This window comes from Vicia villosa, linkage group LG1, assembly GCF_029867415.1.
Source record: "Vicia villosa cultivar HV-30 ecotype Madison, WI linkage group LG1, Vvil1.0, whole genome shotgun sequence".
Lineage (NCBI taxonomy): Eukaryota > Viridiplantae > Streptophyta > Magnoliopsida > Fabales > Fabaceae > Vicia > Vicia villosa.
Window position 1 is genome coordinate 50,681,185 of NC_081180.1, and position 72,089 is coordinate 50,753,273.

Below are 72,089 nucleotides of genomic sequence, written 5' to 3' on the forward strand. Positions count from 1 at the left end.
AATAATATAAAGAAAACACTAACATTATTCCCAAGAAAGAATAATTATATACAAGTTTGTTAAGATGTTTTTTAATGCATCTTTAAATTATAAATGACGTGGCTTTATGAAACTTTTATGAAATTTTTTCTATTTTTTTTTTTAAAAAGTTATGTAACCCTATAAAAGTTATTTTTAAAAAAAGTTAAAATAAACGGGCCCATAGCTAACTGACTGCTATGACCTAATATCTTTTCTTAGGAGTGCAGATATTAACGAGGTCAAGTTTTGAAACTAAAGAATAAAAAAAAGTGGGATCAAGAGCCTTAGTTAAAATGTGTGTCGGCTGTTGAAAGGAATAAATTGTAAGAGATGAAATAAGTTTTGCAATAATTGTTTTTTTTACTAAGTAGTAGACCATTTCAATGTTTTAGTTTTTTTTTTTTAAACCGCCCCCTATAAAACAAAGATTCTGTTTTCAGAAGCCCCTATCCCTTCTTTGGCTGACTGGACATTTGAATTCCTTGTTTGGCTGACTGGACTTGCTTACTTATTGTATAAGATGTTTAATAAGCAAAAATCAATTAAACATTTTGCCTACTAGTATGTTAATGAACAATATCACAACCAACTGAGCTACACTTTTTTGTTGATACCAAATGTTTTTTATTTACCTTTCTTATTAATCTTTTAACTGAATAAAAACTGTACATATTAATTACTATTTTTTTTGTTTTATATATATGTTAAATTTTTGTCTTATTAATCTTATTAATCTTTTTTTGTTAATTTATATATGTTAACATTTTTTTTAATAAAAACTGTTAACATTTTTTTTGTTTTATATATATGTTAAATTTTTTTTATATTAACGTTAACATCATTTATTTTGTTTTATACTAATTTTTTTTATATTAACGTTAATTAATATATTTTTTTATAAATTAACAAATAAATAAATTTTGAATATCATTTAAAAACAAACATTTTTATAAACTACATTTTATTCATTTTATAAAGCAACAAAATTTTATAAATTAACATTTTATAAACAAACATTTTTATAAACTACATTTTATTCATTTTATAAAGTAACAAAATTTTATAAATTAACATTTTCTAAACAAACATTTTTATAAACTACATTTATTCATTTTTAACTAACTATTTTTTGCTAATTTATATATGTTAACATCTTTTTTGAATAAAAACTGTTAACATTTTTTTTTGTTTTATATATATGTTAAAAAAAATTTATATTAACGTTAACAACATTTATTTTGTTTTATACTAAATTTTTTTATATTAACGTTAATCTATATATTTTTTTATAAATTAACAAATAAATAAATTTTTGAATATCATTTAAAAACAAACATTTTTATAAACTACATTTTATTCATTTTATAAAGCAACAAAATTTTATAAATTAAGATTTTATAAACAAACATTTTTATAAACTACATTTTGTTCATTTTATAAAGTAACAAAATTTTATAAATTAACATTTTATAAACAAACATTTTTATAAACTACATTTATTCATTTTTAACTAACTATTTTTTGCTAATTTATATATGTTAACATTTTTTTTGAATAAAAACTGTTAACATTTTTTTTTGTTTTATATATATGTTAAAAAAAATTTATATTAACGTTAACAACATTTATTTTGTTTTATACTAAATTTTTTTATATTAACGTTAATCTATATATTTTTTTATAAATTAACAAATAAATAAATTTTTGAATATCATTTAAAAACAAACATTTTTATAAACTACATTTTATTCATTTTATAAAGTAACAAAATTTTATAAACTAACAATATATATTAAATTGGGGTTAGTTTATAATTATATACTATATAAAACGTTAATTAGGGTTAGTTTATAAAAATAGTTAAAACGTAAATAATATATATTAAATTGAGTTTGAAACGAAAAAAATCAATAAGATGAAACAGTTTAGTTGGTGGGAGATGCATGATGGTAACATGCAGGTACCAGGTTCAAATCCATGGTTTTTGCTTACAAGGGATAGGGGCTTCTGAAAACAGAATCTTTGTTTTATAGGGGGCGGTTTACAAAAAAAAAACTTTAGGGGGGTAAAATCGAAACTCGCTCTAGTGGCAGGGGGCATCGTATATTTAACCCTTTTATTTTTTTTAATTTCCTTGATATGAATAAAGTGCCAAGAAAAACGCAGAAGCCTTTTAAGAAGAATGATAGATGAGGATGACATTAAAATGTCAATGGAAGGTGTAGACTTAAGGTATTTTAGAACATATATAGCTACCTCATGATGGTAATCTATTGGATTTTGCATATGTCGACTCAATTGTTGCATTACATAATTGATATATGGTCTATTATTAGTAAGATATACTAGTTTTCCAATTAGCCTTCTAAGGCGAGGAGTTTGGAAGAGGAGTTTCAATTGAATGACTAAATTTTGCGCCCTTGGTCGTTGGTGTATAATAAGGTTTAGCATATAATAATCATGTTTTTGACAAGACATCTAGAGTATTTTTTTGACACATGTAGATTCTTAAGCGTGATCTTGAAGAAATATTTAGGTAGACTCAAATCCTTGATTTTGAATGTAGAATGCAGAAACTGCCAGAGTAATATGCTTGTTTGTCTATTAGTACCTGCGATTAGAATATCATCCATATAGATACAGACGAACATGAAAGAATTAGAAGAAGCCTTAGTAAAGATAGAATGATCAGGTTTGGAGTGAGAGTATCCTTTAGAATTAAGGGCAGATGATAGTTTTGAGAACTATTGCCTACTAGATTGTTAAGCGCATAAATAAATTTATGTAGTTTGTAAACATGATTGACTAAATTAGAAGTAATTCCAAGAGGTAAAATCATATAAACCTCTTCATTTAAATTATGAAGAAGGAAAAAATTATGCACATCCAATTGGTGTCTAAACCAATTATTAATAGATGCAAGGGCAAGTAAAAGCCTAAGAGTAGTAAGTTTAGCTACAAGGGAATAGGTTTCAAAGTAATATATGTCTATGATTTGGTTAAAATCTTTAGCTACAAGTTTGTACTTATATCTCTCTATGGATGCATCACTATTATGTTTGATTTTAAAAAACCATTTGCATCCAATGAATTTTTTGTTAATGGAAATTTAGTTATAGTCCAAGTTTGAATAAAATTGGGTGCTTGAAGTTCAATACCCATTGCCTGATACAACACAAGCGTACGCCAATATCGACCAATTCTAACTACAGAGGTTTTTTTGAACCTATGTTTAGCTAAAGCGATAGAATAATTGGATTTTGACCACGAGAAAAATAGAATTTTTCAGATTTCTTAATAATTAAAAAGAAGAATTGAAGACTATGATTCATACCATTTAATTTACTCATGCGAATTTCAATTCAGATTATAACAAGAATTTTTGTTCGTAGAAACAATATAAATTAGAAGTAATGCCTATTTTTCGTCGGTGCATTACCATATTATAAACCAGTGTGTTACCTGCTTTCATAGTGTATCTCGTTTGTTTAAAACTTGTAAAAGTTCACCTATTTAAAAGATAGATTTTTCTCAGATGACTCTGAGACATTTTCGTCGCCTCCGAATCAACCATTCAAATTTCTAAGTCAGATATCAATTATACCCTTTCAACATACAATCGACATCCAAATGTTCCTACTTTCGTAGCAAGCAAGTACTTTTAAAAACATAAATATAGAAACAAACATACATTTTTGTTGTAATCTTCATTAGAAAACTTGCCAGAGGTATGTTGGTATGATAATCCTCATGTCTTAGACTCTAAATCTATCTACTCAAACATGGAATCGGTAAAGTAACAAAAACATAAATGGCATAAATGATAATAGTAATAATAACACTGGTAAAGCATATTAGGCAGAAAATAACTCAAATAAAAATACTCTAACGGATACTTGAACAATACAACAATTGCAATGCTTGCGATACAAAATATAGGAAAACAAAATAACAATGTAAAATTGAAATATATTGAATGTGTGTTCCTTTTCAATGTGTTTGTAAATTTTATGATAGATATTAAATTAAATTGAAATTGATAAATTTAATGGACATTGTGCAAATATAGATTCTTGGTGAAAAGTATGATGCCATCATAATATGTAATACTTTTATGACCACTGGGAAAAGTAACAGGGGCAAGATTAATTCTATAAATGTGTGAAAAGACCTAATAAAAGGACACACATGATATTCTTCTCCTAAATCTAAAATCCACAATGAATAATTATGGAAGAGATTACATGTTCTGGATATGTTAGAGATCACATGTGATGTCTCCCTAACCAAGTTGCCATTGCTAACTATGTGAGTGTGAAAGACATCATGTTAAGATATTTCAATAGGTTGACAAGATATTGATATTCTTTCTTGGTAATGAATTGTGAGCCCCCTTTAAGTGTGTGATAATGATATTTCTTATTCTCAACATTGTCATTAGGTGTTGGTTGATTTTTGGTCATATAACTCAAGGGACATCCATCTTTGAAGTAGAAATTTTCAACCGTGAGGTTGGTTTTTCTACAATAGCTACACATCATGGAGTTCTTGGATAGCCATTTACCTCTGCCTCTGTCTTTATTTTAGAAATATTGATATCCTCTCTTCGTCCACATATATGCTTATATTCGGTGGCTTGGGCTAACCAATATTTGAACTTGCTTGCTTCTTCTCTACCGCTTCTACCTTTTTCGTCTTCACATCTCTTTGGAACTTCGCTCTGTAATGCTCTTTCATGCATTTGTTATCGGAAACACACTCCAACCAGAGCTAAGGTTCTTTGAGAGAATGTGCCCTAAATGCTTTGTCATATTTGTCCTTAGCAATTAACATATTATTCCAATATCTTTCCATTCTCGCTTAAATTGTATCAATTCTCTCAATAATTCTTGCTTTCAATATTTCTTCTCCCTCAATCTTCTTGAGTAACATGTATGGTGACTCATCCTCGATTATCCAGTAGGTTGGACCATTGTTAGGGATTTGAAATAAAGATAAATAGAATGTATTATTGATTGAATTAAAAACTATTATAGATAATACAACAACAACAACCAAGCCTTATACCACTAAGTGGGATCAACGACATGGATAAAATTTCTCCATAATATTCTATCCAAGATTATGCTTTTATCCAAATCTTTAATCTAAAGATTGAAAGTGAAGTCACGTTATCATATGATATCACTTATTTGTTTTGATGCTTTTGTCAATTTGAATGTAGTTGTTTTATTACTTGCGTATTTGTAATTTGCTTTTCATTTAATAATTATGTGCTAATACTCTATTCTTATTTCATTTGTATTGTAATCTCTTCAACTATTATGTCATTGTATCATTAAGAACCCTTCTTGCTCAATTAAATAAGAGCGTTTGATCCATGATATTGTTTATTTTTTATCATTGAATTGCATAAGCTTTCAAATAATTAGAAAAACTCGTTTAGAATCGAAAAAACAATATCCTCAACCTTTGGAGTTGCAAGACTTTGATCAAAAGTCCCGCTATGATACCAATTGTTAGGTGAGAATATGGACACAAAGAGGTCTAGGGGGTGAATATGGACACAAGATATTAATCATGAACAACACATCAAGACTAATCAACCCCTCTCTAAATCACTCAACACAACAATAAATTTCATAAGAACAACATGCAACAAAAAAGAGAATAAATTTGACATGAATTCATAATCAATAAGTTTTTTTTAGTGAAGAAGAGAAAGAATCATGGTGATGGATATAGACACACTAAGAATATATGACAAAATCACTTTTTATCTCTATGGGTTTCTCCATAGGTTTCACTCACTTGTTGCTTTCATCAAAGAAACAACTATTTAAATCAAGGATAAAAAATGTGTCTTGAAGCTTTGATTTAGATCAAGTAAAAAATGTAATTCAAATCAATTTGGACAGAGTCAAAATATAGCTTCAAGAAAATAGAGGATTCAAATCAATTTTTACACTTGATTCGAATCACACGAGGTCGTGTTTCTAATCATTTTTTAATTTTTTATTCGAATTAAATACTCTAAAGGTAAATCCTATTTTTCATACAGCTTCTGATTCTAATTTGTGATTCAAGCTACGCTGAATGAAATTACAAAGTAGCAACTATCTAGCTTAAAAAAGACATACTATCAAGGATCAAACGTTCTTATTAATTGAGTAAAGAGGGTTCTTAGTGATACAACAACTCAATAGCCGAAGAGATTACAAATAAAGTATGAAATGAAGTACAAGCTCACGATAATAGAAACAAACTACAAACACGCAAGTACCAAGATATCTATATCAAATTGACAAAAACATCAAAACACATAAGTGATACCATATGATACCGTGACTGCACTTTCACCCAACACCCTCTCTAATATTTTCAATTATAATCTTATCAGGTCTATTCTTACCACTTATCCAACATAACATTCTCATCTTTGCTACCCTTACTTTATTCTCATGTTGATTCTTAATCGTCTAATATTTGATCTCGTACAACATCGCAGTTCTTATTGAAGTCCAATAAAAGTTTCCTTTAGCTTGAGCAGTATCTGTGTGTCACATAAAACTCCTGAAAATCTCCTCTATTTCAGCTACCCGACTTGAATTCGATGGCTTAAATCACATTATATTTTTCCGTCATTTTGTATTACATACCTAAGATACTTAAATCGTATGACTTGAGAGATGATATTGTCTCCACATTTCATCTCTATGTTAGAAACACTTCTTGTTTTGTTGAAGTTACGTTCCATATACTCCGTTTTACTTCTGTGTAGGCAAAAATCATGCATTTTTAAAACTTGTCTCCAAGTCTTCAACCTCTCAAAGTAGGACTATATCATGTGCAAAAAGAATGTATCTATGTGATAGCTCTAGGATGTGTTCCATGAATACATCTACAATTAAGGTAAAAATATAGTAACTTAAGATTGAACCTTGATGCAAATCAATTGTAATATGAAAATCGTTTGTATCTCTACTCCGTGTCCGCGCACTAGTCGATATCCTTTTATACAATCTCAAAGCAAGTGCTCTTTAAAGGAGAGATGATTCTTTCCCCGCCTTACCTAAAAGATTCCTAACAGAAATCATATTTCATGCCTTCTCGCTAGCAAATTATGTCCTTTTATAACTACCATTCTCTTCTAACAGACTGGTCCATAAACAACTTTAAACAATAAACGAATTCACTATTATTGAACTAAGGCCCAAATCCAGTATCCTAAGAGCACTCCGCTAGCATATCACGACTAATAATGTGGAAGTTACTTCATCAATCCATCAAATTACATCAAATTGTCTATATTTTAGAACATTTGGTTAATATCTTTAAGTTGACATGTGAAGAAAGTCCATGAATGCCATTTTCAAATAAAAGGAAAAGACATTTGATGGCTGCTTAATTTGTTGAGTTTTCTTAATTAATATACAAAGAATTCAAAGTGAGCAGTTAGTAGATGGGAAAGAATAATTCCAAGTAGTGAAAGAGAAAAGCAAAATGAAAAAGGGTGAGACAGAGTTTGAAACTTGGGATGTCATAAAATTTTGCGAAAATAACGAAACAAAGGCTGCAGTGGAATGATTACAAAAACTTAAACTAAAGAGTAATAAAGTGAAGTAGATGAGTTCTTCTAGTGTTGTGTGGGTACCCATCTTGAAGCATAAGTCACAACGGTATTCTTCTTTCTGTCAACAGCATCAATGCCTTAATATGCTCTTCTCGGACGCCAAGAAAATGACATATAAACTTCTCATCTTCAAATCACTACTTTGGTAATTGAAATACAAATACTATGATAACAAGTTAATAATATGTTTTTGTTAATCTAATATTTAGCTCTCATGTTGATATTCATATATCATATCATAGCCAACTTGTAATAAGTTGTGTCTTAATTTTTTTTAATAATAAAATTAATTCTCTTAAAAAATATATACACTGTTTTAGATGACACAACATTGATATGAATGATTATTTGTATTCTCTCTAAAAGATTCACTGTTTCTTGTTTTTTATACTATAAAATCAGAAGTATAAAAAATAAATGGTATGAAATCATGTTGATTGTAAGAATACGCTTTCTCATACTTAACTATTTTACTTGAATCAATTTTGAGAGGTGTTTGTCCCACAGTAAAACTTCTAGTCCTTAGTTCCTCAAGTGAAAAACTCTCAGTCAAGTCTATAAATGCATGTTTCTTTTCTACCCACATGTACACAAAAACATCTATTGGCCTAAGTCTCGATCTCCCATCTTGTGGGTCGGACAAATAATTCAAAGACACCTCTTTTTTTCACAAATATCCTGACACGCCAAAATATCTCAAATATGAAATCTCTAACATATTCATGTCTGTATTTGAATTCTGGGAGCTCCTTACAATGAATGACGTGTTCCCAAAATATATCCAAGCACGCCTTGAGACCAACAAGGCAAACTCCATCAACAGAAAATAAGGGAATCATAAGCCGGTATTTAAAGATGATACATTACGTTACTGAAAATGTTGAGCATATACCACATGCAAACAACTAAAAATTGCTTTCTATTTTGTAGTTATGTCAAACTTTACATCTATGTCATGAACACTTATATTAAAAAAGAAACTCAGCCAATATATGTTATGTTTTAAGAAGGACGATGTCCTTACTAGTAAAACTGTCAGGATCAAAATCTACAAACATAACACTAAGACCATCTAAAGTTCTATCGAAATCAAGTTTCATAATATATATCTCACTATCTCTTAATGTATAATCTTGTAAAACTTAAGATTGAGCCCCAAAACCACATAAAACTAATTTTAGAACTATGAAACACCAACTCTTACACGTACAATGAGACATGATATGGCATAAATTCTCTGACATTGATAATGTACAAAAATAAGACACCAATATCCTTTTATATATGATAGTATTTTACCTTAATTTATCCATCTTTTATTAAAATTGTTAAATATTTTCTAATAAAAAATAATGTCTTTAGTTCTTCATTGATCAATAATATTTTAAATATGTTTAATTTTTTTAAATGTGTGAGATATGTTAAAAAAATGTATAAGATGTATTGAAGTAAAGAAAACAATTTAAAAAGTGTATGTGTTATACATATATCAGGTATCAATTCAAAAAATATCTTAACAAAAACTTTTTTGTTGAGATAGTTGTTGAATTTTTCTAACACGTAAGATGTACTAGTGAGATACTACAAGTGTACAACTTCGAGGGAACTACTCGTCCATTCTTGTTAGTTCTACACTTATCTTTGGGCAAGGGGGTAATAGCTACCGAAGGAAATATATAAAAAGAGAGACAACATAATTAGAGCTTTGGATTTGGAATAAGGGAAGATTCTTGCATAAAGTGAGTGTTGTCCAAAACTAATCATTAAATTTTCTTTTACTTGAAACCACAAATGTAGAGTTGTTCATATCATCTTTATAGGACGATTCGCGATGAAAATAGTTTTAAACATGTTATGTGAAATTGAAATATAAACTGATTAAAAATCAAATGCTTATTTCATTAAGTTAGTTCAATTATAACTATATAAAGATATAAAATACAAATGCATAAGTTTAAATCTGCCACATCTCATTTATTCAATTTAAAAAAAAAAAATGTGAATTACTGTCACTAAACTAGTATGGAATGACCAAAATCATCTGAATTGCATGCAATAACATGTCATGAGAGAGAGAGAGAGAGAATGAAGCAGTGGTGGTAAGCTTTTTGTAGGACTTTGCCGACAATGATTTATGTGTGTCCACTAAATGAGTAATTACAAGGCCCAACGAGGGGTTGATCATCATCATCATCATAGTACAACAATATACTGAAATTCAATCATACTACTTTTTTACTCATTTCATTCGCCTAAAGTAACCATTTTTTACTCTTATCTTTTCACCTTTTCACTGTTTGCATTATCAACTGGTGGGTGTCTCAATTTCAAAACCATCAAAAAGAGATTCGTTTTTCAAATACCTACGTGGGTGTATATATTGATTATCACTATAATCATAATATTGGCATAGAGGGAGTTTTAAATTCTGTTGTGAGGAAACTTTTAGTAAAAAAATGAGTGAAAATGGAATAGTGGTAGCTTTTCCATAATGAGTAAATGTTGTGCCCATGAGGGTAAATGATGATAACTCAAATCATCTCTCTCTCAAAAGAAAAGAGGGTCCATTCTTTGCCATTATCAATGAAAGCATAATTGCCACATATGAACATAATGAGTACACTATCAATTAGCCTTTGTTTTTTACTATTCAGGAAAATATACAAAACTGCATTATCATCAATTATTACAAATATTTATGCTCTTAATCTTTGTTTTAAACCCAAATATGAGGCTGACTTGCAATCTAAGCATATGGAGGGCAATCTGTACATCCTAGGCTCTTTGATCATTTATTTATTGTATAATTGATGTATCTGATTATTTGTGTTTTATATTATATAAGTTTTTGTTTTGGGTCGATCATATGACTATTAATAGAGAAGTCCAATCTTCAATCCTAAATTATAAGACGTTAATGATATAATGCATTTATGGTCTGAGACTCATACTCGGTTCATATCGCATACATATTCATCATTAGATATCATCCAATAATTATAGCAACGATGCTAAAAAGCAAGAGGATTTCTAACCGCTCATCGTATATAAGAAGTCCTACGTAATACCTACAATGTATTTTAATTATAACTCACTCATTAACTGACTTGATTATTTTAGTGTTAACTTCAGAAGTTCATCCATATTGGTCTTATTGGAAACTTACTTTATCGCACCAAGATTTCACTAACATATTTGAATTTACTTAATAATGCTAGATTCAACCCCTACTATAAAACGTAGCTGGTAAGCCAACAATCTCATTGACCAAACAGTTTTTGATATGATGTTATTTCAAATGAATGAACAACCAACCATGTTGTCGTTTAAATAATACATATATATAAAAATCAGTGCTAATTTAACTTTAACTTTACAATAAACTGTTATGAGCCCTTTCAGTATCAACAAACAGTTATTTGAAAACAGTTTAAGACTTTAAGTATGGCACTTTAGGCTTTAGTAAACACAAATCAATTTAATAAGTATTTGTTTCAACCCCACAACTATATGTAAAGTAGGGACAAGCATTTTATAAAGAGAAAACCGAAAAAGAAGCAAGTTTGTTAAAATTCTTTTATCAAAGAATCACTTCTCACCTCTTGGCAACTTCTTTGCTGCTTCATCATGCCGACAATTTTCCTATGTTTTGGTTCATCTAAATTTTTTTAGGTATCCAATAGTAATTTTTAACAACCATTGATCATGTTGAAATCGGTTGATTTGGAAACCGAAAGAATAATCGATCTAAGTTGGTTATTACATCGATCATGCAAATATACTCGAGAAAATCGGTGTGAATCGATCAAAATTTCAAAAAATCGATAAACTAATATTTCTCTTTTAAAGTTATATTAAATATTATTTGAATCAGTTATATAGTTCAACCAATAATTTTTTTGTTAGAACGTCGATCTTTTATCTAATAATATCATCAAATCAATATTTAAAATATTATATAAATTTATATTTATTTTTAATTATTAATAAAGGGATAAAAATTTATATAGTAAAAAACATTGTAATAGAGAGATAATGAAAAGCAAACTAAAGAGAATATATTTTAAGATGGAAATAATATTTTGATTTTTTAACTTTAGAAAATGCTAGATCAAATTTAAAAAAAATGTAAATGAAATTATGTGAAAAAATGTTGGATTTATATTTTTTTAAAGTATGTTTGGATTGGCGGTTGACATTGATTATAGTAGAATTGAATTTGTAGAATTGATTTTATCCTTATTGAATTTAGCAGAATTGATTTATGTTTGGATACATTAATGTAAAAGTGAGTTGAACAATAAATTTCAGTGTAAAAATCATCCAGAATCAATTCGTAGAAGCTATAAATTTTAGATTCAAATAGAATCAATTCTACTTTTACCTAACCAAACATCTAAAAATCACACAAAATCAATTCAACACCTTTACAATTATTTTTTATCGTTCCAAAAACCAAAACAAACATACCAAAAAAAAAAAAGAGAAAGTAAAAACATGTTTTGTTTTTTTGTGATTTGAAAGTTGAGAGACTAGAACAATAGCTAGATTTAGGAGGTAGACTTGTCCCTTTGAAATCAAACCCTATGCTTGACCACTAAAGACTCTTCAATGCTCAAAAAGATTTTGCAGGTTTATTAAATAAAAGACTTCAAACGTTATGCACCGTATATCTAGTTTTAGACATTTAGTTTTATCAGATTTTATAGCTATTTCAAAATTTTAATTATTTGTATTATACCAATATGTTTACGCACAAAATTTAAATAAGATGATAGAGTTTTTTTTAGCTTAACTAAAATTTTAACTTCTTAGTAAAAAAAAATTAACTTCAAATTCAATCACTATTAAGTTTATCGAAGAAAAAAATATTATCGTTTCATTAAATTTTCTTTATTTGAGAGATTAATCTTTTTAATTGAATATAATATATCTTATTTATAAAATAATTTATACTTGAATCAATTCCTTTCTTGGATTCTTTCGGTTAACTCCTGGTGATAATGGCCAAAAAAATTCTACCAAATACCAATAATTCAAGTATTCAATGACAGTCTCTTTATGTTTTTTCAACATCTAAACAGTGAAGCTCTTGACAAGTACATGGTTGCTGTTTAACACTATTGTGTTCCTAGGTAGAATCAAAGAATCCAGTGGTTACATAATTGGAGTACAACTTCAACAAGAGTGACTTAACCTATGTCATGTCTCTATCTATTTTAACCGTAGACACAAACACGACACTAACGCATATGATTACACATGGACACGTATGATTACGCTCAATTATTTTTGGTTTTTAAGTTGGTTAAGATGTTTATGATAATGTTTCATATGAATTTGTTCATCAGCAACAAATTGTTACTTATCAGATTGCATTGTTTACAATATGTACTGCAAAACTGGACACAATGTGAATGTTTTAAAGAATCAACAATGTGAGTAATTAAGTAACCAAAAAGTAACTTAGAAGAGCGTCTTTAGTACCTCATTCCCCTTTGACTTGAGAGACAAAAAGCTGACTTTACCTTTGAATTAAACAGACTTCAATTTATGTGTGTGATTGAAAGCATAGCACCTTTCCATAATTTACAAATGTAACAACAGATACATGATTCAGAAGATTCTATTCTATTATCTGAACAAATTACTAGAGAATAGAATTTCTACAACATCCTTCACCATTCAGTAAACACCATTTTGTTGTGCACATTTTTTTCTTCTTTTAGTGTTACAATCAAAGGTGAGGAAATTCTCAAAATCATGTGGCAGAAAAGAAAAAAGGATAGTGAAAAGAATTCAAAAATAAATTCTAAAAAATTTAAAATTCCTACCTGATGAAATTAACTAAATAAAAAAAAATGTTACACTGATGAACTATCAACAAGAACATCATTCAACACATCATCCTCACCATTTGCGAAGGTGAAAAATTCCGCATCCTTATCTTCATCACTTGAAAAATCTCTTCTTTCCAATTTAGAATGCGCTGCAACGAAAATCAACTTCTGAACCTTATCAAGTGAAGTCTTGTAGTGACCATGAGAACAAATCCATTTCCATAATGACCAACTACATTTGAATCCACAACATGTTGCATGAAGGAAAATTAACCTCACAGCGACTCTTCCTAACGATTTGAATTCGGTTAAATAGGTTTCCCAAACAAGTCTACTACTTTGCGGATTAACAATCCTCATTTTCCCGGTAATAGGATCTCGTTCCTTCATTTGTACGGCTTGCGCGTAAACCGGGTCAAGCCCTTCTGTTCTCCATTTCATGAGTTCCATTAGAACAATGTGTGCTTCGTCTCTCGAAACAAGCCTAGTTATAAGCCTATCGACGTCTTTCTCTTGTTCCGGCGTTAAGTGCTTAAATGGTGGAAGATACTTTCCACTTGTGTCTCTTATTAGGTAAAGAGGGTCAAGAATGTATGAAGCAGCCCAAGCAGGGTGGTAGTTTTTCCTAAACCGTCTTTCGATTAACTTTTCGATCGCTCCTTCTGCAATGTTGAATTTCGAACACCAATCTTTCACTTTTGTTCTTAACTCATTCCATAGGAGAAGACATTGTCCAACTAATGGCTTTTCTGTTTCAATCTCCTTAGCCATGTCTTTCACCAGTTTAACCAAACCATGTACAGCTTCTAAATCATTCCAAAAACGGACATCGCGAATCATTTCACCGATTTCTATAGCATTCCTGTCCTCCATGGATACCATCTTGAAGGACTCGTCGAGGAGAACCAACTGTAAAGCGCGAACCGAACTCAATGTATCCTCAATCATTACATAAACAGGTTCAAAATTAAAATCCTCAAATTCCCTCATTGGAAAAACTCGAAGCAACCAAGTGTGACCGTACTCCTGCATTTGAAACTTGTGAAAACTGTTTCTAATTACGGAATTGTAATTGACGAAACTCGCCAGCTTGATACAATTCTCGGCCACGGTACGAAACAAAGGAAACTCTTTCGTAAAATCCTTGATCAAACTATTGAAACCTTGATACTGACAAGAGAGATTAACCATCCAATGATTCTGATTCTCCAAGTTTCTCAATGCCTTTGATTTGAACTTGTCCGCAACTATCCCAACACAATTCTGAACAAGATTCCCACAAATGCCACTAATTGTCTCCCACAAAACATCCTCAGCATAGTTCGAAGGAACAGAACCATTCACAAAAACAGCTCTTCTATACAAACTTGTCCCATTCGGAAGATTCACAGTCAAATTCACCAATTTCTGATCACTCTCATAATCCTTCATCTTCCATCCATCCGAAGCAATTTGAAAAAACATAGCATCTCGAATCCTCGCTTCTGATTCAGATTTCACTTCCTCAAACTTGGAATCCAACCTCGACCCAACAAACTCTCTAGGAAAAACAGGTGGCAAACCAACCTGTGTAAGAAAAGCTCGAAACTTCGGATGCTCCAAACTCGAAAAAGAAACAGAACCACACGATTCATAAACCCAATCCGCTAAATAATCAATCGCACTATCAACTTGCGTCTTATCAAGAACAACACCAGGTGAAGTTTTAGGACTCTTCAGCTTCTTCACACTATCCTCCAACATAGCCAAAGCTCCCAAATCATCTTTCCCACCAGACAACACCAAATGCTGTTGCTGCGGCTGCGGCAACAAACCCGAAACAACCCGTAACGGATCCGCACCATACTGCTGCATCACCGGCGGCAGAGGAGGAGGCGAGCTTCTCTTACGACGGTGAACAGAAGAAGACGGCGGAGATGAAACTACAACAATAGCACCGGTACCGGCACCGGGACCGGTTTCCGGCGAAACAGATGAAATAGGTTTTGCTGCGGAATTGAAATTAGGGCAAGTTCCGCGTTTCAAATGTTCGGAAGCTGTTCGTGAAGGATTTGACGCGGAGAAAACGGCGTCGCATAGAAAACACCGTAACTTAACGGCTTTGGGGAGTCCCGTTTCGTTGTTATGAATGAGTAACGGTTCAAGGTGTGACCAATACCATGCACCTTTTCCTTTAATCGCTTTGTTACGAACCGTAACTAAACCTTCGTAACGTTTCTGAATAGCTTTCGCTGTTGCTTCCTCTGACGAATTCGTGTCTACGATAGACGGCGTCGTATTAGTACTAGCCGCCATTATTATACGAAACTTAACCGTAAACGGTAACCGTTAACTTTAACGTTATGTTTCTGTGTTTTGTTTCATCTTCGTGAAGTTGAAGAGTTTTTTTTTCTATGATTCAGAATTTGTGAGAAGCATTGTTAAAGAGAAGTGAGACTGAAATGGCAAAGCGAATGAGAGTGAAGAGAGACTTAGCTTTTTCACGCGATTAGCATTGGCGCGTGGGGGACATTTTTGAAGGTGAGAGATGAAATGGAACTGACACGTGCGAAGGTTTAGACGTGATGATTTGGGAGTGGTGCACACGCGCTTGGATGATTGTTGTTTCTGCGGTTTTGTGTTTGTTTTTTTCTGGTTGTTTTGGTAGGTCTTACTTTGTCCTTGTCTCTTACTTTTTTTTTTTCTTTTTCGTTTTATTCTTGTTTGGAGTTTTATTTTAATTATAATTGGTTTTGTATTGAAGTGCAATAATTTTGTTAACTATTTAAGGGAAGAAATGAAAAGGAAAATATTTTTCTGTTGTATATATTATTATTAATTTGTTTATGAGTGAGTTTTTTATTTGTGACGTGTAATTATAATATTTTGACGGTAAACGACGTTTGTTATTGGATGTATATTCAGAGGTGGACATTGTGGAATTTATTGAATTCCAAAATAGGTACTGTGCTTTCAGACATGGCTGACAGTTAAAAAGTGCAATATATGACGTCATTATTTTTGTTAAGATACTACTAGTATATTCATTTAAACGTGGGCAAAGCCCAATTGACTTAATTTGTTGTGAAAAAGCCCAAGTGACTTATTATTTCCACCTTATGTGATGGAGAACCATCCTAAGAAAAATTAAAAATGTCTCTTACAAATTCTATATGTATTTTTAAAGGTATCTATTTTGCACCAAATGTATTTATAAATGAATCACAATTTTTTTGTCAGAAAAATAGTCGGGATGCACTTGTGTATTTACCGTATACGCACCCCATGCATTCATAACTATTTATAACTAAGACACATTCATTTTAACATAAATTGATTATGAGATGCACTTTTGTTTCTCCCTATACATAACACATCTATTTTTAATTGAGACACATTTATTTTAACATAAATGGATTCGAAAATGCATCTTTGTAGTAGGTTAAAGATAAATACTTATGTATTCACCCTAGACAGTAAATTTTGACACTTTTTAAAAATACACTGATTTAGTAGACCATGTATTATAATTATACTATGATAATAATTTTTTTATAAATTAAACCATACACTTAATTCACAAGATAAAAATAAGTCAAAATAACAAATAAACAAACAATAATAATATCCATAATCTTTAATACAAATATTACACTATTGCGTATGTAGGACCTCTTATTCTTATGTTGCCTTATGTACTCCAATGTCGTGCGTGCCTCAGTAAGAATGACATCTATAATATTCCTCTTAGTGGCAAGTGCATGTATGCTTTGTAGTGTGACAAATGCCTCATTGACAAGTGCAAATATGTTTTGCAGCTCGAATCCTTAATGATAATCATGGAGTTGTACAAAACAAAAAGTATAATTCTAAGTAGACAGTATGGTTGGAGTCTCCAAGAATGTACAGTGATGACGAATATCAATTAAAGTGTTCAAAGCAAGTGTTTTGAGAATATCTCAAGGTTTATGATCCTAAGTGATCATTTGAGTGAATACGTCTGTAATAGGCTTATTCATCTCGTTTTTTATACCAACTCTTGCATTCAACGCTGTGTAGAGAAGGACATACCATAATATGGTTAGTGTTTCCTTTTTAAGGGAAGTTTTATCAAGGCCTCTTGATTAAAGAGGTAGTACATTATTTTAAGGTTGAAAGGATCGAAAACTCTGATTAATCCTTTAAAATAATGGATTTGATTTTGTTCAACATGATAAAAATTTACACTAACCAAAAGGAATAGTTTTAAGTGTTTTATAGAAAAGGGGTGCAAATAAGGTTGAATAGGGGTGTAGAAAAACTATAAAATCCAACACAAGGCCCAAAATGCACTAAGGAGGCTAAACAAGGAAAACCCAATCGATTTCCACCTTATGGCAATCTATTGGAGAAGCTTGGCATGCTTATTTTCAGATCAAATACAAGCTTAATGTGCGCTCCAAGGTAGTCAAATCTCAACATTAATAATGATCACTCCAAACCTTAAAAAATTTGATTAACCAATTGATCAGGGCCATTAGCCAATCGATTAGCACACCCAATTTGAAATGATTTTGCATTGATTTTAAAAATGCACAATCCTCCTTAGTTTCTTGCCATAAATACACGATCAAATAATCAGATGACACACTATAAATAGGTATCCATCCTTCATTATTTCGCCTTGCATATTTTGTTTTAAATTTTGAGAGAGTGAGATTAATCTTTCAAAAATAATTATGGCGCCTAAAAGATTAAGCTTTTCCACCAGCCCCTTCTCAGATTTCTTCTCCATCAAACTTCAACAAGTGAAATTTTTTCAAGAGTTCGCCGACCAAACCCTACTAAAAATTCACAAAATTGATCGACAAGGTTTTAAAGAACGTGAATTCTTTAAAACTTTTAAAGAACTCAACCTTTCTACCTTTCTTTGCAGCTTCTCAAGAAAGGCTTATCCATCATTAGTCAAGGTGTTCTTCTAAAATCTCTATCTCACTGATGGAATAGTTCAATTCGAAGTAAAATGGTATAAAATATCATCTTTGAGATAAAGGATACACGCACAATTACAAGCTCACTGAAACCTCTCTGATGAAAGATTCAACACCCTCCATACCAAATCCATTCACCTATGAATATATCAACCATAATATTCGAATGATTCACTATGTGATCAGTCGCATATTTTTTCCAAGAAAGTGCAACTTTAACCTAATTTGATGTTGAATGTGTATGATGCATATAAATTAAAGGTTAAATACCCTTTTTGGTCCCTTATCTTGACCTCGGTGTCCATTTTTGTCCCTCAACTTTAAAAAGACCAGTTTCACCCCTTAACTCTCCAAATAATGCCATGTAAGTCTCTTTTGCCCAATTGTCTCAAATGGAGTTTATTTGAGTAGTCATGGCAGCTAACTTGGCATTCTTGCTTCCTCTTCTTTATTTTGGTGTTTATTATCACCGAAAAACTTCATTTTGTGTAAAACACAAAGAACTCTAAATCTAATTAGGGTAAAACGTTCATTGTTCATCTATCCCCGTTGTTTGAAATCACGAGCTCTAACAACCATGAGTTATGATCGTTGTTCGCCCGCTGTTAAATAGAAGAGCACCAGAAGTTCTGATTCTAAGGTATGCACTAGTTCTAATTTACGATGGAAACCTACTTGTCATTGTGGAGACATAAATGTTCTTCGCAGGGCAACAATAGTTAGCAATTTTTGAAAATAATTTAGGGGTTGTCCTCATTTTAAGGCAGGGCCTCTCAGTTTTGAAAATCCTTGATCCTTCTCAAATTCGGGTATAACATTTTTTCTTTAATTTGCTTGATTTACCTAGGATCTACTCAAGCCGAAATCTACTCAAGCCGGAAGTGGCTTTTTTGTTTGGTTCTTTGAGGAACTGGGAGATGAGAAGGGTCAATTTTTTATGAAGCAAAAGCATAGGTTGAAAAAGTTATAAAAGGAAATTGATGCAACAAAAATGGAGGCTGAAAAGCTAAGGGTAACAAATGAGTAACAAAAGTCAAATTTGTTGGAACTTCAAATTCAAATGAAGAACATTAACAATTAGAATTTTTTTGGAAGTTTATGTTTTATCTTGTTTTCTTGTATTAGTTATAAGGATATTTTAACTTTATAACATGATGAACTTATGTATCAGTAGGAATGGCATCAATTATTTTCCAATCTCGCAATGGTGTCATTTGGTACCTTCTGTTTTTGTATGATGAAAATGTATCATTTTTTTAACTCTGTTCATGTATCATTATGAACCTATGTTTATGTAACATATTGTTAGATCTTAAGATGTGTCATATTGTTAATATTGATTTGTTATACCAGTTTTTATCAGTTGGTTAACTATACACCAATTTCAATATAAACATGTTATACTGGTTTGTATTAGTTGGTTAACTATGCACCAGTTTCAACATAAACTTGTTATACCAGTTTGTCAAAATCAGACATTACATAAGATATTTATCATTAACATGAACTTGTTATACTTGTATGTATCATTTGGTTAACTCTCAACATAATTTAACAAAACCAGACATTGCTTTTATCATAAATATAAGATAATTGTTCAGAATACATAAACATAAAATACTTGTTCAGAATACATAACCATATGATACTTTCTCAAAATACATAAACATAGGAACACAAAAAGATTTCACAAGATAACTTCTAAAAAAACAGAAACAAACTCCTTAAATATGTTAATAAAAAATTCAGACAACTCATATATATGCTAATTGTTTTTTATTAGAGCATTCCTTCTTATTAGAGTAGTCCTCATTGTAGTTGGGCCTAATACATTCATAGCTACACTTAATCTTGTTGTAGGTTCTGGGGTTACAATTGATGTTGATGCCCTCCTAACATTCAACTTCTTTATCCTTTGTTGATTAGCTTATGATGGTTGAGACAATTGTCTTGGGGAGTAACTTGTGTTTGTATACTTGCTTGAGTTATTTTTGTTGGTTGAGCTTGTTGAGTAGCTTAAGTCCTGCAACGTGTTTAATTGAATCAACATATATGTTATATTAAAACATGGTTTATTGAATCAATATACATGATAATTAACTGAGATATGATAAATAGGTGTTTGTGTTGGTTCTCTCAAGTTTCATTCTAATATTTGGTAACACATAACCATCTTCCAAGGTTTGGAACCTTATTCTATTGATTTCCCACATTTCCATGATATAGGTCCTGATCTCTTCCAACATAGTTACTAAAAGCTTACTCCTTGATTCAAGAATATCATTATTAAAAGCTTCGTACATGTTATTCTGAGCATAGTCACACTTGATATGTGTCCTAAAATATGAGTTAATCCAAAACCTTGGTGGAGTCTTCAACATGTATTTAAAGGCTTCTTCATTGACCACCCTAATTCCCTCCATGTCTCTTTCCCATACTTGTGGATAAGTTGATTTTGCAGTCTTCCATATGATTTATTTCATCAATAAGCCATAATACTTCTTCCTAAAGTTGTTGTACATGTGTCTCACACAGAATCTTTGCCCAACATTAAATATCAACACTTAGGTGCACCCTACAAAGATCATTAATATCTAATGCACCTTTGTCATCAATCAAAACATTCATCTCACCTGTAGGGTCCTTGTAATATGTTCTATATATTTCAGTATAACCTAAATCCTTGAGTACACCTACTAAATTTAAAAACTCCACTTGACATCATCAATTTTTAAATCCAAAGTTTTCCTCTTTCGTACGCAGTTTAATCTTTATCAATGAATTCACCAACATGACGAATTACCAAATTCAAATATTCATCCATTTCTACATATTTTCCTGCAAATACAAAATTTTAATGGTGTCTTATTTTAGTATATCATGTTAACTAATAAAACATCAACAATAAACTTAAAAACTCAATTAAAAACCCTAATGTTTGAATACCTACAATTTTAACACTGCATGCATAGAAATCTAACATCCAATATAGATAACATTACATGCCCTAAAAACTCAATTGACAATAAACATACATAGTTCTAAACCTAACCTCTAATTGATGTTTACAAAGACTCTGCCAAGTTTTAGAATGCTTTTATAACAACGATTCTGATGAACGTTAGTGATAGAGCTTCTGATCGTGACTCTCGTGGAAGAGCTTCTGGGGACTCTTTTGGCTCTGAAATTTGTTGTCTAAGTTTTGAAGATTCTAAAGAAGAGAGATTCTAAAGACCAAGTGCTGAAGAATTTGAAGACAGAGTTCTGGATAAACAAGTTCTGAAGACTCTAAAGACTTAGGTTCTGAAGATTCAAGTTTTGGTCCTTCTAAGCATGTTTCATCATCTAAGTATGCTCGGATAGGGTGGTGCAAGGACTGTACTACTGTACTATGTTGTTGACCATTCCCTCACTGACTGTTGTGGTCAAAACAACTGGAATTGAGTATTCCTATTCTACCCTTCAACAAACTTCTTTTTGGCTATAAAAGTTAGACTTGAAAGATTGTAGAAATAGCTAATTAACTTTACAAAACTTACGCTGAAACGTTGCACAATTCATAGCTTGCTGACACTTGTCTTGATATCAGCAAATATTCTTTTTCTCTCTCTCCCTCTATCTCTGATCATTAAAACCTTTTGAGTGTCTCGAGTTAGATAATTATCTTAATCGAATCTTTTTGCGTGTCGCTCTCACTTCCTTTCACCTATATTTATTTCTCTTCTCTTACCTAATTTTTTTCTTATCATCCTCATCACCTTCTTCTATTATTCAAATCTTTCTTTCTTGCTCTCATATATCATCATGTCTTCAAGAACTTTCCAAGGTGATGATCATATCTTATCAGTAATTACTGAAAAGACATTCGACCTGACCAAGCTAAAATCTCGGGGTTTTGATTTCTTGAAGCATGTACAAAAACAAAGATGGCAAAATTATTTCGCCATGCTGAATGGACCCATTTTTCCAAATCTGGTGAAAGATTTCTCGATTAATACATCTATTCCGCTAACGAAATTCATTCTTTTGTGTTTGGCCATCCAATAAGAATCACCCGAACCTCTATTGCTAACGCAATAAAATGCAATGATGTTAGCTCGTTTGTGGAAGACTTTTGTTTCGATAACACGTTTGATGAAACCCCCAGAATCTTATCTTCCTTGACATGTTCAATCAAATCAAAAGATCATCTCTTCCATTGACTCTTCGTCCATTTGCAAAATTCTGGCATGAAGTGCTTTTGTCAACATTCTCCCAATGGAAACAAACACAGAAGTCCTCACAGAAGAAGACAAACATTTTCTGTATTTTCTTGTATTCAACACCCGCACCAACCTTCCAAAGACCATATTTAACTATCTAAAGGACACAATTTGGGCCTCTAGAAACCAGACAACCTTTCACATTCCTTATGGAATAGTGTTGTCCGAGCTTTTCATACTAGCGGGGATAAGTGATATGGTCAGCAATGGAACATCTGTTGATGATTTAGTTGTAGAATAATGTGATATATTTTACTATGTTGAGTGAATTCTTCTGTAATTTCTTTTGGTTGATTGTTTCATTTCTCTGTTCTCATCTTGTACTTTCTACTATTCATTAATGAAAGTCTCTCTCTCTCTCTCTCTCTCTCTCTCTCTCTCTCTCTTAATTATATGCTTTTATATAATTATCTAAACAAGCTTAAATGAATTTTGAGAGTATAGTTCTCAGAGGGAGCTATTTAGCTACCTTTGAATATGCTTTTATTTGATTTAAACCTAGTATAAATTGTTCATCAAAGTACATGGTTTTGTCGTCATAAAAAATGGGGAGATTGTAAGAACAAGATTTGGTTATGCATCTGGCCTTATATTTTGATGATAATATTACATGATATATCAGAGAATAATTTAGTACTCTAATGGTTTATGTCTAATGTGTGTAGCTTTTGCTAACAGGTTATAACTCTGAAGAAAAGGTGTGTGACGTCATCGGGTTCTGAACTCAGCGCACTATGACTCTGGCAGAAACCAATTGTGTTTACAAATAATCAGTCAAGTTTTAGAATGCTTTTATAACAACGATTCTGATGAACACTAGTGATGGAGCTTCTAATCATGACTCTTGTGGAAGAGCTTTTGGAGACTCCTTTAGCCCTGACATTTTGTTGTCTAAGTTCTGACGATTCTGAAGACAAGGTTCTGGAAGAACAAGTTCTGAAGATTCTGAAGACCGAGTGTTAAAGACTCTGAAGACAAGGTTTTGGATGAACGAGTTCTGAAAACTCAGAAAACTTAGGTTTTGAAGACTCAAGTTTTGGTCCTTCTAAGCATGCTTCATCATCTACCATCAGAAGTCTATGAAGATTAGAAGATAAGATCAAGATTGGTTTATGTGAGGATATAATACGAGGTACATATGTCTCCACTACCTGTATAGGGTGGCACAGGGACTCTACTATTGTACTTTGTTGTTGACAACTCTCTCACTGACAATTATGGATAAAATAACTGAAATTGAGTATTCCTATTCTACCCTTCAACGAATTTCTTTTTGGATATAAAAGGAAGACTTAGAAGATTGAAGAAATAGCTTATAAACTCTACAAAACTTACACTGAAACGTTACACAATTCTCTCTGATTATTCTTTGTATATTTTTGTAAAGCAAGTGAACTTTTGTTCATTAACTTGCAGCAAGTGAGCTTTTTTTTATGCACTTGCTTAACACTTATGTGTTATTTAATTGTATTTAAACTTGTGTAATCTGCTTTCAAGAAGCATCTTTGTAAACAAAAACCTTCATATTCAACTTGTGAGTTGATAGTTCCTTGAGAGACTAGGTTATAATCAGATTTATCAAGAAGACATTGACGGGTAGTTTTAGTGGTTTGCAACATTGATAATTGGTCTTTGTTGTGGTTTCTGTAATTAGTTAAGTTATAGTGGATTAAGTCCTTGTTGAGAAGGAAAAATCACCTTGGCGGGTGGACTGAATTAACTACGTTAATAGTGAACCAGGATAAAAATAATTGTGTCTTTAATTTTTGTCCCCATGTTCTTTGTTTTTTACTTAGGAAGAATTTTATATTTTACCTTGAAACCCAATTCAAACCCCCATTTCTTGTGTTTCACGAGCCTTCACATCTACTATCAGATCCTCCAACCTCCTCATATACTATGCAACACCACCCGAAATCACCTGTCTGACCTTTCATCTCCTCTCCTGGGGAGTGTCTATTGCGACACGCTACACTCTACGATTACAGATGCTGGGAAAATGCTTGTATATCCAGTCTCGCTCCAGTGACGCGACCAAAGTTCGGACCAAGAAACTTCACTTAAAGTCTTATTTGAGAGATTGATAGAAGTCTCGTCCAATGGGCTCAATGCCTTTCTTGAGGGACTTGTAGTCTCATAGGCCAGGCTCAACATATATTCTCGCTTAGGGGACTGAGAGTCTCATTGAACATACTAATATAAACACCTCGCATGGGTAACTTAGCATTTTTTCAGGCGGGATCCAGCTAAACAACTCTCACGATAGACATTACTTAAAGTTCATTCCAAGGGCTTGATATAAGTCCCGCCCAAAGGGCTCAACACCTCGCCTGAGTGACTTGTAGTATCATTAATCAGGCTCAGCATATAATCTCGCATAAGGGACTAAGAATCTAATCAAATAGGCTCATTTAAATACCTCTTGTGTAGCTTGGATTTTTCTAAAGCGGGATCCAACTTAAAGTCATGGCCAAGGGACGCGACCGAAGTCTAGTCCAAGAGACTTTACGTAAAGTCTTGTCTGAGGGCTTGATAGTGTCCCGCCCAAAGGGCTCAATGCCTCGCTTGAGGGACTTATAGTCTCATAAGTATGACTCAGCATATAATCTCGTATGAGGGACTAAAAGTCCCATCGAACAGACTCATTTAAACACCCATGCGTGGGTAAATTGGAGTTTTCTCAAGTGATATCTAACTAAAATTATCTCCCAAGAGACTTTACTTAAATTCTTGTCTGGGGGCTTAATCGAAGTCCCGCCCAAGGGGCTCAACGTCTCGCATGAGGGGCTGAGAGTCTCATCAATCAGACCTAACAAATAGTGTTGGACTTGAGACTTCACACACAAGATGGATCTGAATTGTATGGTTTAGAAAAACATAATTTTGAAAAATTTTCAAGATTGAAATCAGAGTTTGAAAATATTTTTCTATATCTAAGCTTAGAAAATAAATATTGAAATAAAATACGAAATTTAAAGAGTTTAAGGGAAGAAGAAGAACACCAAGAGTTATAGAGGTTCAATTAAATCAAAAGGACCTATTCGTCTCTCCCAGAATTGATCTTGAGAGTTTTCATTAAATACTCGAGAGCTTTTAGTAGGTGAGGCTCATGAACCCCCTTATACAAGGAAATGATGGTTGTCCTACAACCATGATAATACAAGACAGAAGATATGGTCGTTCGCGTCTTCTCCCTTGAAATGCTGAGGCTAAAGTGGCCAAGCTTCCTTCCTAATTGTAGATTGAAGTGATTAATCTTCTCTCTACGAAATATTTGAGCTTAATTTAGTTTAATAGGATAACCAATAACCTCTTGAGATTTTAACAGGTTGATCTTCTAACCTATAGTTTTAAATGGGCTAACCACGAGCCTAATGATAAGAGAAGTTCATCCTTCAAATGAACAAGGGTTTCTAATAGCCTTAAGGGAAGTTCATCAATATTAACGTTCTTCAACCTAAATAAATATCATGAACTGATCGCATAATCCCATACCAAAGCTTTTAACATGTTTAACTTCCAACCATATATTTTTATCTCTAAATGGACTCTGTTCATTCAAGATGCATAAACAACATTCTTGAAGAAATTATACAATGCTACCCATCCATAATTACAAAGACGCCTCACTCACAAAAGACATTTCCTTACAAAAGCATTTGGCTATAAGAACTAGTGAGAGAAAGTAAAAAATGAAAACTTGGAGAGAGAGAGAGAGAGAGAGTATGTCAATACACAAATCAAGTTATGGATGTAATGAAATGAGGAATGATACCTCTATTTATAGGCTTGAAATCCTCCAAAAGAGGAAACAACATTAAATAAAAAATTACTATTACTAATCGATTAATGTTGATTTAATGTTGGTTCCTCTTTTGGAGGATTTCAAGCCTATAAATAGAGGTATCATTCCTCATTTCATTACATCCATAACATCTGAATGTCATATTTTGAAAGTAATTTTTGATTTAATCGATTAATGTTGAAACAACATATTTTGAAACCCATAGCCATTATATTTTGTAGGGGTGATCGTATCCGAACCAATCCAAAAGGAAAATCGCAAACCGAACCAATCCAAACCGAAAACCGCAAAAACCGCATTTGGTTTGGATGGTTTTGGATGATTTTTTGGCTAAACCGCACGGTTCGGTTCGGTTTGCGGTTTTCATTTCACAAAACCGAACCAAACCGAACCAAACCACATATTTAACTAAACTTTTGAATTTCTATAATTACTTTATTATATTTCCAATCCAATTGCAATATTGTACACTCACGTCACGTGACTCACTATTCCTTCATTCTTTCTTCCTATTCAACATTTCAACTTCATTCTCTGATTTCTCTCTCACTCATTCTAGAGAAGCATTTGGTGTATATGTAGTACTGATAATATTTAGTCCTGAAGTTGTAATGTTGTATTAATATTTAGAACTAAAGTTATCTGATACTTGTATATGTAGTATGTAGTTTATTAGTATGAAAAATTGTATATAGTATGTAGTATGAAAAACTGAAGTTATAGTAGTAATTTAGTATGTAGTATATGTAAAATACATGATACACTTATATGGTAGTAATTTTGGTGTAAAATACATGTATGGAAGAATGAATTATTTTGGTGTAATTAGTATGAAAAACTTCTTTTTTATGGTACTTTAATATATGTAATATATGTATGGAAGAATGAATTATTTTTCTTTTTTTTTTTAATTTCAGTACATTTTTATTTTATGGTGTAAACCGCAGCGCATCGAACTGATCCTAACCGCATTGGTTTGGTTTGGATGACTTTTTAAAAATTAACCGAACCAAACCGATCCGCATGCATTTTTATCTCGCGGTTAGGATGACTTTTATGCTCAAAACCGAACCAAACCGCACTTCAAACACTCCTAATATTTTGAATGCGCTCAATCGATCAGCAATGGCTATATATATATATATATATATATATATATATATATATATATATATATATATATATATATATATATATATATATATGAGGAGGGATCAAATTACACCCGAAGAGTTACACCACGAGTTACACTCGTTCAATAACTACATCTCGAATTAATATTTTTTAAATTCAACCGTTGGATTGAAACATAATATCATATAGATCATACCTATAAATTTTGAGCTTAATCTATAATGATTTACTATATCATCAAGATATCCAAAGATTAACGTCAAAATGAGCTTTCATATAACGTTAATTTTGATGTGATTCAATGACATAGTAAATCATTATAGATTAAGCTCAAACTTTATAGGTAAGATCTATATGATATTATGTTTCAATCCAACGGTTGAATTTAAAAAATATTAATTCGAGATGTAGTTATTGAACGAGTGTAACTCGTGGTGTAACTCTTCGGGTGTAATTGGATACACTATTCTCAACTAATCATTTAAAGAAAAACAAAATCTCTACATTGGTATTCAAATATGACAACTTGATATCCGAGCACCAGTATCTTGTATTCATATTCTAAAAAAATTGAATTATAAATTTTACAACAACAATAATATTTTTGGTTCAAGCAATAAATTCCTTTTGTGCCTAAGCCAAAAACCTTAAAATTTATCATATTTTCTCATGAAAACTCCTCACAAACCTATCAACATTTATTGATACTTAGTCACAAAGAATTCTTTTAGAGTTAAGATCCATCCTTCTAATCCTAATTTCTTCATTGTTATACTCATGTTAAGATTTCTTTTCTCTCTCATAATTTAAAGTTCCTTTTGAAATAGTATCCTCACTATATATTTTTGGCACCTTCTTTGAAGATTCTACTCTACATTGTGTCAATGTGATGTTCAAAAGACCCAAACCCTTTCAGTAAAGTTGCTTTATGCATTGTTCTCATATCTCTAGATAAGAGTTATTCTCTTCACTAGTCTTGATTTTGATAATGTCTTTATGCCTAAAGGTAGTTAACAGTTTTGACATATGAATATTCTCATTCTTTATTTTTGAACATGTTGATCTTCTATGTGTAAGAAAATACTTTAATTGTAACTGGGAAAATATCGTTATTAGTAAGTGCTTCTATTTTGTGATAAAGTGAATATGATAAGTGTTATGGAGTTTATATTGAGGGGGAAAAAAACTTTGTTAACTGAAATTGAAATGCACCGTGCTCAAATTTTCTAAATAGTTACTATCGATTTATTATTTATTCCATTGATGCTTTTATTTTTATTTTATATATGTAAAAACTAATGTATATAATGATTGAGAAGCTGATATTTGTAATGATATTATGCTTTGAAAAAGAAGACGAAAAAAGTGAAAATTTAAGAAAGCATATTTTCAATGAGTGACTTTATTAAAAAGTAGCTGAAGAAAAAAGCAAAAATGGGCCAACAAATCTTTGATAATAAATAAACCTTTAAAGATGAAGAAAATGCTATGAGATTAAAAACAGCTGGGCTCATAACCACGTGAGTGTTGGACCCATCATTCTGCCAATGCCTCTATACTTTACTACAAACAGTGCCTACATTTTCCAGAAACTGTTCTTATATAGTTGACCAACGTATAATTTTGACTTTTTTTCCATGATATTTTAAAGAAAAAAATGTTACTTATACTTGGTAGCAATGGTTGTGAAAAAATGTTCTATGTTTTTTTGGCAATTAAAACAGTTGAAGTTAATAAATACCTAGGTTGTTAATCTCAGATAGCGGCGCGTAGCGCCGGACCTCCTAAATGCTATAGCGGCATAGCGGATAGCGGGATGACCGCTATTGTGAGCTTTTAAAAATCAAGCTAAATACTTAACATGAAAACATAAATACTAAAATAGGTTCCAATAACATACATAAATACTAAAAATAGGTTCCAACAACATTCATAATGACTTGAAAACAAAAGTTGCAAAATACATAAACCAAAAGTTGCAACATACATAAACTAAACATAATATCAAAATGTCTAAATCAAATTCTAAACGTAAACAAAATGACTAAATCACATCCGCCTCATCTTCACTTCTAAGTTCCACCACATTAATATCATCTTGCTCATCACTTGATTCAATTTCAAACACTTCTTCTTCTACCTCCAACTCCTCATCTCCATTAGATACTAATGTAGCAAGTCTATGCCTAGTAACTCTTGTTGGTTCATTAGCCCCAACGGCATTACCAACAACTTCCCAAGTCAAACCGTCCTCTCCTAAAACCAAATCATCTTCCAATATTCCATTTTCATCCTCATTTTGTTGCAACCATTCATAACATTCATCAATATTGTTGAGGAGAATAGGATCAATTAAATCATTGCTATTGAAGCGTTCTAAAAGAGCTTGATTGTACTTCACAAAAACCAAGTCTTGTAGCTTTTGATGCTCTAGCTTGCTTCTCTTCTTAGAATGAATCTATAATATAATTTGTATAGATAATTAATTTCAAATCTCACAAGCTCCAATCTAACTACATAAAAAACTATTAATTTTTAACTTACTTGCTCAAAAGTACTCCAATTACGCTCACATCCCGATGAGCTGCATGTTAGGCTCAACACTTTTATTGCAATTGCTTGCAAATGAGGACAATGGTTTCCATACATGGTCCACTACTCAGCTGTAAATTGTAATGCAATAACTAATTAGTATTGAGTGTTCCTTTTTAAATTAACATAAGAATGGACTTTAACTTACCAGGGGACATTGTTTCCTTCATTCTAACTGCAGAAGGCATGCCAAATGTGCCACTCGCCTTCCGATACAAAGCAATCTGAGATAGAATTTTGTCATTCTCTATTTCATCTATTGAAAGCCTTTGAATGCAAGCAAAGAGCCCATCTGTCACTTCCGTGTCTTTGCCAATGTTTGGATCATTGTAAAAGTGTTGTGGGTTAAGGAAATGCCCAGCAGCATGCAATGGACGGTGGAGTTGGCACTCCCATCTACTATCTATGATTTTAAAAATATCAGAGTACTTACTCTCAATTCCATTGAAAGATTTTGCTATACTTTCCTTTGCCCTATCCATTGCCTCATATATGTACCCCATTGCCGGCTTCTTCTCATTATCAACTAATCTTAAAACTGTCACAATCGCCCCCATTGCCTTAAGAGAGTATAGAACATCATTCCAAAATGATGTCATGAGAACAACAGCACATGCCCTTTTCCCCTTAACCTCTTTTGATGTCTTTGTGTTCAACCATGCTTCTGATACAAACATTCTTCTAAGATTGTTCTTTAGTTTATACAATCTTTGAAGCGTGAGAAATGTTGTTGCAAACCTTGTAACTCCACTCCTAATCAATTCAGCTCCTTCGGTGAACGTCCTCATTATGTTAAGGGTTATGGTATGGTTGTAGATGAATCCAGCAAGAAATTGTCCTCTTGTTATGGCCCTCTTAACAGTAGACAACTTTCCTATGTCTTCTAACATTAAATCCAAGCAATGTGCAGCACATGGAGTCCAATAAAGTCTAGGATATTTTTCCTCTAAATATTTTCCTAAGACCAAAATAAATGAGCTAAATAAGTAACCAATTTTCATCACATTAGTAGAAATAAGTAACCAATCTAAGGAGAACATTATTACCTGCCAAGACATAATTGCTACCATTGTCACTCAAAACTTGTATGACGTTTTCTTCTCCTATCTCTTGAACAAATGAGTCCAACAACTCAAATATCTTCAATCCGGTCTTCATGTAGCTCGAACCATCAATACTCCTCACAAACATACTCCCACTTGGAGTATTAACCATAAAATTGATCAATGTTCTAGACTTACGGTCTGTCCACGCATCCGACATAATAGAGCATCCAAATTGAGTTCGCTCTATCACCAGCCCTTGCAACTTTGTCTTTGTGAACTCTAGTTCCTTTTTGAGCAAGGGAACTCTAAGTTCATGGTAACTAGGAGGCTTCAAGTGCTGCCCATAATTTCCAACAACTTCAATCATTAACTTAAAGCTTTTGGATTTCACAACATTAAACGACAAGCCATTTTGATAGAAGAAACGAGCAATGTATTGATTAGTTAACGCCCTTGCATTTTCCACACAAGAATCTTTGATGGATGTTTGCATTTTAGCTATTGACAGTGTCTTCTTTTGTGATACTTCTGGATTTTGAAACAATATCGTATCCATGGGGCCTTTAGCATTATTCTTGGTTCTGGCAGCAGCTGTTGAACGCCTTTTTCCTGCTCTTAGGTTTGATATTTCTTGGACAGTATCTTCATCCTCTTCATTGACATTAACTTCTGCCATATATGCATCACTTGCAGCTAGTTTTTTATCATAACTATCCTGCAGAATTTTCTTAATGTCAGCTGGAATTTTTCTGCAAGCTCTAACTTCTCCCCTTATCCCCAATTGATGCTTCTTAGCTCTTGTTATTCCCCCTGTTGAAGGATGCTCACAAAAATCACAAACAATAGTTTTTTTGCTTTGATCTTTATAGGAGTTCCACTGCCAAGCTATGTCAATACCTTCACCAATAGGTTTAAAAAAACCTTTGTTGTTGGAAGTTTGTGTTAAGCTTGCAGAAGATGATGATGCCATGGTTTCTAAGTAAAGGTGAATGGATGAGAAAAGATGAATAGGTGAGGAGGAAAGTGAAAATAGGGTTGAGAAAGATTGATGTATGTTTTGAAGAGAAGAGAAGTAGAAGTTCTGTGAAGAAAATAAATTGAAAGCGTGAGAAGGAGAAGGAGAACTTCTGTGAAGAAAAAAAATGTAACGTTAAAACTAGGGCAGAAATGAAACGGCTGTTGGCTGCTATTTTTCAGTGAAGAGAGAGAATATTTATGACCTAATGCTCACTTTTAGCTTTTATAGTAGTTAAATAAAAGGGAAAACTACAAATTTGCCCTTAAAAACATTCAAACTTACAGTTATGTCCCTGTATTCACAATAGCGGTCTGAATAGCGCTACAGAACCGCTATTGCGCCGCTATTCCACCGCTACAGCACATAAAATCGCGGCCGCTATTTCAGATAGCGGTAAACAGCCCAATAGCGTCGCGGCGAGGGCCCCAACCGCTACGCTATAGCGCCGCTATAGCGCGCTATTGACAACCTAGATAAATACATAATAGTAGTAATAAATAAGCAGTGTAAAAAATGTATTAAAACTTAATGAAGTGTGTAAATAAGAAAGCCCAAAATGAAATCTGGGCCTGGGCTAAAATGATTCATATGTTAGTGGGCGTATTTCAGTGGCTTTTTCAAAAGTGGAATTATTTGAAAAAATAACAAAAATTCGCCCACCGTGGGGCTCGAACCCACGACCACAAGGATAAGAGCCTTGCGCTCTACCAACTGAGCTAGACGGGCTTGTGCTTGTCAGTTTCAGTTTTTTTTATTTCACACTTAACAAATGTTGTTCTTCAATTTAATGAAAATAGTCATGAAGGAGCTTGTGTTCTAACATTCTAAAAAAAGTGGAAGTACAGCATAATAGATCATACCCATCACCACAACAAGAAGTAAATAGAACGCTCTAATCAAACTTAGTTTCTACATCTATTTTCATCAACGTTTTTTTTTTCAGTTTAGTGATTTGTAGAACTAATTATGGACCAAACTTTCATCAAATTAGAGATTAAGCTTGATAAAAAAAATTGTATCATATACATTTGATTTATTTTATTTTTTTAAGAAATACTAAAAGCATACTTAGCGTGTGTTTGGTAAAGCGGTGGAATACCGTCACCGTGCGTTATGAAACAATTGTACCGGAATTTTGAAAAACTACTAGTTATAGCTTTTTGTACAACGTGCGGCGATACCGCGATTTCCTTTAAAAGCTAAACGAAAACTTAATTTGATATTTCTCAAAATAGATGGAGAAATAAATTTTTTATGTTACAATTCAATATTACTTGTGAATAGAGACTAATCATAATTTAAAATAACCATTTATACTCTTCAACTCAATTATCCATCTTTTTAAATGACAATTATGACAATTTCTTCCATTCAAAACACGACAACATTTTATAGTCATAATAATCATCGAATTTGAGCTCGATCCGACTATTAACTTTATTAATTTTAGAAAGAGGTATAAACTCCACATGTTCGCGGTTCGAACTCTTTAACTTCTTCTATTTCATTTAAAGCTAAATACTTTTTTTGGTCTCGTATGTTAACCTCAATATTCATTTTGGTCTTTTAACTTCAAAAAGTTTTATATTGGTCCCTTAACTCTCCAAAAGGTGTCATTTTAGTCTTGTTTGTCTTATTAGCGACGGAAAAACTCAAAAATTGGTCGCTAAATCAGTCGCTAATATGACAGAAAGGACTAAAATGACACTTTTTGAAGAGTTAAGGGACCAATATGAAACTTTTGAAATTAAGGGACCAAAATGAATCCGAAGTTAACATATGAGACCAAAAAGGGTATTTTGCCTTCATTTAATTTTAATCATTTGTTTTCACTCGCAAACAAAATTTGTCATTTTTATTTTAAAATCACTAATTTTAGTTTTTTCATCATATTTTTAAATTAAAAAATGATAATATAACATTTTAATTAATAGGATATACAATTTAAAAATATGGAATGATCATCCTCAATAAAATTGAAAGATTTTTTAAGAAAAAACTTCAATTTTAACTTTACATAATATTCATTATTGTAATTTAATTTAAATGGCACGAAAATAATTAGTCAATCTGAATGACTTTACTAGTTGAAAATTATAAGAAAGATACTAAAATTGAAAGATTTTTAAATAGAAGGACAAATTCTTTAAACCGATAAAATAAAAATACCAAACATACAACTATTCTATTTTTTTAAAATTAATGTGAATAAAGTTATTTTTGACAAGGATGATTGTGGGTTTAATTCATTTATGAATTTATAGCATTAAAATATTATATGCCGAAAAATATGCACTAGAATGTAGATAATTTTTAACCTAAACAAAAAATCAAAAAGTAAGTAATCATTTCAATATTAACACTGGATAGAATTTATATTCTTAAACAACAACTCTATTAATTCTGAATTGTGAAAAATAATTTATAATGGAATAATTGTTAGAATTTCATAAGATTATTGATTATCTTGATATTATTGAAGTGAAGATTGAAGATGATGACAAGGATCTTGTTTAGCTCATTACCTAAATCATTTGGACACTTTAAGTATCTCATTCTTTATGGAAAGAAAGTTACTATTATTTTGGATGAAGTCCATACGGTTGTGAGATCCAAAGAATTTTCAAAAGTGAAAGATTTGAAGATTGATAATTGTGGTGAATGCTTGATTATCTCAAGAGGAGAAAGTGATCCTAGAGGGATGTCCAAATCAAAGAGGTTTGAGTTTGACAAGTCAAAAGTAAATTGCTTTAATTGTCAGAAAGCTCATCACTTCATGAGGGATTGTTCTGGGAGGAAGGACAATGACAATTCTGTTCAGGTTGCTGTTTCCTCGGATGAAGATATTTATGAGAGTGTTGGTGCACTAGTGATATTGATTTTGGAGACTAAAGAGGGTTCAGTCATGGACTCGGGTTGCTCTTATCACATGTGTCTAAGAAAAAAAATACTTTGAGACTTTAAAGTTAGAGCAAGGTGGGGGTAGTTATTCTCGGTGATAATAAGGCTAGCAAGATTCTTGGTATTGGTACGGTTAGACTTATAATGTTCGATGATCATAAGTTTCTTCCTCACAAAGTAAAACATGTTCCAAAATTCATTCAAAATTTGTATCCATAAGTATGCTTGATGATCTAGGCTATCAGTGACGGAGCCAGAACTTTTATGCAATGGAGGCATTATTTTAAAAAATATTTTATAAATAATAATTTTTATTTTTAATTTACTTTATATATATAATTATTTTTTTCATATATGTTTTTGAAAAATATTTTAAATAAGTATCTTAATATTTTTAATTTTTAATTAAAATAATACTGAATAAGAAATTTTCTTTTTCTAATTAGTTTTTATCTAAAGATTTAAAATTATTGGTTAAAAAATCCTAAAATTAATAAAAATAACTTTTAGATAAATTAACACTTCATTACTTGCTTCCAAAATTTAAAGTTTAAAACTTTTGTGGACATTTCATTAAAGAAAATGTTTTTAAATTATTTATATATTCCTAAAATCTATAAAACTATACGGAAGTTATACATAGGGTACTGGAATTTTAGTGGGGGCAATTGACCCCTTAGCTACTCATGTAGCTCTGTCCCTGTAGGCTATTACACTTGAGTTGAATTTGGGGTGTTAAAATGTGGTTTATATATTTTATAAGGTTCTAATGTTGTTGTTCATTCATTATTAGCTAGTGAAAACTTTCATGACAAGAATAAGTTATAGGATTTGAGGTCAAGGCATAAAAAATGCCTAGAGATTATTTTAGAGCATTTTAATGAGTTTTGCTGAAGACATGGGAAGAAGAGTAAACATCAGGGGATGAAACTTATCGATACTAGGGTGGAGAAAACTCAGTTTAAGGTGAAGTTTCCTACTATATATACTAGTATAAATGAGGGAACAATTACATTTTTTTTCTAATTATCATTTGACTCGTGATAAAGTAAGGATGGAGATTGTAGCATCTCAAAGATACAATTATGCTGACCTTGGTTGTTATGTTTTGAATGTAGTTGAAGAGTTGTAAAACTAAAAAACTAGGATTTTTAGGAAGGCATTCGAAAGCAGGTGGAGCCATAGATGGTTGAAGAACTATGCTTGTGGACTTGCTAGACTACCAAAGCAGAAAAAGATGGTTGGAAATAAGTGAATGCAAGTGACGAGATCAAGATTCAAGAGTGGCTTGAACTTGATCAAGTTTGTTGAATAATTTTTTAACTTGGTGGAGAGCAGCAAGGTGGTTGATAGATAACTTAGCATTACTATGATTTTAAGTCAAGGTGGATACTTTTGAAGTATACCTTAAAATTTTAAGTCATAAAGAGGAAGAAAACATATTTCAAGATTGTAGAAACACTAAAGATGTAAAAACAAGCAAATAGTTGTCAGAAGGTATCGTAATCGTGAATGACATTTCGGCAAAGGTGACCGACGGTAGTTGAGGTCGTGCAGCAACCGAAAGTTGGAATTCGGGCGATGTAGCCGAAGGCCAGAAGCGGCGACAGAGGTCACGTGTCGGGGGCGGCGGGTCGGTCTGTACGCGGTTCGATATTTTTTATCATCTTTCTAATTTTCTTGGTTCGTGTGTTTTTTCGTGGATAAGTTTGTTAATGAGTTATGTTTTGAGTTTAGAGAAACTTTTGGAGGTATTTAAAGGGATTGAGAAACACTTCTAAACACCTTAGATTTGTGAGATTCTTATATCGAGAGTTGGAGAGGTTGGAAAACACTTGCGCAGAAAATAGGGTTTGTTCTTGGGAACTTGGAAGACTATTTTCTTGTAAATCAATTGTAATTTCTTGTAACAACTTTTGAAGTATAGTGAATCAGAAAGTTCCTCTCTCCCCCTTACGTCGACCAATTTGATTAAACTGAGCAAACAAACTTCTTGTGTTCTGACCTATTATTATTATTATTTTATTGTTTGATGTCATTTGGCTAGTTGTCATTGTTCTTTATCACATACATTAAATTTTTTGGTGTGCTTGAACTATGGATAATTATTTTAAAGTCATTTTGATCATTCTATCAATTTCACATAAAAGATTCTGTCAATTTCACACAAAAAGAAAAGTGTAAATTTTTCTATCAGTTGAGAGATCCAACCGAGAGAAAATATAATTTACTTTTAATCTAACAATAAAAAAATGTCACTTTATTATATAAAATACACAAAATTGTTGGCGCTAAGAAATAAATCCATAATTATTGTCACTTTTATGAATGTAACAAAAAAGTCCTCTAAACAAATCCATAATTATTGTCACTTTTATGAATGTAACAAAAAAGTCCTCTAATTTATAAAGTTTTACTTTAGACATATGTTCAACTAAGGTAACAAGAGTTTGTTAGAAAACCTACATTTTATTATATTTTATTGTAGTAATATATACTAAAATTAAAAAGAGGTGAACAATTTAAATAATTCAACATAGAATGGAAATTGGATTTTTTTTTTTGCAATTTGAAATGCTAAACAAGATAGTAGATGATTCTAAATCCCAAGACATGCAATCAACAATAAATTGTAAACTGTTATGACCGTATCAAAACTTGTCAAAAGGATGATTCACAACCACTCGATAATCGATCGATATGGCATCGTTCTCTTTAAGAAAAAAATAGACACCAAAAAGGATTATAAGGAGAAATACTAAATAGTTTTTAAAAAGGGATAGGTGGACTTTTAGTCTAAAAAAGGTATAGATCGTTAACTTACATTGTAATAGTGTTAATTACAAGGCAGAGATTTGGAGGAACAAGTTCCTCTAAATACGCATTCGGTTGGAGCTATGTATTTTTTGAAACAGAGATTTAGCACAATTGGTTTCCCAAAATGTACAACCGGATGCATGCCTAAGAAGTTTGTTTTTCTCATAGTGATATTATTTTGTATGATGCTTTAAATACACATGTTGGGTCATTAATATTAGAATGTCATATTTTCACCCTGATTCTCACTAATTCTCTCTTTGTCTCCATCTCCCCATTATTCACCATTGTTCTTGTGATTGGGGCTTTTACCCTATATTTGGCATCAAGAGTCTGGTTTTTAGATCGAACACTTAGTGTGCGAAAATATTTTTCATCTCTAATGAACGTATCCCTGAAAATCTCCAAACTCTTGATGCGAAGAATTATGACAAGTGGTGAAAACATATGAAGGTGTTGTTTGGATATCATGTTCTTGAAGTGATCAAGAACGATGTTAATCAACTTGTAGAAGGTGTAACGGCTGCACAAAGAACTACGCACAAAGAGGACAAGAAGAAAGATTTCAAAGATTTATATCTCATTCATCAATATGTTGATGCTGTTAACTTTGAGAAGGTTGATGATTGCACATCCTCAAAGCAAGCTTGGGAAATCTTGGAGAAAAGCTATGCAGGAGCTGATAAGGCAGAGTTGGTGAGGATACAAACTTATAAGAGGCAACTAGAGTCAATTCAAATGGAGGAGAAAGAAACCATTGGTGAATTTACTACAAGAATCACAATATTGATGAATCCAGTGAAAACTTGCAGAGAGACAATCACCGAGCAATATGTGGTTGGTAAAATCTTGAGATCATTGACGTTAATATTCAATAACATAGTGGTTTCCATTGACGACTCCAAGGATCTTTCAACTATGAGCAAAGAAGAGTTGCAAATTTCTTTTGAGATGTAAGAGCATAGAATGGAGGAGAGAAATGTTAACAAAGCAAAAGTTGAAGTTGCTTTGCAAGCTCGTTTCATTGGAAATGACAAGAAAGTGAAGGGAAAGTGGTTCATGAATAGAGGTAGAGGGAACTACCACAAAAATGGTCTCTCCAAAAATTCCAATAATTCAAAATTCCATATGGGTGAAAGCAATGACAACATAGGTGGTGGATCAAGCAATTACAAAGGTGGCAACAATAGAGGAAAATGAGGAAAATGGAGAAATGATAAGAGCAATGTTCAATGTTATAATTACTAAAAGCTTGTACATTTGCTTGCAAATGTCATGCCAACAAGAATGATCCACAAGAGATTGAAACAAATTTTGCAAGGCAAGATGATGATGAAAACACATTCGCTTGAAAATGTGATGGTGACTATGCGAGAAGACGCAAAATGCAGTGATCAATGGTACCATGATTATGGGTGTTCAATGCACATGACGAGAATGAAGAATTGGTTTGTTAAGATCAATCGAGCATTGAAGAACAGGGTGAAATTAGAGGATGATAGCACACTTGCAGTAGAGGGTATTGGTGACGTATCAATCAAAAGGAAGAATAGTTGAACATTACTTGATTAAATATTTTTTGTATATTCTAGGAATCAAATGTAATCTTTTAAGCATTGACCAATTGCTTGAAAGGAATTACAAAATTCACTTGGAAAATAAAGTGCTGAAAGTTATGGACGCAAACGGGAATTTGATCCTAAAGGTTCATCTGGCTCAAAACAGAACTTTCAAAGTTCAATTGAAAGTAATGGAACATAGATGTCTTGCAACGGTTTCTAGTATAGAAGAATGAATATGACAATATAGGCTCGGGCATTTGAATTTCAAGGACATTAATGCTATGTAGAAAAATTAACATGGTTACATGAATGCCGTCAATCAATATGCCAACAAAGTAGAGTGTATGCAGGCCAAGCAACACCGAGGCAGCTCTAGCAAAGATGTAGGATGCAAAACAAAGTGTCATCTTGAGGTGGTATATTGAGACGTTTGTGGACCGATTCAAGTTAACTCAATTGAAGGCAATAGATACTTTGTCACTTTCATTGATGATTTTAGTAAAAAATTATAAACTTACTTGATTAAAAGAAAAGATGAGGGATGGTAGTATTCAAGAAGTTCAAATCCATGGTGACAAGGGAGAAATTCTTGAATACTACCAATGTACTCGACATGCAATAAGAGAGTGCACACATAGATGCTGTAATGCACACCAATCTCTTTGTGCTCTATGAAGGAAGCCGTTGTCGAACTCCCTTATTGCGAGGTCGAGTACATTGCAGATCTATGTGTGCGTGTCAAGTTGTATGGTTGATGAATTTGATGTAGGAGTTGTGCAACAAAGAGTACGAAGTTGTGATTTTGATGATAAACAACATTTCCTCTATAAACCTTGCTAAGAGTCTCATTGCATATGGGAGAAACAAACATATGGGGATGAGACTTCACTATTTGAGAGAGCTTGTAAGTGAAGGAAAATTGAAGTTGGGGTTTTCCAAAAGTGAAGACCAAGTGGCCACTTTGCTAACTAAAAGGAGTTATGATCCTCTCCATTTCTCTTTCTCTCCATTTTCTCTATTACTATAGTTTTGTGTGTAAATGACACACATTTTTATGACATGTGACGTTTATTTTATATTTATTTAATTTTATGCACATTAAACTATAGTAATGGAGCATTCTATTTCTCTTAGGAAATGCAGAGGATCCCTACTCAATCAAAAGAGTAACAATTGAAGTGTTCAAAAGTTTGAAGAAGCACATGAGTATGGAAGACTTGGAGGACTTGAATTAAGGTGGTCTGTTGAAAAATTAATGTAATTCAAGTCCGTGCAACAAGTTGCAGCAGTGTTAATTACAAGGTAGAGAGATTTGAAGCAACATGTTGCTCCAAATGTGCAACAAGATGCACCTGTGTATTTTCTGAAACAGAGATTTAGCGCAACCAGTTGCACTAAATGTGCAACTGGTTGTATGTGTGGGAAGTTTGTTTTTCTCCTTAGTTTGTTAGCTGTATTGTTTTGTATGATGGTTTAAATATCCTTATTATGTCATTAATGTTAGAATGTCGTATTTTCACCTTAATTCTCTCTAATTTTCTCATTCTCTACATCTCTCCATTATTCACCATTGTTCTTGTAATTGTTTTTGTGATTGAAATTTTTATCCAACATTAACCGTAATAAAATATGAAATCCTTAGAATTAACGATATAAAATTAACATAAATGATAAGATTTTCTACATATTTTGCTACAGTGAAAAATTGGATAAGTTTTGAATTCAATTGAAAACTAATTTTACTAATAGTTTAGATGACTTGAAAAAAAAGGTATTTATTTATAGATTATTTTATTTTTTAAATGATAATTATTAATAGTAGTTATTTTATTTGTATGAGAAGTTGAATTCATAAAATCATTATCACTTTAATCTCTATTTATAATTTGTATGCAACCATTTATTTTTGTTTACAAGTCATTTCAGCTATGATTTGAGTTAAATTTAATTAAATGAATTTAATTTTTATCAACCGTTATCAACTTATCATAGCTATATTTTTCAAAAACTCAATTTTTTTTAGACCATTTAAATTTAGATTTAAAGGTAGTGCACCGACAGTGTAAAAAATCTATACACTATCATCTAATAGAAACATTTTATTCTACCAGTATAAGTATAAACTTTTTTTTACACGATCAATACATCATCCCTTTTCTTTTAAACTTAAATCATCCCTTTTCTCTTAAACTTAAAGAGTCTAGCTATACATATTATTTATAACTTTTTATAACATACTTATTACATAGATAAACATGATTTATACACAATATAAAATAATAAAATCAATTTATAGAACAATCACGTCTAATAGCAACAAGCATCTCAAACTTAATCCAATAATTATTGTAAAGTCTTAGGCATATCAATAGCAAGTCTTAAAACAAATCAACCAATGAAGGATTTTATGTAATAAATTAATAAGCTATTAAACATTAAGGCTTTGTTTGCGAGTTTGGAGGAAAAGAGAGGGGAGGATTTTGAAAAATAGGAAGAATTTAGTGAAAAGAATAAAAAGATTTTGGGTAGGAGGGTTTTGGAGGATTTGAGTTTATTCATAACACCAAAAACCCGATAAAATAGAGAAACTCAAAAATTGTATTGAAGAAGAGTTTTGGAGGGCTTACATAAATTTTCCAAATATCTTTTAGGTTATTACTATAGATTTTTGGCCCGTGCGTTGCACGGGTTTGTTTAAAATTTTTACCTTAATTTTTTTAAATGAAATAATATTTAAAGTATAGTTAATTATAATTATATGATTAAACATGCTTTAAAATTATGTTAAATACAAAATAAAATTTTACAGTATGAGAAATCTTAATAAATTATACATAAATTTTTTTAAATTTTTTTCTTTAAATTAGAAAGATGTCATATTTACGTGAATAATACAATATCATAAAAAAAATAGATGAAAACTAAAATAAATAATAAAATTAAATATCAATACAAAATAAAAAGTAGATTTCATTTCCTTTCATATGGGTTAGTGGAAGATAAGGCCTATTTATATTGAATAAATTTTTTTATTACTTGAAGAAATTGAAAAGATTAACAAAAATTGTCATCATGAATAACATCACCAATTATTATAATTAAAGTATAGAAATTTAAAAAATAAAAATCAATGAATATATAAATTTTCCTCTTAAACATAATAATGATCATGCGAGAGATCATGAGTGTTATTGAAAAAAACATAAAGTAAGAAAAATTAAATTAAAATAAATTGAAATAAGTGGTAATGAGAATGAAGATGAATATGTGAGCGGTTTTGAATATTATTATCAGATATAAAGTAAAAAAAGAAAGATAAATAATTGAAATAAATCAGTATAAATATTTTTAAAAATATATAAATTTATAAAAATATTTATAGGTGTCAAGTATGACATTTTCTAATTTTCATAAAAATCATAAAATTATAATTTATATAATATCTTATATAAGAATATTAATAATTATAAAATATTTAAGTTTTTCCTAATATTTTTATGATTTTTCGTCATAATCTTTTTGGAAGTAACAAACTATGAAATATAATATAATATTTAAACGTTATAAATTTCAATAATTTGTATATTTTTTAATAGACATAAAGTGAAAAAAGAGAAATAATAAGAATAAATTAAAATTAATTTTTTTAATGAGTTTTATCAAATTTTAATTCTAAAATTATTAAAAAAAACCTTGTTTTGTATAAAATAGAATAAATTGACCTTAAATTCTTTTAATGAGCTTTTTTTTTTATTTTAATTCTAAAATTTATAAGAAAATAATAAAATATTATAAAATAATAAAATATAAATAGAAGATAATTGTTAAGATTCCATATAAATAAATGGCAGGAGTGAAACATTTAAAAAAAATGTTTCTATAAATATCTTATCATTAATAAGATATTTATAGGTAACATTTTTTTTTAAATGTTACACGTATTTCAAAAAAATATTTCTATAAATATCTTATTATCTTGTGCTCTTGGGCACATGTTAGCTTTTCCCTTATTATTATATTTAAATTTATGTTTTTCAAATTATTGTTAACTTTTAACTTTAATTACCATTAAAATATTTAAGACTCACTCTTTTTACTCTAAGATCTTACTGTATCTTAATATTATCACAATTAATTATTAAAATACATACCAATTATACATTTTTATGCAAAATAATAAATTTTTAAATTAAAAATATAATGCATGACTCTTACAATGGTAATAGAAGTTACAAATAAATATTATGACAATTCATTACAAAAATATGGACAAATTATACATTTGTATGCAAAATAATAAATATTAATAAGACATTAAAAATTATAACTCACAATTTTAGGAATTAAAACTTATTATTAATTAATATTATTTTAAGTGATTGCTTTAATATTTAAGGAATAAAATTGAAAAATATTTAAAAGTTAGTGTATCTAAGAAATATTATTATTAAGATTTTCTTATGAAACATATAATAAAACACCAAATAGCGTTATATATATATATATATATATATATATATATATATATATATATATATATATATATATATATATATATATATATATATATATATATATATATATATATATATATATATATATATATATATATATATATATATATATATATATATATATATATACTTGTAACAAAGTAACCACATTTTTTAAAAATTCATATAAATGTATAAAATCAATAGAGAGAAAAAGTAGTATACAAAATATAGAATACATTAGCAACCAAAAGAAATAATGAATATGTTGTTTGATGATTAATAATTTATAAATAACATATTCTCACTTACCAAATCCACACTTAGGTTTTGCTAATGAAAAAAATTATTTTATGATCACATGTGATTCAATTCTTTTTTGTTAATAACTATGTAATTTAAATCTGAAAAGGTTAAAAGTAATTAAATTATACTGTCTAAAGTTACCTATATTTCAGGGTCGGCCCGAACATTTTAGAGGCCATGTTCGAATTTTAAAAATATATTTTTTCATATAAATAATAATATATATCTTTAATTTTTAATATATTAAAAAAATGAATAATTTATATTTTAAAAAATAATATATTTTTCTATGAAAAATAATAGATTAAGCCATATCCAACATTACATTATATTTTATCATAAGAAAATCATAACAATTGAATCATAAAATATTTAATAATATCATTTGTTAAAAAATTATTATTCAAAAAATTAATTAAAAAAACTAAACTAAAATTAAAAGTGTATGGACGAAAAATCACAAATATTTGTTGTCATAACCTCTATTAAAAAAAGACAAAAAAATCATATGTGAAGTTTAACTAAGACATTGTTTGTTATATATTTAAAAATAATAATATTTTTTAAAAAATTATTAGAATTTTTTAAAATACTAGACGTTATTTTCAATTACATTTTATAATTAAAACATATTTTTTACATCTAATTATCCAAAATTTTATCATTAAATATTTTAAATATACCTCAAAAATAATCTTTCTTATAAAACTTTATCTAAAATAAAATTTAACTTAGTAATACTTTAAATTCTAAAAAAATTATAACATAATAATAAAATAATTTAAGAGTTAAAATAAACTATACTTTAATTATCTCGAAGTCTGCCCTTTCTTTCTTTGTTACAGAAGTAAAAGAATTAACTTGCCACTTTCTTTGTTATAGAAGTAAAAAGATTAATTGTTAAAATAATGATAAGCGAGAATCGAACCAAGGCCAATCCTTCCTCTAGTTATGCATCCTATACTTTCAACCAGTGTTTTAAAAATCGGACCGGACATCAAACCGGTGATAGTACTAAGTCATTGGTTTACTGGTCGAACCACTGGGTCACTGGTCGAACCGCATGACTAAATCGGATTAAACCGGATAACCCAGTTGAATAGACCGGTCGTTATAACAAAATTATTTAGGTATAAAACATGTCGAACAGAATGATTCAGTCTCTACAAAATATAACTGACATTTAAATTTTTTAAAAATATCATATCTTTAATAAATTCACAAGTTCATCATTTAAATTCAAATTTTAAACATAGGTATCACACATAGTACAAAATTATAAAGTATATTTGCAAACAAAATTTAATGGCAACATAATTTAATTGAATAATTTATAATAAAATAACTTAATTGTCTATTAAATTTAATGGTAAGGAAGAAATTTTTTTCAATGTTGGAATCTCCTTCTTCAATATCAAAATCATCTGCAACAAAATCAACCGTATCTGAAACATCTTTACTTTTATTTTTTATTTTTTATTTTTATTTTTCATTAAAATAATCAAAACCACATCTTTTAAATTTTTGAAAAAAAAAATATTAAAAAAAATGCATTTAAACCACCGGTTCAGAAAAACCGTCGGTTTTATCGGTTTACACCGGTTTTGACCGATTCACACAGGTTTAACGACATATCTGATCCAGCAATTGAACCAGACCGGTTACCTGGCCGGTTTCCGGTTCGACCGGCCGGTCCGGTCCGGTTTTTAAAACACTGCTCTCAACAACAACCGCTTGGCCACTCAACACTTTTGGTAGTGGTGTGAAATACCATTTATTCAATATATATAATATTATATTTTTAATTATGAGGCCCCTAAATATTTGTGGCCCTGTGCGGTGCCACTTGTCGCACACCCACAGGGCCGACCCTGAGTATATTTAAAATTAGAAAGATAAAGAAAGACCAAAAAGAAAAATTTTTAGAATTACTAATATTTCTTTGCCATGTGCAGTTGTTTTTTTTTCAATTGGGTTTATATCAATGATAAACCCAATCACATATTGAAGGATAGAAAAACACTTAGAAAGGGGGGGTTTGAATAAGTGTAGTCTAAAAACTTGAACGATAAAAACAATTTGCACAGTTATTTTTATCCTGGTTCGTTGTTAACTAAACTACTCCAGTCCACCCCCTTGGAGTGATTTACCTCACCTGAGGATTTAACCCACTAATCTCAACAGATTACAATGGTTTTCCACTTAGCCCGCGACTAAGTCTTCTAGAGTATCCTGATCACAACCTGATCACTCTAGGAACAATTGCTTAGACACAAGCTAAGACTTTCTAGAGTATCCTGACCACCACGTGATCACACTTGATCACTCTAGTTACTTACAAATTAATGTAATCAAATTCTAAGAGTATTACAATGCTTCTGAAAAGCTATAATCACAACAGTGATATTTCTCTTAAAGTTTAAGCTTAATCTCACTAATATATTACAACAGCAATGTAGTGAGCTTTGATGAAGATGAAGTTTGTGAGCTTTGATTTGAACAGCGTTTCAGCAAGTTAGTATTCACAGAATTCGTCAGAATCGGTTACCTTGCTTCTCATCAAAACTTCATATTTATAGGCACTTGAGAAGATGACCGTTGGGAGCATTTAATGCTTTGCGTATTCCGTACAGCATTGCATTTAATGTTTCACTCTTTTTTTTTCTGAACAAATAAAATATGTATTAATTCAAAAGTAACGATTACAAAGTGACCAAAAGTCCAACTAACAACAAATCACAACATTAACTGTGCTATATAATCCCTATATTTCTTCTTTTGCCAGCTTCTATGTATAATTGCCTCTATGATATTATTTACAATATTGGTGCTATCAAAATTACCCTCAAAACACATAGCATTTCTCCAACTCCAGAAATGATATATGGTCTCAGCAATGGCAATTTTCATGACCCATACACGCTTTCCTTTTCCTTTGCAATAGTTGCGCAGCCAAAGATTCTCGTTGTCCCATGAGAGAGGTCGATGGTCGACCTGGATCCACTGCAAGATGGCTTGCCAAACTATTTTCAGTTTCTCACAAACAAAGAACAAATGATCGATATTTTCCTCCTCCTCACACAGACTGCACTTATTATCATTTAGAATACCCCATTTTACCAACCTATCTTTAGTTGCAAGTTTCCTATGGCATGCAATCCAAAGACAAGTTACAGCCCTGGGTCTAGCATTGTTCCCAGCTATAAGGTCATACCAGTCAGCACAAGCTTGATCCTTATGTAACAGTTGATACACTTTACCCATGGTGAATTTATTGGCTTCTAAACTATCCTCCCAATAATTCTGTACAACATGGACAAGGATTCTTGCCTTCATAATCCCCTTGATGATCCAAGAGGTGTTGTGCTTCACTTCCATACTCCACATATCATTGCTCTTGATGAAGTAAGCATGTAGCCATTTCACCCAGAGACAATCTTGTTTCTTGCATATATTCCATAGGAGTTTCATCATAGTGATTTGATTCCACACACTAAGGTTCAGAATGTTTAAACCACCATGTTTGACTGGTTTGCTCATACTGCTCCAAGCTACCGGGCTTTTTCTACTAGGAGATGAGCCTCCAGTCCAGATGAAAGTCCTCATAGCTGTGTTAATCTTCTCAATGACTGCCTTAGGTATATTGAAACATTGCAGCCAGTAATTGGCAATGGAGGTGGTAACAGCTTTGACCAATTGTATTCTCCTAGCTATGCTGAGGAGCTTGGCACTCCAATGATTGATCTTGTTAAGAATTTTCTCTACCAAAGGGAGATAGTGATTAACAGTGAGCTTCTTACTAGTAACAGGAACACCCAAATATCTGAAGGGGAGGGTACCTTCATTGAAACCAGTCTTGGCTAGGATATCCTGCTTTGTGTCTCTGTCCACTGCACCAAAATAGATGTAGCATTTAGTAGGGTTCACCACCAGTCCTGTAGAAGAGTAGAATGTATCCATTACTTGCATCATCACATCTATCGAATGCCTATCACCTCTTGTGAACAGAAGGATGTCATCTGCAAATGTGAGATGTGTAATTTTCAGTTTGCCACACTGTGGATGGTATCTGAAATGGGAGTTCTCCTGTAGTTTCTTCAAAAGTCTGCTCATGTACTCCATTACAAGAACAAAAAGGAAGGGAGATATGGGATCTCCCTGCCTGACCCCTCGTTTGGCTTGCATAATCTTTGAATGATCACCATTGATGCTGAATCTGTAAGTAACAGAAGAAACACCTTGCATAATCCACAAGACAAAATGTTCTGGTATGCCAAGCTCAAGCAGAATGGTTTCAAGAGATTTCCAGTTAAGCATATCATATGCTTTCTGCAGATCAAGTTGGATAAGGCATCTAGGGGTGCCATGCTTCCTAGTGTACCCCTTGATCAGCTCAGTAGCCATGAGAATATGAGAGTGAATTTGCTTACCAGGGATGAAAGCAGCTTGGTTATGGCTAGTGATGGATCCTATGATACTAGCCATTCTAGTAGTCAAGACTTTAGAGTATATTTTGTAAACCACAGTGCAACAGGCTATGGGTCTATAGTCTTTCAAATTCATGGCATTTTCTTTCTTAGGGATGAGAGTTACTAAGGTGCTATTAAAAGCTTTAGACATACACTTATGCCCAAACCAGTACTTGATGGTGTTCACCACATCCTGCTTCACAATGCTCCAGCAAGACTTGTAAAATTTGGCACTGAAACCATCAATCCCAGGGGCCTTGTCATCACCTATGTCATGGAGAGCTTCATAAATTTCCTGCTCACCAATAGGCTGCAACAAGGATTGTCTCTGAGTGGAGGAGAGTTGAGGACCATCTCTCATAGCTCTAAGGTCAATGTGGTTCAGAGTCCTATCCTCATTCCCCATAAGAGCACCAAAGTGACTCAGTACCTCCTCTTCAATATCTTCAGTAGCAGTCAGTTCAGTTCCATCAGCTCTACTTATGATCATTCTTTTATGTTGAGTTTTAGCCTTCAGAGTTGCATGGAAATAGTGGTTATTGCCATCACCTAATTTGATCCAGTCCACTTTACATTTTTGCTTTAAGACTTTTTCTTCAATCTCATTCCACAGAATGAGGTCAGCAGTTTTCTCCTTCTCATCCTGCAGAATGTCTTTGTTCATAGGATCCATTCCCAAAGCCTGTTGCAAATTAGCTAACTCTTCTCTTTTGGCAGCTATGGTTCTCTTGATGTCATTAAGGGGCTTGCTCAGATTCTTGATGGGCCTTCTAAGTCTCTTTAATTTCTGCCACAATATGAAAGGAGGGCTTCCAGTAATTGGGGTGGCCCAACTTGCAGCAACTGTTTCCTGAAAACCATCAAATTCAGTGATGCAGTTTATAAATTTGAAGTGTCTTCTGTGGATCTGCATCTGGTGTTGGTGAGTAAGCTGCAAAATAACATGGTCAGAGACACTAGGGGGAAGATGCCTCAGATGCATATCAATCTCTTGGAACCACAAGGAGTTACCAATAACCCTGTCAATTCTAGAGAAGATAGGGTCATGTATGTGCTTGTTATGCCAAGTATAGTACTCACCACTGTTGTCCATCTCACTCAAACCACAAGAATCCATCACACTTTGGAGGTCTTTGAATTCTTGCTCCACCACCATTCTACCCCCAATTCTGTCCTTGCTCTGAAGCACATTGTTGAAGTCACCCAGCACACACCAAGGCTTATTGTTACCCCTAGGCAGAGTATCAATAGCTTTCCACAGGCTTTTCCTTTGTTCTAAAGTGTTCATGGCATAGACAGCTGTCATGTAGTAGCATACCTTACCATCAACACTTTCAACTCTGCAGTGGATAAATTGGCTAGAACAATTCACCATCTGAATTTTGTAACAATTGGATTTCCAGCAAATCCAGATTCTTCCATTGTCATGGTACTGATAGTTATCCAAGAAACAGTCAAATTGCTTCATATTGCCTCTAATAGTAGTAGCTTTTTGTTGTTTCACTCGAGTCTCAATCAGGATACATATCTCTGGCCTCAAATCATTGAGATGGGAGCAGATCTCTCTTTGTTTGCCAGACTTGTTCAGCCCCCTAACATTCCATGATATCAACATTGTTCAATGGTTTATTGCCCTAGAGTGTCAGCCAAACCCTCTAGTGCATGAAAACCATTGCTTCAGTTCACAGTGTTCTTCTCTCTTGGTGTTGCCTTCTTCCCATTATTTAGCCCTCTAGATTTAGGTGTCTCCCACACTACTTCCCCTGCAGTTTCAAGAGGTGCAGTAGATGGTATTTCAGTAAGGGGTGGTTCCTCCTCTCTTTGCTTATCTGCTATAGGGTCATCAAGGTGTTTCTCTTTAATCTTTTTCTTAGGCCTCCACACTGGTGCAGTCTGTCTGTTAGCACAGTTATGTCCAAAAACCTGGCAATTCCCACAGAATTTAGGAAGCCATTCATACTCAATAGGTTGCTTCATCAAGGCTCCCTCATGATTCCTGATGGTGACTTCTTTTGGAACTTGTTTTGTAGCATCAACTTCAATTAGCATTCTAGCATAAGAGGCTCTAAGCTTATGAGCAGTGCATTCATCTGTGACTATAGGTGTGCCTATGGCACTACCTATTTTGTTTAGGCTCTTTGCTCCCCATAATCTCAAAGGTAGCTTAGGCAACTTTACCCACACTGGAACTGTCCTCAACATATCAGTTTTCATGTTAAATTCAGGTGTCCAATCCCTAAGCAACATAGCCATGTTCTTAATAGTGTAAGGTCCATTCATAAGAACCTCCTCCTTTTCATCAAAAGTCTTAAATCGCAATATGAAGTAGCCATCATCATGGTATAGGATATCAGGCAGATGGATATAATTCCAGTTCTTAATCATGAATTGTTTCACCATATTCATGCTTAATTCCCCCCTAAAACATACATGATAAGAGCATTTTCCCAATACCTAATTTCAGATTCAATATCAGCTTCATCAATTTCAACAACAGTTTCCCCTTCTACAACCTTAGGAGCAATAAAATCAAGATTCATACCATGTGAAGCTTTCCTGTTGTTGTTGAGAACGTCTACCCAGAGCTTTCTAGGTTCTTCCATGTCCTTCGCCGGTGCTCCACCACTTTGCTCGTCGCTCTTTGCCGCAGTCATCGCTATATGCTTCTCTGGAATATTGCTGTTGACCGTCGCAGGGTTCTTGATAGGGCTGGCTGCATGCTTCTCCGGTTGTGGCGTTGCGCTGCTGGAAACCACAGGATTCTTGGTAGGACTTGGTGGTTCTGGCGTGCCCGTTACGGTGGTATCCAGTGGTGATTCAGGCGGCGATGGTTCCGATCTTGGAGGTCTCCCTCGTCCCCTTCCTCTCCCGCGCTTGGGAGCCATTTTTGAGATTCTTTAATATTAATGTTTCACTCTTTTGTCAACTACCTCGAGCCTTGTTTACGCTGTGTCTACTGACGTTGCCTTTAATAGCTTCTAACGTTCCTTTTGTCAGTCAGCGTAGCCTGCCATCTTGTACTTGCTTCTGATCTGATGTTTGTGTATACAACGTTTGAATATCATCAGAGTCAAACAGCTTGGTGCAGAGCATCTTCTTGTCTTCTGACCTTGAAGTGCTTCTGAGCGTGATACCATGAGAACTTCAGTGCTTCTGCTTCTGAACTCAAGTTCTTCTGATGCTTCCATAGACCCATGTTCTGATTCTGCTTTGACCATCTTCTGATGTCTTGCCAGACCATGTTCTGATGATGCATGCTGAACCTTCTGAGTCAAAGCTTCTGAGCGCTGATTTGTGCATACTCTTTATATATTTCCTGAAAGGGAAATTGCAATGTATTAGAGTACCACATTATCTCATACAAAATTCATATCCTTGTTATCATCAAAACTAAGAATATTGATCAGAACAAATCTTGTTCTAACACATATAACCAAGAAAAAAAGTAACACAACGAACAAATTTAAAAATATAGCTAGAGATATTTCCGTAATCGCATTCTCGAGAAGTCACTTTTGTAGCACCTTACAGTTGAAGCATTGTAGAATTATTTTCAACATCATATCTTGTCTTATTCTTTAACACCTCAAAACCTTCAATAACATAAATTGTCCCTTCTTCCAAAACTTTCTTAGTATCATTGCAGGTATGTAATTGCTCTACAAAATTTAAAATTAAAAAAACAAAAATTTAAATTAACAAAAACTAATTTAATAAAGGAATAGATGAAATAAGACTACCTTTTCATCTATTAAGATCATATATGTGCTAATTAATTCTTTTTCCTAGTAATGTTTAGATTATCCCATATCCGACTGATTCTAACTTTAATCGTAGTGTTTGGCATGATATCCTTGAGAAATATATGACTCGAATCCATGTTTGTACTTACTGCTTGACCACCCCAATTAGAATTAGAATGAGAATAAATAGGATAGTTGAAAAGTATGAAAGATGAGACAAAATAAGAAAATCCATTGAAGGTATAAATGAATTTTGTAACTGAAGAAATGGAATTAAAGGTCGTATTAAAATGAATAAGAGTAGTTGAAGAATAAAATTGAAAATCAATTAAATGTGCAAATAAATTTTATAACCGATGAAATAAAAGGTCTAATGAATGGTAGGTGGTTATGGAATAGGAAAGATGAAATAGATTAATAGAATACATAAATTAAAAATGAGAAATTTGAATAGATTAATAATACATTCATATTTAATATTTTGTTGGAATATTCTATTAGAGATTAAAAAATAAATGATACAAATAACATATAAAAATAGTAATCTTATGATATATTTTTTTAAATGATTTTTTATAGTTTTTACGGTATTTTTAACTATTTATTAATATTATTATACTATTACTATTTGATGTTATTGCTAGAAACATGATTTAATAATATTGTTAAAAATATAGTGGTTAGAAAGATGGTTTTAATAATATTGTTAGAAAAAATAGTGGCTCATAAAAATTGAAAATTCTAAAATTATGCCACATAAGCATTATTGTTAGGATTGTGTTCAAAGTTGCTTAAAATCATGCCACGTAAGCATTAGGGTTAGGGTTGTCTTCAAGGTTGCCATCATGACAACCTTGGATTTAGATTAAGTAGATAGTATTTTGAAAATTAAAAATTTAGTAATGATAATGACTCTTTTATTATTCTAAACAAAATTATTTTTTTAGAAAATGTCAAATATTTTTCTATATTTTTTTTAAAATTTTATTCTCGGAAGTCTTCCCCTCCCCTCCAAACTCGCAAACAAAGTCTAAGAGAATAAAATCAGCAACCAATAAAATGTATAAAATCTTTGAGCTTTAAGGTGATAACAATACCAATAAACAACCAACAAAAATGCTTCAAATCTTTAAGTTGATTTTCTCATGTGCATCGTCCGCCTTCAAAAATAATATTATTACGTTGCATATATTTTAAGAATTAATAATAATATGATGTTAATAGATATAAGAAAGAAGCGTCGGAATCAAATGACATCAAGATGTCAATCTAGTAACATAACACCTTTAATTATTTTTTATCGCATATCCGTATAACAAAATTCACTGTTAAATTGAAAACTATTATTGTATAGATTATATTTATCAAATTTAACATCAATTAAAAATTATTTGATATGTTAAAGAGAAGGATTATAATTAATTGTTTTGATGAAATTTTCTAAGATGTCATTTTTTATATATTCTGTTGACATTTCAAATGATTTTTAATTGATGTTAAATTTTATATACATGATTTATATGATAATATTTGATGTGAAGCCAATCTCCACCGCAAATGAGTGTCCCGATAGCTTCTGCATTTAACCTAGAATGAAATTCGTCAATATGCTTTTTAAATCATCAAGCGTGATTGTTTATAATTTTCATATATTTTTTAAAAATTTACAAAAAAAATTATAAATTAATATAATATATAATATTACACATAAATTAGGCCTAATAGACTTTTTTTTATAAATCTTATCCTGATCTATTTAAATTAATAGACATTTTAAAATGCATGAGTCTGTTCTTTTTATCATACGAGATAGGCCAACTCGAACTTTAAGTAAACATGACCTATTTTCGCACCTAGCCATAAGTGAATTTTATTTTTTAAAAGTATTTTAGTATAATTCTTTTATAAAAAACTTAGATTTAGGCACGGTTAAGTCGAGGACAAATTTATATGAAAAACTTGGCTCTCTAAATTTTTCGAAAATAAATTCAATCAGAAATTTTTTATATGAAAAACTATTTGTGAGATTAAATAATAAAAAGATAAAATTTAACAATTTTTTTTTTTTAATTTCATAAGGTGAAGGTATAATTTTAGAGATATGAGATATAGTTATAGTATAGAGATAAAGTAGTCAAAATGGGCTCGGCCCATCGAGCCGGCCTATAAGTCCAACAATTTAGTCGGACCGGGCCGTAAAATTTCTTAAAAAAATACGACACTATCTTTTTGGGCCAGTCAATTAGGCTTATGTTTTTTATGGGCTGGACTGGACCGGGCTAAGCAGGCTTCGGGATGACCCATTAAAAAGAGATTTTGGTAAATTTTAGAGAAAAAAGATTGAGATAAGATATGATTGCATAAATGTGTTTTCAAGTGATAAAGAAAAGTTAAAGATGATGAAGATATATTTTCAAAATGATCTGATCAAGGAAATGATTGTGAGATGAATAGAAAATTTGATAAGTATTGGTGATAATATTGAGTTACTTTGTACTTTTACATGGACGTTTTTGTGGTATATATATATATATATATATATATATATATATATATATATATATATATATACAGCGGCGGAGCCAGCGCCCGGCCAGGTAGGGTAGCTGCCCAGGCTCCGTCCATAACGAATCAGCTTTTTGAACACGATTCTGCGGAAAAATGATCTATTCTGAGCACAACTTTTTGATGGAGGAGATCGTATACCAACCTCTCGGTTCAGAGAATGACTTTATTTCTAAATTCTGGTGAGAACTCTGTTTGATTTCGATTACAATCTTCTTTGTCTTTCTTCTGTGATTGTTGTTGTGTGATTGTTATTCAATTCTAATTTGCCAATCGGTTCTAAATTTCTTATCGTATTTACCGTTACGTACGTGCATGCCATGTGTTCGATGAAATGACTGAAATAAATTTTGTTTATCTATCTTGAAATTTTTTTGTTGGAACTCTTCAATCGGTGGCTTATCTGCAAGTATAAATGCAGAATGATGAAACATTTCAAACTGGTTCATATAATTTGCTTACACTCAGCAACCAATGAAGAAAAACAAATTAAAAAGAGGGTCATCCATGGGAATTTAATTTTATGGAATAAAAAGTACAGGCTCGATTGTTTATGAGTCATAAATTATTTTTCTGTAATAAAGGTGTCATAAAATTTTAGCATTTAGTACTATACTACAAAGCTATGATTCAGTAATTTTCAAATCCTTGTGCGAGTCACCTATACACCCGCCTAAACACCTAAAGAAAGCACACACATTCTTCAACAAAATGCCATTTTGCTTCGGAATTTAGATGCTTAGTATTTTGTACAATAATAAGTTCATTCAATAGCCAAATTTATGGGTTCTGGGGCCTGGTTAGTTTTAAAAACTAAGAAGGGACATGATAAGGCTCTAATGATTTACTGATGTCGGTTGAAACCCGATATTGAGTTAGTTTTAATAGCATCATTTGTAATTGATTATAATAATACCGTTACGGATGCGTTTGAGTAATTCACTGCCCTTAGCAAGTAGCTCTTAGATGCTGGAACCTGTAAAATTATCTGAATTTATAATTTCTCCACTATCACTGGTGCTGTTATTGCTGTTGTTTATGTTATTCCCTTTTCCACTTATTGTTATGCGGCCTATTCCTTTCTCCAGCGGTGTTAATATAGCAATATCCCATACATCCTTCATAGCTCTAGCCAATAAAAACTTGCCCAGGCTTTATAATTTTTCTGGCTCCGCCACTGTATATATATATATATATATATATATATATATATATATATATATATATATATTTTAAACATTACTTATATACGTTTATGATGACTCTCTACTTATATTATGTTGCATTTATCCATTACATCATTTTTATAAAATTAAAACAGTAATATTAAAATACGGGTCGGACTGACCTATTGGACCGCACGAGCCTTTAAGAAATGGACCGAATCCATTTTATGTAGTCCATTAAGTAATTGAGTCGGACAAAGCTAAACATATTGACCCACCAGACCGAAGCGAACTGAGACCGGTCCATTTGAAAACTCTATAGAAACATGTGATAAAAAAAAATTATTATTAAAATGGGCAAACCACTATTTTTGGAGAGTTTCATTTGAGACGTGTACACCTTACCGTGTCATTGGGCCATTCTCAATTGATACGTAAGCATTTTTCTCTGAGTTAATGCTATTAACCTAAGATATCACTTATTACACCCTATGATTTATTTACACATTGAGGCAAAATTTTAAAAATACCTTAAAATTAAAATTTAAATTTCAGAAGCATCAAATATCAAATATATAATAAATTTTCTCTGAAACACTCCAAAACTAAGTTAAAAATAAAGACTGGATGTTGAAATCCAAATTAAAAACTTCAGAATAATCAAATATCAAATATATAATAAATTTTCTCTGAAACACTCCAAAACTAAGTTAAAAATAAAGACTGGATGTTGAAATCCAAATTAAAAACTTCAGAATATTGAAATTTAGGTGCACCTTATTATATCACATCAAAATTCAAACTCAAAAACTACGGAAATACTAAAGAATCAATACATATTTCAATGTCAAATTAAATTAATGGATATTGAAATTGAAACACATTCATTTGAGTATTCACACCCTTACCTTTCCCTCTTCCTTCTCTTTCATTCCATCAAATTCAAATAAGTGAGAATAAGTAAAAACAAAGCTCACCACTGAGTCACTGACTACTCATGAACGAGTGTTGCGGTTGTTCGAATATATGCAGAACATATCTAAAAACTCCATAATTGTTGTTCCTATAACTGTCCTCCATAGAGATATTGATGAGACACTTGCGGATGTACATAGTGTGTCAACTCTTCGTCCATGGAGTATGGTTTACATTTACATCCAATATTTTTATAGAATGTTTCATCCTTACAGGACACCAGATGTAGAAGGAGATTCCCCTAGACAAACTCATCAAGAAATACTAGAATAGGAATAGATAGACCATGTCGTGGATGTACTTCTGGCATGTCAGGGTATTATTGCTATTGGAAGAGGCCATAGCTTGGGACAAGTTTCAAAAAGTCACTCTTGATAGGATCACTCTACAGACAATCTTAGCAGAGACACAACATGCATTGCAGTAAATGAAGCAAGGAGGAACATGGACATTAGATATATCCAATAGTGACATTGTATGATGTGTTGTATTTTATAAACACTGATGTATGGTTTATCAAAATTATGTTTTGACAATTTGATATTATGATGAATGATTATAGTCAATCGTAGGTATGATTTAAAAATGACTTATAATATATAATTTATTAATAATGAAAATTTCTTCAAAGGTATTGCCAAAGGGGACAAATACTATTTTGGAGTTTATCTGAATTTGAAATTCGAATTTACCGTATTTTTAAGCATCTTGTGATAAAATACAGACGCAAACCGATCCAAGGAATTTATCGGAAAATTGAAATCTAAATTTAAAAAGAATGTCAGGAGATTAAAATTCAGACAGTTTGTTGGAAAAAATAAAATGCCTATTTAATAGTGTTGGAAAAATAAGATGCCTATTTAGTTAAGTGATTTTGTAGTAAAATGGATCCTTCCTGATCTCTATCTCAACACGCTGCAAAGTGCATTTTTGATCACTACAATGTGATGAACACCACCCTCGGGACCATAGTGATTGAGAGATTATAGTGATTAAGAAACTCAAGAGTAAGAAATTTAATTAGATTTTCGTCTGATTCAAGAACCAAAACGAGAGCCTATGACATGTTAAATTTTAAAGGATCAAAATGGTAGTTTGCCATTATTGAAGTTCACTCTTCTTTCTTTTTAACATTCTATCTTCAATAACCACTTGTCCACAACCTTCTTTTCATGCTATCTGCGTTTCAAAAAATATAACTTTGGGCTACTTTTAAAATTTAGATTAATTTGGATAGTTATTCAGTTCATGGTTATTGTGGTTATTTTGCACACCCCTATATCTGACTATTCCAATTTTTTGAAACTTGCTTTAAATGTTCAGTTAATTCACACTGAAAAAAAAAAAAAATCATTGAGCAAATGTGTTCACATAACTTGACTTTTGGGTTCCAGACTCAATCCATCAGGTAGAAGGGACATTACTGATTACATGTTCACGAACAGCTATTACATAAAACCAAACTTCCAAATTTTATTCTGCTTTTCGAATTACTTCCCAGAGGAGAAACGAGGAACAAGGAACGAAGCGTGTCTCATATTTCTAGAATTTAATTTACAGCCCACTGGAAAATGATCATTCTTGCATCGACATAAAGCAAAACTAAATGTTAGATTTCCAAAACATAAAAGCAGAAGAAACGCTTCCCCCACCCACTCTTGTAAAACAAAATCACAATCCCTAAAGCTCCATTCTACTAGTCTTCATCCTGAAGATAAACCCAAGACAAATATTTTACTAGTACTATTTATCCGTCAACGAGAAATTTAGGTAGTTTTGAAGGGCCGGCATACAATACGTTTTGATACCACCAACAGTGCTTCCATCTCACTCGGATTTATTATAATCTTGTGCATCAAATGATCCTCCATTCTGTGCAGCACCATTTGTCAAATCTTCCTTCAGCTAAATCAAATCACAAAGGGACAATGAAGTGGATAAAAAGGTCAATAATTGCATATTGTATTGTTTTATAGTATACCAATACCAAACAAAAAGAGAAATGTCAAAGGGATTCGAGTAAAATGAAAATGTTCTTAAGCTAATTAAAGCCACAAGTTCTAAATGGTAATGCTGAATAAACTTACATTTCTTAGTATCTTCTTCTGATACCGAAAACCCTGTGATTATAAACAAAATAAGAATGTTGCAAGTCAATTTGACACGTGGAGAAAAATAATAAGATATATATGTAAAGAAGAAGAATTCCAGAATCATGATATAACCTTGTCAGTTCCATAGATGTAATCGCAGTACGTGAAAACTGATGCAAAATTGCTTTGGCTTTGTCCTCCAACATAATGATGGTAATCATGATGCTCGGAGCCACCATAAAATGGAATATATTTCGTGGGATTCCAGGGGAAGTCATACCTTACATTTATAAGGAAGGCAATAAAACATAGAAATCAGATACAAAATTTCAATTTCAAATTCACTAGAGATAAAATCCTTCAAGTTGCAAGCACAACCAGGATATTCCATCTCAGCAAAGCTAGTTTCCATTTAAAAGCAAAGGCTAATCACTAACCTGATACAATAAGGCATTCTATAACTAAAAAAATTACAGCATCAATAGCAAATTAACTGCATAAGTGAATTATAGAATTTGGTTGAACTTCAATTTTTCTATTCAATCCTACTATGTACATGTATATGTATGTATTGTTGAGGTGGCAAACACCAGAGATTCATAGTTAGGAACAGCTTTTATATTATTATACTATAAAAGCAAAAAACTTGTGAAGAGGTTTGTCTTGGGCAAACTTAAGTAGACTCTTCTACACTCTTGAAACAGTATAAACTATCAAAGGTCTATCCTAGAAATATTTCAATTGGACTTCTTGCAACTGGTTAGATTAACTTTTAACATAATGTAGTAAGTTTTCGTTGTTAGAAGAGAAGTACCACCCAAGATCGCTTGCATAAGATGATTTGGGTTGCTTCCAGTATGAACAGAGATTGGTCAAATCTGGCATTGGAAATGCAACAGAGTCAAGTTTTTGAGAGAGTTTTGTCGTCTATTGCAATCTTACCCAACTTTAAGAGTTAATTTTTCCAGTTGCGTGCAGAGAATATCCAATTTACACAGTAAAAAAATAGAGTACCTCAACCTCATGAGACTTATCAAATCTTAATGAAATCGAAAACAGACAAATGAATCGCCATGTTTAAGCCATATTATCATTTTAACTATACCCCTACTCCTCTCATTGTAGCTAACACCGAAAATTGTCATATACTATCCTTTCATCATCATAAATGAATGCGGCAAGGAAGGACAGAACAGACATAACAGTAAACAAAGTAAACCAGTCAAACACCGAAAACATCCTTATACTTTCACTTTACCCATAACCCAACAACAACCCCAATTGCAACTGTATCAACCGCATTTATCCATATTAATCTTACTTCAAAACACAGATCACAACAACATTATAATTGTTTAATAAAAAACATACACAAAACAAAAGAAGTAAAAAGGTGTATGAAATGCAATCATAGATCTCACTATCTCAGGCCCCCTAAAAGAAAAAAAGCAACCCACTATTAAAGATCCTTGAAATCCAAACACTTTCCAAAAGTACATTCATTAAGATTTGCTAAAAAAAATCAACCAAAAAAAATTAAAAAAAAATTGAAAAGGACAGAAAGATGTACCCGCTATGCGTATCAATAGCTTCAACTTGGCGCAATGCTATCCACAACCAAAACGTAATCATGTGACCAGGTGCCAACGCAGGTCCAAGAAAAGACGGAATCCCAAGTATCAAGATCTCCGCCCAGTGAGCATACGGCGCCGCAAATCCAATCGGAGCTTGATACTCATGATGAACGCGATGAATCTTCTCGTAACCCCATTTATTATGCAGAAACCTATGGATCCAGTAATTCGTATAATCCTCCACCAAAAAATACACCACCAATTGCGATAAGATCTCCCATCCAGACGGTAACGGTAACCCTGCCCTAATCCCAATCATCTGAAAAACCAAAAATAAATCATCCACAATTAACAAAATGTGTGATTATAACCGTAATTGTTGTAATTGTTAGTGTGATAGTGAATGAAAATGACCTTGATGGAAGGATACGAAACGAGCTGAAGAGGACCAACTACAAGGAAGAACATAACCATAACATCTTTGTAGCAATTGAGCATTTCATGGAGGGACAATCGAACTTTCGGCTGGATCTTGTAAGAATCGAAGGGGTACAATCGCTTAATCTCGAGAAAAACGAGAGGGAGAGGGACGAGGGAGAAGATTAGGAAAAGGAAGAGAATGTTGTGGCAGAAGAGAAAGTAATCGGATTTTGTGGCGGAGTAATTGAACCAGAGGGTTTCAGCGAAGGTGAGGTTGCGGCCGAGGGCGATCTCGGCGTCGTGAAGGGAATGATAGGGAATCATCGTCGTCGACGTCGCCGGAGAGAAACCAAACCCTAGGTAGAAGTGCCGGCGGCGGCGAGAAAGGGGGTGTAGATTTGGGATGTAGAGAGATTGTGGGGTGGATGCTGCGCTGGAACGTTTGTCTGTTAACGCGCAGTTATATTTTGCGGGAATTTTTAAAAAAATACACGTCTCTTATTTATAGAGTCGCTAGAATATTCCGATGTTTTTTACTCTATGCGTTTGTTCTGTGAACTGATTTTTTATTTTTTGTGATCGGGAGAGACGTAAAGACAACAACACTTTACTACTTGTATTTATTATTACACTTTTTATATTTTATATGGCTTAAATGTCTTGTCATGCAGATATCAGAATCCCCTTTATTTTTGCACATGACTGCCACTACAATACAAGTGAGTAGTAGTGAATGATCATGTGATTTGAAGGTAATTCTATGGAGAGATATATATTTATGGTGAAATTTGGGAGTAAAATGTTAAATTTGATAAGTGATTCTATGAGATATTATTAAATAAATATTTTTAAGGGTTTTCTAGGATATGGACAATTAATACACCAAGAGTAATGCTAATATGTGTCATAAGGGCACATGTTAAGAAATCTATATTTTAAAAAAAAATTGAATAAAAAAAATAAAATTAATTATATATTTGTAATTTATTCACTACATAAGTTCCAAGATAAATTTTTTTTTATTTAGGTCTTAACATGTGCCGCCCACAGGTTAGCATTACCCCTTTTTTAAATATAAATTACCATATTAATTATTATTTATGTTGATTATTAATTGTGTGGGAGAGAGAAAATTAAAAAAAAATACTTTTTCAAAAGAAAAATAATTAATATGATAATTAATATTTTAAAAAGTTGTTTATTAATTGTCCTTTATCCTATGCAATGTTGCATAGGTTAGAAAAACTCTATTTTTAAAAAGATTTTGATTTTAAAATTTAATTTATATTAATTATTTGATATAAATTAATAATTAAATTTATAGAAAATAATTAAATATAAAGATTAATATTGATAGTTGGATTACTAGGGATTCAGAGATATCATTACATTGAACTTTTAACACTCATTTTAAAATGAGTTAGACACCAAAAAGACATTATTACACCTTTATCACGAAGACTTTTAATACAAAAAATCCTTATCGAACTAGACTCAGATACATCTGTTGGGTCATGAGGCGTCTGAGGATTATTACATTGAGCTTTCAACACTCACTTTAAAATGAGTTGGACACCACGTATTAACCAAAAACTTTAAGTCATTGAGTTTATGGGTCTTCTCACTTATATAGTGTTTAACATCTTCTTTTCCATCCAACGTGAGACTAATACTCACACTTAATATATCAACAATCCTTTGTATGGTGGGCTCACTCCTAAAGTGCACCGTTTATTTAGAAAAAAAGAGAAAAAGATTAAAAAAAGATTTTATTAGATTGACATTTATTTAAAGAGATTTTAACGCTAAAACAACACAACAATTTCAAAGAAGAGTAGAAGGGTTTCACACAAGTGATAGAAGGGTGTGTAGCAAACCTTATCAGTTTGAGCTACAAATTCAGTATGTTGTTTCTATTACTTAACCTTTATTTGCGAGTTTAGAGAGGAGGGGAAAACTTCCAAAAATAATTTTTTTAAAAATATAGGAAAATATTTGACTTTTTAAAAAAAAAAATTGTATAGAGTGATAAAATAATGTTTATTATTATTATATTTTTAATTTTTAGAATACTATAACAATATAAAAGATATTTGGAAAATTTATGTAAGCCTTCCAAAACCCCCCAAAAATCCTCCTTCAATACAAATTTCAAGTTCCTCCAAATTATGGAGTTTTTGGTGTTATGAATAAAAGTTAACCCACCAAAACCCTCCCAACCAAAATCTTCATATTCTTTTCACGCAATCTTTCCTATTTTTTAAAGCCCTCCCTTTCCTTCCCCTCTAAACTCGCAAACAAAGTCTTAGTTAATTTTATTGATATTCTTGTTGAGTAGTTTTACATTCTCTTAGATTTATTTTGGTATACCCATAATTTGTAGAAGTGTTGCTTGGAGTGAATTTTCCCACCTTTATTATTTATCGGTGAAGATTGTTATTCCCTAGTGTTATTAGGAAGACTATTTATATTCCTATTATTGATATAGTGGAAGGTTTTACTGGATTAGGTCTCGTGGTTTTTTTTTAACAGAAACCAACTTAACGAATTTCATTCAATAAACAAGTTTCAGTACAAGGAGGTATTAAATTAAGGATAGTACGCCTAGACCAAGAATTGGCCGCCTTTGTAAACAAATGGGCAACCAAATTCGCTTGACGCTTAATGAATTTTACCTCAAAGTTCGGATACAAGAGCAACAAATTCTTAATAATATTAATAATAACACTAAATTCAGAGTTTCCTAACTGTTTAGAGTAAACAACATGGACTACACTTTGGCAATCACTCTCAAAGACAACATGCGATAACTGAAGAGAGATAGCCTTCTAGATCGCTTCCTTCAAAGCCATGGCTTCAACCTTCATGACAGATAAGAACCCCTCATCCCACGCCACACCTGCAGTTTGGAATCTCCCTAAATGATCCATGAAACACCAACCTCTGTTTGTGGTACCACAAATATTATTGAAACCCGCATCGACATTACACTTCACCTGACCGTACAACGGCGGAATCCAACTATCCATGACCGTAGTGCCCGTAACAATATTATTGTTTTCTTTAGCTAGAAACCAATCCTGCCAATTATGAAAAGCTTGTACCCCAATGCTAGAAGCATCCTCTCGAGTGTCCTGTCAGACCACCTTATTCCTACTCCTCCAAAGATTATATAACATCACGGCAAACCTACATGCATCTCTATTATCCTCTCGACTACATACATAAAAAATGAGGGATTTAGCATCGTGGAAAGTATATAACCGGGATCCAATTATAAAAAACAAACCTGCTGCCCACCAACTGTGAGATGTAGAAACACATCCAAAAAATACATGTCATTCATCCTCATCTTCAAGCTCTCACCAAGGACAAAGTGATGAGCATCGTGTCATACCCCAATTTTTGACCCTAAGATCATACATCATTTGCATCTCAATCATTAATCAAGATCACAATCTTGAGATTTCATTTTTCAGTGTTATGTTCGCTTCGTCTTTGAGGGGAACTATCAAGCACCTAATTTTCTTTAATTTGTTTTATACTAACCAAAATACAAAAATATGCATTTTGTTTCCCTTGTTTGTGTTTTGTAGGAAAAAGATCGAGCAAAAATCAAAAAGTGCAAGAAAGGGAATTTTTGAAATTTTCAATATGGAAATCGATTTACCCCTGTGGGAAATCGATTTCCTGTGCGCAAAATTCAAATAAATATAAGGAGGGAAGCTTGACATCAGGCACCTTTTTATTTGATCATTTTATCAATTTTCCACCTCATCAAAATTAACTCATTCATTAAACCCACTTTAACCTCATTTTACCATTTAATTGCCACTTTAATCACCAATTAAACACAAGTTAATCACCAAACACAAAAAGACCAATTTGCCACTACTCTTGCTCCAATTCTATAAATAGAGCCCTCTACTCTCTCATTTCTCAAGCTTTTGATAGCCAAAAAAGTTCTTGCAAATTCATTTCTCAAGCTTTGAGAGCCAAAAAACCCCTTGCAATTTCTCTCCTCATCCCTACCAAATTCACCAAAGCTCTTTGTTCTTTCATAATGTTTGTGAGTCACATCTTGAACCTCACAAACTTTGAGCTAAACCACCATCCATTTCACTCTTTTTGCTTCAATTGTTGAGAGATCAAGATTTGTGTTGGTGATTCTTGAAGTAGATCTAAGTTTTGTTCAAGATTTGGTAATTTTCTTCATCCTTTTTCATCTATCATAATGTGATTCTTTTGTGCTTGTGTGTGATGCATCTTTGATGCTATATTGGTCCTATTTGATGGTGAATTGATGGAAAATTCGTGCTCCAATTGATGTGTGATCATAAGGTGTTTGTATGTTTGCTTAAGTCAAGTTTTATGCCTCCTAATGCTGATTTTTTGAATGCTGCGTGCAGGAAATCGATTTCCCTCTGTAGGAAATCGATTTCCACCTTATTTTTTTTCAAAATTTGAACTCTGCACTCAGGAAATCAATTTCCTACAGAGGTAAATCGATTTCCTGCTGGCAGAATGTGTTTTTTTGCCTTTTTTATGCTTGTTTTGGCTTCCTACTTCCTCCACTTCATTAATATCATTGGATCTAGGATGTTGATAGGTTTGAAATGACCTAATCCATAATATTAGATGAATGATATTAATGATAGTGTGAGTTGATTATCTTTTGTGAATTTTATTCTTCTTCCTCCATTTCATTAATATCATTGGATCTAGGATGTTCATAGGTTTGAAAGAACCAAATCCATAATATTAGATGAATGATATTAATGATAGTGTGAGTTGATTATCTTTATGCATTTTATCTTCTCCTTCTCCTTTTTTTCTTTTGATCGATGAAAGTCTTAATACTTTGAGAATTCTTATGGATTCTTAGTAAAGACTAGATCGTTACCTATTTTCTTTTCGTGCGGTATTGCTTTCGGAAGGCGATCTACATATCGTTCTTCTCGCATGCATTAGCACATAAAGTTTTGACCGGCCTCGTTGTAGGGTGATTTCTACATAAATCACTTGGCGATCTGCTTAACATAGCGCAATATTTCGTGTCCCGAATAAAAAAGATCAAATATGGAAGAGAATTGTATGCGGTTGGTTTAAGACTTGTGGAGGTTTTTATCGTGTAGTCGCTATGATTTTATCAAGCTTCTGATAAACCCCATTGAATTTAAATCCGAGTACATCATTCACTCACCATAGATTTTCCTACTAACTTTGATAACATACTTGACAAGTTTCAAGATGGTTATCTTTAACATTTAACAACTAACTTTAATTTCCGCACCTTTACTATACCGCTCTTTATATTTCTCGCTTTATCGCTTTATTTTATCATTTCATCATATTTACTTTCCGCCATTTTTTTTCCTTTGTCCACTTGGACATATGTTTATGCTTCCGTTATTTTTCTTTGTCCACTTGGACCATACTTTAATTTTTTTTGCTAAAACACTAATAAACAATCAAAATATAAAAAATACATAAGGCTCTCTTTGGACTATCGGTTACTATCCTTAGCACTTTGGAGATTCGGACTTATGGACCTAGTACCTCTGGACTCATTCTATTACTATCCTGTGATTGTTCTGTCTGTCTGGCATTGTTCTGTTGTATGTTTATGTGTGCAGGTATTTCCTTGAAAGCCCTTGATGGTTAATTCCAAGGCATGGATATAAGGATTTTACCCAAAAACAGTCGTTACTCTGCCCGATTTTCGTCAGAATTTTAATGTGCTTAATGCAAAGTGGTGCTAAGACAATAAGTTCATCTGGATCCCCAAGTGTTAATGTGTTGGTATTGATAAATCCAAAGGATGGGAAAACTACCTTGGCTCTTAATGTCAAGTGTTGGCTTCTTATTTGGTTAGACCGTTTCTTTCCTTAGCTTTTATTTTGTGCACTAGGTTAGCCTCTTCATCTCCTCCTACTTCTTAGATTTTCAAAATCTTCTCCCTTTTTCCAAAATATTCTTATGTTTGCAAACCTTTTCAAAACCTTTTCTCAAAAAATATCTTTCGCCCTTAGTGGCTTTTCTTCAAAAGTTTAGACACCGTTAATTGTCGAAACGAGTGGTTATACCCCACGATTTTGAAATTGATTGATAATAACGAGATCTTTTCCGCGTGAGAGAGCTAGTGGCATACTCGTTGATTTTATCCGAGTTGGCGCCCTTCTTTCATTTGCGATGCAAAGAACTTGTTTGTTCTCATGCTCAAGATCAATGGCTGAGTATTTCTCTCTAACGACAACAAAGTGTTTATTCGTTTTAAAAACTTTTTTTTTCCCAAAAGCGGAACTACATTAGCTCTGACTTCTCCATTGCACCGAGGAGGTATGTAGGCCCGAAGCTTAACGCTTTGCCGAGCTTATTTAAAAAATAAAACAAACTCTTTTAGCACACACACAACACAGATTTTCAAAAAGGTTCCCGTGGAGTACCACGGATATGAGGGGTGCTTTAAACCTTCCCCTCATATAATCAACACCCGTACCTGAGATCTCTTTCTTGTTTTAAAAACAAAACTTTGGGTTTTACGTTCTTTTCCCTTTTCCTTTGAAAAAAATAAAGCGCGGTGGCGATTTCAAACGAAATATTGATTCGAGTCAATCCCATGGCTTCGATATCAGATTTTCCCCGCTACAGGAAAAATGGCGACTTCACTGGGGATCCAGTTTTAAGTGTGTTAAGCCTATTTTTGTTTATCTGTGTGTTTTTTTTATCTGTATATATTGTTGTGTACTTTGTTTGTTTATCTTCTTTTTTTTTTCTTTTTGGTGCTCGATGGTTCCTCTGTGATGAGATAAAGTTCTAACCCGAACTTTGGTGAGTAACTTGAGATAGGAGGTGGTAAGACCAATAGTTGCATGTCAGGAGCAATCCTTAACATGAGCATCATATGGTGGAACCCCAATCAGTGGAGGCCTCATGGAAGGTAGTAGAGGTTGTTACGAATCATCGTGATAACGCTATTACTTTCAATAGTGAGTGTCCGTAGAAGCTGAATGGCCTAGAACCCTTTTAACCCATCTAAGCCTTTTTAGGATGTAGTGCAGAAACAAGATCAAGTACCAATTTGAGCTTGTTGTCATGCGATACTACGCTCAGACGAGGTCTTTTTAGGCATATTATTGGCGCCCATGAGCAATTGTGCGTGCCGATAGTATCCGATAGAAGATTGAAAACTCTGGGAACCTTTGTAGAACCCGTTCGGCAGGTACAAAATTCCCTAGTACATACCTTTGTGGGTGGTTCTTAACCTTGACTCCATGCTCGTGACGTCGAACCTTTGAACCCTGTTTGTGTGACCGTGTGTGATCTTGATTGTGATTGATGCATAAACCATGCATCCATGCATTCATTTGATTTCCAAGGAACTCATAGGTCTTTCTTTGTAAACATCATAAGTTTCATCAAACTCAATGGATCTTGGGTGTCGATGAGGTGAAAACCTTAATCCACCAAAATGGATGATTGATCTTGATGATAACTTGATCAAAGCTTTGATCCAATGTAGGATTTACCTCCTTCATGTTTTGATGTTTACAAAGTAATAACTTGAATTCTTTGAAAATCAAATAAAAAAAAAAACAGCAATTGCATCATTTGCATACATACATCCAGGTTGTCCAAAAAACTTATCCTTGTCTGTCTCCATCTTCAGAGTTGTTGTCTACCGTCAAGCTGATTCCTCGACACATTGAACTAGAAGCATGTATCTGAAGAGTATGGAAGAACTTCAACAAGACCAAGAGTTGGTAAGATCAAAGATGCTATCTTTCAGGGATATGGGTCCTAATGTTGTCACTTAATCCTTTGCCAGATCAAAGTGGCTGAAGACAAGTGAAAGCCAGATGGTCTCCTAAAGCCAAGTGTTTCAGACAGGATAGCTCATCTTTGTTGCTGATTAGTCACTAGGCCTTGTTTCTGTACTGTTTGTATTTCCTTTATTGTGCTGTTTACTTTTAGACTTTGTTTGTTTCTGAATGGTAATTTTAATGAAATGAGCATTGCATATTTTGAATTCATTCACATATACTATGTCTGTGCTTTCTTTTAAAAAACTTTTTCTTCCATTTGCTTTCTCTATCAAACTTGTGTTTTGTGCAAAGATTGGAGGGAGAATGATGACAACGAAATACCCAAGTTGTTGAATTGTATGCTTTCAAATAAAACTTTGCTGATGATGTACAGGCATTGTTTCAATTCCCAAACACTGGAGAAATAAGGAAGTTAATCCCTTGTCAACCCATCTGAGCCTTCGAAGTTGGAGTTTCTTTCTGTATGAAAAAACCCGCATTTTTTAACCTGGGGCAGGGTAGTTCTCAGTTAATTTGGCTGTGCATTCTATTTTAAGAGAATCATTCAGTACACCTTTCAACAAGTGTTTCAATCGCAAGCTTTCCTCCGCATACATCAAAGAAATGTTGGAGATGTCAATCAAAAGCCAATGATGGTTCATCAATCATTAAGCAAGGCAGTCACTATCTTTCAAAAAAAAATGTATCAAAAAATGTATACAAAGAAAAGCCTGCTAAGTCAAAACCAAAAATGATGACTTAGGCAAAAATAAGGGCATCCCGCTGACTGTAAGTTCAAAATAAACAGTTCAGGCAAAAGTTAGGGATATATAAAAAGAAAAGATGAAAAAAGAGAAGTCAATAAATTCCCCAAACAACAAAATGTTGTGATATCAAAAGGAAGAAGTGACTGCAATCTCAAAAGTTCTCTTTGCTTGTGAGCTATCATCATTATCAAAGGTGCAAATCCAAAAGTCTCTTGGAACCTGAATGCATAAGTTGAATTAACTCAGTTTTAGGACTGGAGATCATCACGAAGGGGGCGGGTACAATCAAATTTTGAGCCTTATATCCTTTGTTTCTTAAACCGTGAACCAGGCCACATTACAACCTTTAAAAGACCTAATTGAAGCAAGGTTTGTTTGAAAGTATACTACAACAAGGTTGCGTGTGTCATACCCCAATTTTTGACCTAAGATACCACCTCATATCATTTGCATACGCATCATTTGCATCTCTAACAAATTGCATAGCTTGTGTTTGTTACTTGTGCTCAGCAGGGTTTAGTCAGGAAATCACTCATCAGTGCAAGTAACAATCAATTAGGGTTTTGTTCTCCCTTCATCTCAAATGAATCATCTTCATCAATAATCGACATTTGGTCCTCAGAGATTCATTTCAACAAGCTCAACAGCTTTGAATCGACTGAATTAGGGTTTTGACTGAAGACAGCACACTCCTGACTTTTGCTCAGAATTTGACCTAATGGCTTGGGACATGATATCAAGACCTCAAGTGCATCATTTTGACCTAATCCATTGGCTCATAATATCTCCTACACAAAGATTGATCAGACAAATCCTCAGATCAGGGTTTTAAACTATCAGGGACCAAAATCAGGGATCACATTTGGGAAACCCTAAAAATCCCCAGGGAGTCAATCAAAGGTTTCAATCATCTTCAAATAAAGTGTGCCATATCCATTTGTGTGATTCAAGAGTTTTGATTGGAATCTATTCCAAGATTTTGGCCTATGGATTCATCATGGTGAAGAATTGATTCATATGGATTATTTGAAAGTTGGTACAAGTTTGAAATAATTCACGGAAATTTCACCAAAATTGCAAGAAATATCTTTTAGTCCATTTGTTGAAAGATTATTTCAAGTATGGTTTAAAACCATAAATTCAAGAATTAAAAGTTCATTGGTGCAAGAACATTTTTCACATTACTTCAAGGACTTTTCTTTCAAGAATATCCAACATTCATGGTTCATACAAATTTATCCAAGATTCTAAAGGAAATTCAAGTGGAGTGTCTTTACATGAACAAATTCCAATTTTCAAATGAATTACAAAGGAACTTTATCTAACGTTCAAGAATTACAAAATTCTATTCATTTTCAAGAATACAAGTTCATACAATTTTAAAGTTGGAATGAATTGGAAATTACAAGAAAAAAGAGAAAAACTACAAAGACATTCTTGAAGACTTTCTTCAATCTTCAAATCTCCATTCTTGGAATTCAAGTTTCTTCATTCTTTCTTCAAAGAATACTCATGTCACATGAAAAAAAAAAGAAACAAAAAGGGGTGAGATTAGCAAAAAGTCCAATAAAAGAAATAATTCAAAAAGAAGAGATAATTCAAGACAAAAAGGAATCAAAGAGAGATTTTTCTTCCACTTGCATGATTCATATCATAAGAAATATCTTTGCATAATGACATGGAGAATATTCTTATTCTTATTCTTATTTTCTCAATGATTACAATCTTGCTAATCAAGTTAATTTTTATGCCAAACACATCCTAAGCTTTTCCCATAAATAGAGGTGTTCTCTTCATTGCAAAACACACCAAAGCTACTATACTACTAGCTTTCTCACTTCTCTCTTTTCATAATTTTCAAAGTTCCATAGTTTGAAAAAGGGTGAAGAAATAGTTCATACCTTGGTGGAAGGTTTCCACTTGAAGATCATCTTCAAGTCTCCTTAATATCCAAAGTTCCCGCGAATCCAAAGAGGTGTTATGGTATCACCTTCATCAAAAGCCTACAACAAAAAGCAAAGTTGTTAGAAGAATTGTTGGTGACAATCCAAACTTGTTTCAAATAACAATTCAAAGTTTGTTCATCATTAAATCAAATTCACATAAGAAAAAAACAATTTGCAACGGGTTTGA

General features: G+C 32.2%; 3 protein-coding genes, 1 long non-coding RNA gene and 1 other non-coding gene across 5 annotated transcripts in view; all 5 read right to left on the reverse strand.

Moving 5' to 3' along the window:
• Positions 1-13,139: 13,139 nt before the first annotated feature.
• LOC131637555 (uncharacterized) lies at positions 13,140-15,935 on the reverse strand. Its single transcript, XM_058908157.1, has one exon. The coding sequence runs from the start codon at positions 15,787-15,789 to the stop codon at positions 13,519-13,521; it is 2,271 nt and encodes a 756-aa protein (XP_058764140.1). The 5' UTR covers positions 15,790-15,935; the 3' UTR covers positions 13,140-13,518.
• Positions 15,936-29,688: 13,753 nt separating this feature from the next.
• On the reverse strand, positions 29,689-32,252 carry LOC131633442 (uncharacterized). The gene is made up of 4 exons (XM_058904187.1): positions 31,283-32,252; positions 30,385-31,194; positions 30,189-30,262; positions 29,689-30,102 (listed from the first exon to the last, which is right to left on the reverse strand). Exons 1-4 carry the CDS (start codon positions 32,250-32,252, stop codon positions 29,689-29,691), a joined length of 2,268 nt encoding a protein of 755 aa, XP_058760170.1.
• A 701-nt stretch (positions 32,253-32,953) lies between these two features.
• TRNAK-CUU (transfer RNA lysine (anticodon CUU)) lies at positions 32,954-33,026 on the reverse strand. Its single transcript has one exon. It is a non-coding gene; the product is annotated as a tRNA-Lys (tRNA).
• Positions 33,027-58,750: 25,724 nt separating this feature from the next.
• On the reverse strand, positions 58,751-61,913 carry LOC131637564 (methylsterol monooxygenase 1-1-like). Its single transcript, XM_058908164.1, has 5 exons — positions 61,379-61,913; positions 60,961-61,283; positions 59,523-59,670; positions 59,385-59,417; positions 58,751-59,202 (listed from the first exon to the last, which is right to left on the reverse strand). The coding sequence occupies exons 1-5, from the start codon at positions 61,706-61,708 to the stop codon at positions 59,125-59,127; spliced, it is 912 nt and encodes a 303-aa protein (XP_058764147.1). The 5' UTR covers positions 61,709-61,913; the 3' UTR covers positions 58,751-59,124.
• A 9,813-nt stretch (positions 61,914-71,726) lies between these two features.
• The window catches only part of LOC131605899 (uncharacterized), a 1,245-nt gene continuing 882 nt past the window's right edge, over positions 71,727-72,089 (reverse strand). The window contains exon 3 of the long non-coding RNA XR_009284701.1: positions 71,727-71,959. This is a non-coding gene — a long non-coding RNA (uncharacterized LOC131605899). The remainder of the gene's footprint in view (positions 71,960-72,089) is intronic.

Coding starts and splice junctions, on each gene's coding strand:
- LOC131637555 (XM_058908157.1), bottom strand. CDS start 15,789: ATGGCGGCTAGTACTAATACGACGCCGTCTATCGTAGACACGAATTCG.
- LOC131633442 (XM_058904187.1), bottom strand. CDS start 32,252: ATGGCATCATCATCTTCTGCAAGCTTAACACAAACTTCCAACAACAAA. Junction 31,195..31,282: donor TAGCAATTATGTCTTGGCAG/GTAATAATGTTC, acceptor TTTTGGTCTTAG/GAAAATATTTAGAGGAAAAA. Junction 30,103..30,188: donor ATTGGAGTACTTTTGAGCAA/GTAAGTTAAAAA, acceptor ATTATATTATAG/ATTCATTCTAAGAAGAGAAG.
- LOC131637564 (XM_058908164.1), bottom strand. CDS start 61,708: ATGATTCCCTATCATTCCCTTCACGACGCCGAGATCGCCCTCGGCCGC. Junction 61,284..61,378: donor TTTCGTATCCTTCCATCAAG/GTCATTTTCATT, acceptor TTGGTTTTTCAG/ATGATTGGGATTAGGGCAGG. Junction 59,203..59,384: donor AGAAGAAGATACTAAGAAAT/GTAAGTTTATTC, acceptor GATTTGATTTAG/CTGAAGGAAGATTTGACAAA.